This window comes from Coregonus lavaretus, assembly GCF_964263955.1.
Source record: "Coregonus lavaretus genome assembly, chromosome: 14".
Taxonomy (NCBI): Eukaryota; Metazoa; Chordata; class Actinopteri; order Salmoniformes; family Salmonidae; genus Coregonus; species Coregonus lavaretus.
The window spans coordinates 10814326-10875273 of NC_140001.1; the positions used below are offsets into that span (position 1 = coordinate 10814326).

General features: G+C 43.6%; 3 protein-coding genes across 4 annotated transcripts in view; 1 reads left to right on the top strand and 2 right to left on the bottom strand.

Annotated features, from left to right (window-relative positions):
- mctp1a (multiple C2 domains, transmembrane 1a) overlaps nt 1-57 on the bottom strand; it is a gene marked incomplete at both ends in the record, with an annotated part of 244232 nt that extends 244175 nt beyond the window's left edge. Inside the window, one exon of the mRNA XM_084176157.1 lies at nt 1-57. This exon is cut by the window's left edge and continues 453 nt beyond it. Within this exon, the coding sequence (XP_084032283.1) occupies nt 1-57 (57 nt within the window).
- Nucleotides 58-32888: 32831 nt separating this feature from the next.
- gig2p (grass carp reovirus (GCRV)-induced gene 2p) lies at nt 32889-35833 on the top strand. Its single transcript, XM_084176263.1, has 2 exons — nt 32889-33217; nt 34745-35833. The coding sequence occupies exon 2, from the start codon at nt 34746-34748 to the stop codon at nt 35424-35426; it is 681 nt and encodes a 226-aa protein (XP_084032389.1). The 5' UTR covers nt 32889-33217; nt 34745; the 3' UTR covers nt 35427-35833.
- Nucleotides 35453-59642, bottom strand: skic3 (SKI3 subunit of superkiller complex). Of its 2 annotated transcripts, none has more exons than XM_084176258.1 (41): nt 59544-59642; nt 58384-58478; nt 58108-58251; nt 56480-56571; nt 56300-56375; nt 56077-56217; nt 54390-54488; nt 54149-54257; nt 53765-53905; nt 53586-53687; nt 53201-53325; nt 52951-53037; nt 52701-52804; nt 52236-52362; nt 51719-51898; nt 51317-51441; nt 50967-51217; nt 50577-50679; nt 49979-50161; nt 49627-49777; nt 49375-49453; nt 49089-49150; nt 46963-47019; nt 46675-46743; nt 46422-46496; nt 46065-46206; nt 45790-45883; nt 45538-45615; nt 45304-45428; nt 45070-45193; nt 44719-44943; nt 44281-44353; nt 41111-41164; nt 40831-40942; nt 40581-40709; nt 40314-40438; nt 39851-40015; nt 39554-39706; nt 38157-38287; nt 37568-37697; nt 35453-37249 (listed from the first exon to the last, which is right to left on the bottom strand). In XM_084176258.1, the coding sequence occupies exons 2-41, from the start codon at nt 58471-58473 to the stop codon at nt 37175-37177; spliced, it is 4707 nt and encodes a 1568-aa protein (XP_084032384.1). In that variant the 5' UTR covers nt 58474-58478; nt 59544-59642; the 3' UTR covers nt 35453-37174. The 2 variants fall into 2 exon arrangements, with proteins under 2 accessions (XP_084032384.1, XP_084032385.1); XM_084176259.1 differs by lacking the exon at nt 59544-59642 and adding an exon at nt 58807-59344.
- Between the last annotated feature and the right edge of the window lie 1306 nt (nt 59643-60948).

Sequence of the window (60948 nt, forward strand, 5' to 3'; positions counted from 1 at the left end):
GTAGGAAATCGATTCCTGTCCCTTCGCGGCGCTATCATCCTTGGGGTTGTCCTCCATAGTGCCAGTACAGCAACCTGCCAGTCTGAGCGCGCAGCGTAGTGAATGTCACCGTTGGCTGATGATAGGCTACAGCAGGACTTCTACTGATCAATTTCCAGCGCCAAGGAGCCGCATTGACAAAGGGTGTGTGTGTGTGTGTGTGTAGCTCTTCGCGAGCGCGTCTTCCCCGAATGTGTGCAGCTGAAGTGTGAATTTCATGACAAACGTGGTGTGTGGCTGTCAAACGGTAAAATGATGGAGCCGAAGCCGTTGGGCTTGCAATAAATGTGAAGTTCACACAGGCTGCATGGACAGAACAACCATCACACTCATTGGAGTCAGGTGACAACAAATAAACATAATATGGCTTTTAATAACTTGTTATGCTTTGGTTGTTACTATTTACACGTGTTTAGTACTTTCAATATCAGTTTCCAATAGAGATAGAGAATTGAATGTAATGAAGACTGAACACATTAAAAGCTGCAATGCGCCCCCCCCCGGTCAACCCATGTCAGTGGGTGTAAATGATCTACATGTCCTGATTGCACTGCATAATTGATGCCATTGATTCGTCTCCCTGGGCAGACAGATTAACAATGTTCCAAAAACATACTAGTGATGTTGCCCTAGGTCTGGGATTTCTGAGACTTCCACATAGGCTATAGATGATGTTTGCATTTTGCAAGAGGTGTGTGGAATGAATATCAGCCTAATAAATTAGGCCTTTTGACGTCTTACCTTCATTGTGAAATAATCCTTTCCTCTCTGCTGTCTGAGAGAAAGGCACTCAGATGACCATTTTGGGTGAGCTCCAGAATCATCACATTGAACAGCTGCTGGCTCTCATTGGAGGATAGCCCTAATCTTGCATTGTGTAACTTTAGCTGTGCTGAAACTCCAACCACGATGCCAGGTACCTTACAGTAAACCTCAATATTGTGTGGAGTGTGATTCAATATGCTTTTAAGTTCAATTGTCAGTAGGCTTTAAGCAACTTACATTACAACTTATATTACAACTCATTTAACAACATGTAAGTAATTCTGGTTGTGTGATAGGCATAGCCAGTGGAAATAAACTATGAATCTCTTCATGTTTCCATCCGTTTGTAATGGTTTTGTTAATGTTATTTAAGCATTTTTAACTTCAGGTTTACTATAAATATCCACTGGTGCAAGCAGATGTTTGACAGAGGTGCATCTGCTTTTTGTCTTCTGAAGGCCCTAACAATTGCCATCCACCCTAGTCATAGACTGTTCTCTCTGCTACCGCACGGCAAGCGGTACCGGAGTGCCAAGTTTAGGTCCAAAAGGCTTCTTAACAGCTTCTACCCCCAAGCCATAAGACTGCTGAACAATTAATCAAATGGCTACCCAGACTATTTACATTGACCCCCTCCCCCCTTTGTTTTTACGCTGCTGCTACTCACTGTTTACTATCTATGCATAGTCACTTTACCCCTACCTACATGTACATATTACCTCAATTACCTCAACTAACCTGTACCCCTGCACATTGACTCGGTACCGGTACCCCCTGTATATAGCCTCGGTATTGTTATTTTATTGTGTTACTTTTTATTGTATTTTTTACTTTAGTTTATTTAGTAAACATTTTCTTAACTGTATTTCTTGAACTGCATTGTTGGTTAAGGGTTTGTAAGTAAGCATTTCACTGTAAGGTCTACACCTGTTGTATTCGGCGCATGTGACAAATAAAATTTGATTTGATTTGATTTAGTAAATCCATCCATCTCTCTCTCTCTCTCTCTCTCTCTCTCTCTCTATCCATCTCTCTCTCTCTCTCTCTCTCTCTCTCTCTACATTCATCCATCCATCCATCCATCCATCCATCTCTCTCTCTCTCTCTCTCTCTCTCTCTCTCTCTCTCTCTCCCCATCCATCCATCTATCCATCTCTCTCTCTCTCCATCCATCTCTCTGTCCATCCATCTCTCTCCATCTCTCTGTCCATCCATCTCTCTCTCTCTCTCTGTCCATCCATCTCTCTCTCTCTCTATCCATCTCTCTCTCTCTCTATCCATCTCTCTCTCTCTCCATCCATCCATCCATCCATCCATCCATCCATCCATCCATCCATCCATCCATCCATCCATCCATCCCTCTCTCTCTCTCTCTCTCTCTCCCTCTCTCTCTCCCTCTCTCTCTCTCTCCCTCTCTCTCCCTCTCTCTCTCTCCATCCATCTCTCTCTATATCATCCATCTCTCTCTCTATCCATCCATCTCTCTCTCTCTATCCATCCATCTCTCTCTCTCTCTATCCATCCATCTCTCTCTCTCTCTCTATCCATCCATCTCTCTCTCTCTCTATCTTATTATTTCTCCCTCTTATCTTTCTTAAACACTCTCTCTTTAACACACACACACACACACACACACATTGCTTTTACACCTAGATGATGGCAATAAAATGTGGATTGCGAGAATGAATATTGTATCTGGTGCAATTTCACTGCCAATAAATGAGGGACAGGCCAAGGACCAGGAAGTAGATTTATTGGTGAGGGAATTCAGTATCACCTAAGGACATTGGGGATATGAGGTGAGACACAGGTCGATGATCTGATGAACTGCTCGTTCATTTAGTGGACCTGACGCACATCACCTTCAGCCCCTATCACAATTGACACACTTCAAAATGACCTACGTACAGTGAGGGAAAAAAGTATTTGATCCCCTGCTGATTTTGTACGTTTGCCCACTGACAAAGAAATGATCAGTCTAAAATTTTAATGGTAGGTTTATTTGAACAGTGAGAGACAGAATAAAAACAAAAAAATCGGAAATAAGTATTTGACCCCCTCTCAATCAGAAAAATGTCTGGCTCCCAGGTGTCTTTTATACAGGTAACGAGCTGAGATTAGTAGCACACTCTTAAAGGGAGTGCTCCTAATCTCAGCTTGTTAATTTTATAAAAGACACCTGTCCACAGAAGCAATCAATCAATCAGATTCCAAACTCTCCACCATGGCCAAGACCAAAGAGCTCTCCAAGGATGTCAGGGACAAGATAGTAGACCTAAACAAGGCTGGAATGGGCTACAAGACCATCGCCAAGCAGCTTGGTGAGAAGGTGACAACAGTTGGTGCAATTATTCACAAATGGAAGAAACACAAAATAACTGTCAATCTCCCTCGGCCTGGGGCTCCATGCAAGATCTCACCTCGTGGAGTTGCAATGATCATGAGAATGGTGAGGAATCAGCCCAGAACTACACAGGAGGATCTTGTCAATGATCTCAAGGCAGCTGGGACCATAGTCACCAAGAAAACAATTGGTAACACACTACGCCGTGAAGGACTGAAATCCTGCAGCGCCCGCAAGGTCCCCCTGCGCAAGAAAGCACATATACAGGCCCGTCTGAAGTTTGCCAATGAACATCTGAATGATTCAGAGGAGAACTGGGTGAAAGTGCTGTGGTCAGATGAGACCAAAATCGAGCTCTTTGGCATCAACTCAACTCGCCGTGTTTGGAGGAGGAGGAATGCTGCCTATGACCCCAAGAACACCATCCCCACCGTCACACATGGAGGTGGAAACATTATGCTTTGGGGGTGTTTTTCTGCTAAGGGGACAGGACAACTTCACCGCATCAAAGGGACGCTGGACGGGGCCATGTACCGTCAAATCTTGGGTGAGAACCTCATTCCCTCAGCCAGGGCATTGGAAATGGGTCGTGGATGGGTATTCTAGCATGACAATGACCCAAACCACACGGCCAAGGCAACAAAGGAGTGGCTCAAGAAGAAGCACATTAAGGTCCTGGAGTGGCCTAGCCAGTCTCCAGACCTTAATCCCATAGAAAATCTGTGGAGGGAGCTGAAGGTTCGAGTTGCCAAACGTCAGCCTCGAAACCTTAATGACTTGGAGAAGATCTGCAAAGAGGAGTGGGACAAAATCCCTCCTGAGATGTGTGCAAACCTGGTGGCCAACTATAAGAAACGTCTGACCTCTGTGATTGCCAACAAGGGTTTTTCCACCAAGTACTAAGTCATGTTTTGCAGAGGGGTCAAATACTTATTTCCCTCATTAAAATGCAAATCAATTCATAACATTTTTGACATGCGTTTTTCTGGATTTTTTTGTTGTTATTCTGTCTCTCACTGTTCAAATAAACCTACCATTAAAATTTTAGACTGATCATTTCTTTGTCAGTGGGCAAACGTACAAAATCAGCAGGGGATCAAATACTTTTTTCCCTCACTGTACTTAATCCAAACTCTGCAATTTATTAAACAACTTCAACTCACATGTAAAGGTTGTTTCTCAGACTATGGATGGTGCAGGGACTTGGAGACAGCAGCGGCTCTGTCCCTGGCCTTTTCTCGATTAGATTTGCTCAACTCTTGCATCCTCTCTCCTCCTCGCCTCCTTTTGGAAAAGATCAAAGTTATTCGAGGAGTGGCGGCGAGGAGAGTGAACGTGGATGAAAATGCGCTTGTATAAAATGAGAAGCTCCTATTTCACTCTGTGTTAACAGGCAAAAATACATTTACATGGTGAAATCCCAAAATAAATGTATAAAGTGATAAAAACAAATGTATGAAGTTGTGCAAGACATTTTCTAGATAAAAGGATAAGTAACATAGTGCCACTGTCCGCCCCATGGCCGTTGTTATTGTTTAAGTTTAGTTGAGAAAACAGTGGTGAAGAGCATCACACAACGTGGTAGAACTAATTACGCTTGCAATGATGTCCAAGGGGAAAAATCAATGTTTGTTGTTTGCAGTAATTTCTTTGTTGCTGTAATATCACAAATGGAAGACGTGGCAGTTTCAAATTTAGCATTCCAGCTTTAAGGAAAACCATGGAAGTGCATTCTTCATGGTCACACCTGTAACCAATCAGAGCAAAACGCAAACAATTAATTCAAATAGACCAATAAACTCACAGTTCCAAATCACATGACTACCGTATTTCACTGAATAGATGCATCTACACCCTTATACCACAAATATTTATAGGGTAATTGAGAAGAAAACGTTTCACTCTTTTTTTCAATGCATTTAGACTTGGAAGGGTGTAAGAATTCAAGGAATGTTGAAAGAAAAGTAGGCTACAGCCCAATTAAGCAATCTCTTGGATTAATAGAAGCTCTTAAGATCTCTTTGGAGGATAAATCACAGTGGTAGTCTTTATTTGACCCCCTAGAGTCAATTGACGAACCGGTGTGTCAATCAAAGTTACATAACAAAAAAATCCCCATCAAAATATGTAGTTTTTTTGCATTGGATGCATCTCAATCCACCGCATCCACCAATGTTGTGCTTCCGCATCTGCGGTGAAAGGTGGAAGAACTAGAGCCGTGTTTGTCAGACCATGAGACATCCCGAAAATCGGTCTTCTCACGTAAACGTCTGTGTCGTCCGAACGGTTTGACCTACAAACTATTATGATCACTGGAAAGGGAAGACTCTCACGAACACGATGGTGTTCTCTGTTTTGCTCTACGACCCCCATAAGTGTCACAGGACTTGTCTGAAGGTAACCGGTACCTTGGAAGTATGAAGGTAGTTTTGTGCCTACCTCAAAAAAGGAGTTAAATATGTGTAAAAAAATTATTAAAAAGGTTATATATATATATATATATATATATATCTCCTAGATTTAGGACAGACACTTCAAAACCTTGTTTCTTATGTAGAATTTTTTTTTGCCATTTATGAATGTGTTATTCAATGCGTTTCTATGGGCTTTAGTAGTAAAGGACAAGATCTATATTTTAGTTATTTTTTTGTACCTAAAGAGGTCCTAAAATTAAATATCAAATAGCTAAATGATCCATAGTATGACCATTTTAAAACAATTCCATGTCAGCTTAGCACCCCAACCGCCCCCCAACTCCCCCAATGTCTTAGACTATAGAATTAATGAGAGTAGCATCGATCGGAGGGCAATGGGATGAGATGACAGACCAAGCTTTTAAATGAGACCTTCCACTAGATCTTTCTGCCAGGGCCCAGAGGTGTTTAACTGGGTTGATATGTTAATCTAATCCCTTTCCCTATAATACAATTGCAGGAGAAAGTTCTCTTCAACTGAGAATGTTCCTTAATTGAATAAGAGTTGTTTTAATCACGTTGTCATTAGCATTTCAGCTGGGGCAATTACAATTATTTCCCCTGAGTAGATATTAGCATTTAGTCTTGGAAGTGACACTTTAGGACAAGTTTGCATATATGTAATTGGCTTGTTACAGATGCTAAGTAGGCTCTGCTACAGCAGCAGTTTTCAATGAAGGAGATGGCAAGAGTTGAGCACTAGCAGACATAGTACCTAATCAAACAGACCGTATTGAATACATATTCAGATTTAATTGCTGTGAAATTAGCACTCCAGTTCAACCCAATACATTTTATAGTCTCGATAAAAACCCAAATTGAAAAGTGCAGATTATTATTACAGTTTTTCCCAATTGCTAAAACACAATTTTGCAAACTAGGCTGGTTTTATCAAAATACTTAACACAATTCACAAAACCACACACCCAAACTGCAAAATACCTCATATATCCTGCAAAATGAAGCACTGCAGCCAAAACGACATATAGCATTATCAAAATCAAACATTTGCACGACATGGCACACACTTCATTCATATTACCAGATTTTTGTCTAACCAACTACACACTGTTGGGCATAATGAAAAGCACTCTCATCTTTAGTATGCTTTGCCATAATACTAAAATAGTTCAAATTGTAGAAAATTCTTCAGATTGTTCACATGCACAGAAATATTTACAGATACACACATGCTGTTAAAACAATTAATTTTTTATTTTTCACCAAACAAGTCAGTGCAACATATGCACAGCAGATATATTTACATTGGACTGAACAAAAATATGCTCACAAAAAACAGTAAACTGAAAATTGCACAAAAAATATAGAAAAAATATAGAGAAAAAATAAAGAGGCAAGAAAAATAATTAGGCAGCATCTTGCCGCAGAGCTTGGTCTGGCCACAATGCCTCGTCCACATCACAGGCAATATCTTCCCTTGCCAGACATCGAGGGAAGAAGCGCCTTGAGTGCCTTATCCATCCCTGAATCGCACCCACATCAATCTCATCACATGCCTCTTTCATAGCCTGCACAAGAGGCATGCGCACAAAGGGCTGCCGGTCGTATACCTTCCACCGCCATGCCGAAAATAACTATTCTATGGGGTTCAGAAATGGTGAGTATGGTGGGAGGTATTGCACGAGAAATGGTGGATGGTCAGAAAACCGGTTTTGGACTGGGGCTGCACGATGAAAGCTCAAGTTGTCCCATACTACAACGTAGATGGTCTGCATCATTCATACGCTCTGGTGGTATGAGAATGTTGTGGAGTCTGTCCAGAAATGTGAGAATATGGGCTATGTTGTATGGTCCAAGGTTGGCATGACGGTGGAGGACACCATGCGTATTGGAGATGGCAGCGCACATTGTGATGTTCCCACCACGTTGGCCAGGAACATCTATAATGGCTCTGTGGCCAATGACGTTTCTCCCCCTTCTTCTGGTCTTTGCTAGGTTGAACCCAGCCTCATCTATAAAGATGAACTCATGTGGGATTGCATGAGAATCCATTTCCAGTACTCCCTGAAAACAAAGAACAAAAGCAGTCAATATGGTGTTATCCAGTACACTGGGAAACAATGTTGCATGTAGTGCACTGCAGTCAATATTGTACTTACATCCACATATGGTCGTCTGACCTCTTTGGTTCTTTGAGAGTTTCTCTCAAACTGCACCTTATAAAGTTGTTTCATTCTGATTTGGTTTCGCTTGAGAATGCGAGCCAATATGGACAGACTGACTCGTTGAATATGGTGTTGTCTTGGATGATGTGGCTTTGAATTTCTCGTAATCTGATTTAATTATTTTCCAAAACCAAGTTTACAATGGCAGCTTCCTGTACCCCGGTGAACATTTGGCCCCTTCCTCCACCATGGTTACATTTACATTTTAGTCATTTAGCAGACGCTCTTATCCAGAGCGACTTACAGTTAGTCAGTGCATACATTTTCATACTGCCCCCCCGTGGAAAACGAACCCACAACCCTGGCGTTGTAAGCGCCATGCACTACCAACTGAGCTACAGGGGACTATGGTTGCGTCTCTCAGTCCTTTAGAAAAACTAAAAAACACAAATATAGGGCTTGGACAATGCAGCCTAAAGATATTTCCCCCACAGTAGAGTAAATTGTACAGGAAACTTGTGCAGTTAGTGTATGACATCAGCCATTCATGAAGTAAACAGGTGTCACCCAACTGATACACTATGACATGGGGTGTACTACATAGTGTGAAAGAAATGTTGGTTACATACCTGTACTCCAGTCTAAATGTCCGGATGACACAGGCGACAGTAAAACAGCTCAAGTTGGGCTGCACTCTCTGTCCAGCCTCTCGCATTGTCAGCCCATGGTTGATGACATGATCAAATGTAAAACAAAAGGTGCTCACCTGTGGTCTTTTAATAGTGCTTACTTCCTGATTGAAGTGGTAACAATTAACCATTGAGGTGTTTGGCCAGGTGGCACATGTATTGGCCAATTAGCTCATGTAGTGTCATTTTGAATGGCAGTGTTTTGAAATGGCAAACATGTGACTTTATGTCAGATTGTTGTGTCTTATGCAGAGAACCGTGTTCAGTGCATTTAAAAAGTGCCATTTTGAATTGCAAAATGTGTGTAAAGCAAAAAATGTGTTTAGACTTTTGGAGCCTTGAGAAGAGGTTTTGCTCTCTGTGTGTCAGTTTAAATAATTGTGCTGTGCATGTCATTTTAGTGTGTTAGCAATTGAAAAAAATGGTATTATTATTTTGTCGACCACTACACAAATATTGCAAATTCCATTACTCTAATGGTAAATTACTATGCTTTAGTCACTAAGCATTAGAGAAAGTTAAGTTGGTTTGCTTGCTGAGTTCAGCTACTAACTCAACAGCATCAATCCCTCATTATCACGTTGCCACGTCCACATTGGCACACCCCATTCAGCTTTACTGCAGTAACCAAGTGACCAGCACAAACACAGACATCACAACATATTGTGGACCAGCCATTGATTTGTAAGTATCCTGCATTTTCTATTGTAAGTTTACTTGATGAATAACACTTAATAAAAGGGTATGCGACAGAGGAGAATGGACATCTCAGACAGGTTAATAAGTAGGATGTTAAGTAAGGGGTTGAGATAAGGTTTATGAAAATAGCATGACTTGTATCTTGTGTTTGAATTGAAGAGCAGCCTCCCGTGACCCATTTCCTTTAACAGGGAATGGAATTAATGTTATCTGTCAGAACATAACTGTGCTTTAAAGGTGAAAGCTGTTGTGCGTGCTTAACAAAATGTCATATCTTATTTTCAGAAAAACAGAAACCTGTTATGAAAAGGACCCATGTCACATGGGTCGATGTTACAGCCGTACCAGCCTTATGACAAGTAAGTATTTCAAAACTGACCTTCAAAAAGTACCTCAGATTTCCTTTCTGAAGCAACCGTGATTAAATCAGTGCTGTGGAGACACAAATAGTTTGCACCATAGTGTGTCAGTGATTAAAACGCCTGGAAATCCACAGAGACCTTTCTCACTGCTCCCTTTCACCTTAATCAAATTAATTTCTAATCCATGAAAACATGTCACAGGACGGCACAGCCGGAAAAGGCAGCTAATCGATGGGAAATGTAGTTTGTGAAAGGCCAGAGCACATGATAACAAACACAATGCCATGCAGCTTTCCCTCTTTCTAGCATCTCTTGATCCCTTCTCTTAACACGTATGGACCCAGATCTTTTAACCGAGCAGGTGACCAATTAAGCAAGACTTTAGTTCTGGGTTAACCGAGATTAGTACTGTACAGACAAGTGTAATGAAAAACACACAAGTACATAACATAAAACATTATTATAAAACACTATTATAATGGAAGGAGTACATATTACACCATATCATACGGGATCAGGGCTGTTCAATTCCGGTCTTGGAGGGCCGAAACACTTCTGTTTTTTGTTTCTACATGGAAGTTAATTACACTCACCTGGAGTCCCAGGTCTGAATTAGTCCTTTATTGGAAGGAGAGGATCAAAACCAGAAGTGTTTCGGCACTCCAGGACCGACATTGAACAGCCCTGGACTAAATCATTGTTGTATCATAATGTCAACCGGCTGTGGTCCAGACCTTGATCAATCATCTGAAGTGGTAGTGTAGCAACCTGAGAGTGGTGAGTATAGGAGAGTGAGGTCAGACATAAAAGAGTGTTAAGTGTCTCTCTACGTGAGTCTATCTATCTCTCTCTCTCTCTCTCTCTCTCTCTCTCTCTCTCTCTCTCTCTCTCTCTCTCTCTCTCTCTCTCTCTCTCTCTCTCTCTGAGCAAAGCCTCACTGAGCAAAGCCTCACTGAATCCCATTCAGAGCTTATGGCTTATTCCTCATAAGTAAGCAGAAATGTTTATGACATCCAATAAACATCAATGAGATCTGGAATGGTTGCCAATCGGGCTGCTCTGAAGAAGAACTGGCGTAATAACAGAGTGGTGTGTCTGAAACAGATAGCTCCAACAGATCAAAACAGAATAATGACCTCACAAACACAGGGGACATTGCAAAATTAGTTCAATACCAATGGGTTATTTATTTTTGACAAAATATTTTAAAACTTTAAATGATCACCTAATTGGTGTGCGTGTAAGAGAAGCGCGAGAGCTTGTAACGCCAAGGTAGTGGGTTCGATCCCCTGGACCACCCATACACAAAAATGTATGCACGCATGACTGTAAGTCGCTTTGGATAAAAGCGTCTGCTAAATGGCATATTATATTAAAAAGCAATTGGCAGAACCAGGAAATGACTCCTCTACATGGAACATAGAGAGGTGATGAAGTTAATAAAACTGGCGTACTGTCATGCTCAATATTTCTGAGTTTATCTGCAAGTGTGTGTGTGTGTGTGTGTGTGTGTGTGTGTGTGTGTGTGTGTGTGTGTGTGTGTGTGTGTGTGTGTGTGTGTGTGTGTGTGTGTGTGTGCGTGCGTGCGTGCGTGCGTGCGTGCGTGCGTGCGTGCGTGCGTGCGTGCGTGCGTGCGTGCGTGCGTGCGTGCGTGCGTGCGTGCGTGCGTGCGTGCGTGCGTTAGTTTTTTTGATACTTGTCGAAGTAGAAGATATTCTAGGAAGCCTCTCCTTTCATCATATTTGATTGCCCATCTAAAGTTCCATATCTGCTATCAAAACCTGGCAAACATAGAGGTGTGAATATACTGTAGATCTGTAATCATGAGGAATATGTGAGTTCATGGTTGCTCAGATGAGTCCCTCTGATATGAAATAAGGACCAGTATGTGGGTCACAGCAGGCTGACCCAGTCTAGATTATAGATGGCTTTGTGCATTAAAATGGGGAGGTGAGTGAAGGGAGGGAGAGAAGTAGCTACTCAACACTGTGGTGATTTACTGTCTAAAGCTCTCCGACTTTAACTCATCTCTAAGTCTTATGGGGAATTGATGAATAATAATGTTGGCTATCTGCTGTTCTTGTAAACAAATACAACTAAGAGTGAGTACCAGGTAAACATCAATGTAAGATCAGTGGGGTGAGAAAAGGAGTTATCATAAATATAATAATGGCACCGGAGTGGATGGCTGCTGTTTTACAGGCTCCTAACCAACTGTGCTATTTTGTTTGTTTTTTCGCATTGTTTGTAATTCATTTTGTACATAAAGTTGCTGCTACCGTCTCTTATGACCAAAAAGAGCTTCTGGACATCAGAACAACGATTACTCACCTCAAACTGGACAAAGATTTATTTAATGAGTCCGACGCGAAGGATATACTGCTTTCCGGAGACCAGGCCCAAATCCCTGTCATTCGTGTGAAGAAAAGGCGGAGATACAGAGGGAGAAGGTCGGGGTGCCTTGTGAGGATTGGGAGGCGAGTGAGTAAATGGCCAACTTGCAATGAATGGAAAACAAACTTGATGATCTACAGTCGAGACTATTCTACCAACGGGACATTAAAAACTGTAATATCTTATGTTTCACCGAGTTGTGACTGAACGACGACACGGATAATATAGAGCTGGCTGGGTTTCTGTGCATCGGCAGGACAGAGCAGCTACGTCTGGTAAGACGAGGGGCGGGGGTGTGTGTCTATTTGTCAATAACTGTTGGTGCGCGATGTCTAATATTAAAGAAGTCTCAAGGTATTGCTAACCTGAGGTAAAGTACGTCATGATAAGCTGTAGACCACACTATCTACCAAGAGACTTCTCATCTATATTATTCGTAGCCATCTATTTACCACCACAAACTGATGCTGGCACTAAGACCGCACTCAACAAGCTGTATAAGGCCATAAGCAAACAAGAAAAAGCTCATCCAGAAGCGGTGCTCCTAGTGGCCGGGGACTTTAATGCAGGCATACTTCAAAATAGCCACCCTTTGCCTTGATGACATCTTTGCACACTCTTGGCAATCTCTCAACCAGCTTCATGAGGTAGTCACCTGGAATGCATTTCAATTAACAGGTGTGCCTTCTTAAAGGTTAATTTGTGGAATTTATTTCCTTCTCAGTGCGTTTGAGCCAATCTGTTGTGTTGTGACAAGGTAGGGGGGTATACAGAAGGTAGCCCTATTTGGTAAAAGACCAAGTCCATATTATGGCAAGAACAGTTTAAATAAGCAAAAAGAAACAACAGTCCATCATTACTTTAAGACATGAAGGTCAGTTAATTTCAAGAACTTTGAAAGTTTCTTCAAGTGCAGTCGCAAAAACCATCAAGCAATTTGATGAAACTGGCTCTCATGAGGACCGCCACAGGAATGGAAGACCCAGAGTTACCTCTGCTGCAGAGCATACGTTCATTAGAGTTACCAGCCTCAGAAATTGCAGCCCAAATAAATGCTTCACAGAGTTCAAGTAACAGACACATCTCAACATCAACTGTTCAGAGGAGCCTGTGTGAATCAGGCCTTCATGATCGAATTGCTGCAAAGGACACCAATAATAAGAAGAGACTTGCATGGGCCAAGAAACACGAGCAATGGACATTAGACTGGTAGAAATGTGTCCTTTGGTCTGGAGTCCAAATTGGAGATTTTTGGTTCCAACCGCCGTGGCTTTGTGAGATGCGGTGTGGGTGAACGGATGATCTCCGCTTATGTATTTCCCACCGTGAAGTATGGAGGAGGAGGTGTTATGGTGTGGGGGTGCTTTGCTGGTGAAACTGTCTGTGATTTACTTAGAATTCAAGGTATACTTAACCAGCATGGCTACCACAGCATTTTGCAACGATATTGCCATCCCATCTGGTTTGGGCTTAGTGGGACTATCATTTGTTTTTCAACAGGACAATGACCCAACACACCTCCAGGCTGTGTAAGGGCTATTTTACCAAGAAGGAAAGTGATGGAGTGCAGCCTCAGATGACCTGGCCTCCACAATCCCCCGACCTCAACCCAATTGAGATGGTTTGGGATGAGTCGGACCGCAGAGTGAAGGAAAAGCAGCCAACAAGTGCTAAGCATATGTTGGAACTCCTTCAAGACTGTTGGAAAAGCATTCCAGGTGAAGCTGATTGAGAGAATGCCAAGAGTGTGAAAAGCTGTCATCAAGGCAAAGGGTGGCTATTTGAAGAATCTTAACACTTTTTTGGTTACTACATGTTTCCATATGTGTTATTTCATAGTTTTGATGTCTTCACTATTATTCTACAATGTAGAAAATAGTTTTAAAAAATAAAGAAAAACTCTTGAATGAGTAGGTGTGTCCAAACCTTTGACTTGTACTGTATATATAAAAAAATAATAATCCCAGCCCCCATCCCCGCAGGAGGCCTTTTGCCTTTTGGTAGGCCGTCGTAAATAAGAATTTGTTCTTAACTGACTTGCCTAGTTAAATAAACATTTTATAAAAAATGGCCAAACTTGAAATGATCATTTCTAATAGGCACAATGACAGGTAATTTATTGGCTACTTCAGGAATTTGAACTCATCATGGCCAGAAAAGGTGAGGATTGTTTTTGCAATGGTTAGGAATGGATATTTTACATTTACGTCATTTAGCAGACGCTCTTATCCAGAGCGACTTACAAATACAGTATGTATTATGTTTATAAATGAAATAGTGTCTACCCGAGAAATTTGACATTACAGTATTCAGACGTAGTAGCCTACAAACATCAATGGAAAAGGTGAACCATCTGTTCTACCGTTAAACTGCAGTTCGGATCAGATCTCATAGAGCAAAATACTTGAAATAGCTTATCTATTTACTACTGGGAAGTGGGTCCAATTAAATGAGAGATGGGACAAATGGTTGCCTATCTTGTTGTAGACCTATAGTGTCAGGATAAACGTGTATGCGGTGAACGAAGTCAAGCGCAGGACACCGAGAGACTGGCAGATGTACTTTACTAAATAACGTAATGAAAAGTACAAAACAACAAAACCTCCAAAACAGGGAGGAACAATAATCGCAATACACAGTCCTGCCGAAAACAAACGGAGAACAATCACACACAACAAACGAATGACAGACAGGGGTTATAAAGGGAAACCATCAACACTAATGGGAAACAGGTGTACACAAAGCAGACCAAACTAGATGATTACATTAACCTAGATCGGTGGCAGCTAGTACTCCGGGGACGACGAACGCCGAAGCCTGCCCGAGCAAGGAGGAGGAGCAGCCTCGGCTAAATCCGTGACATATAGGCTATTTAGCTAATATGAAACCATCACAGTCAGAAAAGGTGAGGAATTTATTATGCAATGATCATGGAAATGAAATAAATAATAGGAAATAGATGCCTATTTCTTATTATTTTAGAATGCAAAGATAAAGTAAATCGATTTTCGCTCTTCTCACTAACAGCAAATGATTGCATCTTGATATTATATTTAGCTACCTGTTTTTTTTTTTTATGAATAATTGTGTCATCACATTTTCCTGCACATTCTCATTTCAAGTTCAGTTTTTATAAATTCCAACTTTTACTTGAAAACTGGAGCACGGATATTTTGGGGCATATTTTGTGCATATGCAACGTTTATAAATGAGGCCCCAGGTGGGAGTGTGCTGTACTGTAATGGTAAAGACAGCTGTCTTTCCCTGTCTCATTCCACCACTCTCAGGTGTGATGCCAGCATTGCAAAGCTGTCTTGTGATGTGAGTGCCAGAGCGCAGGAGATCATCAGGCTCCAACAGGAGGTGTCAGAGATCAAGTCAGGCCTGGGAGAGAGATTGGGAGAGATGGACACCAAGGTGAGAGACTCTGAACAACTAGACTGCTTGTAGGTAACACTCAACCTGACCAAACTCTTCACAAATCAAATCAAATGTTATTTGTCACATGCGCTGAATACAACAGGTGTAGACCTTACAGTGAAATGCTTAAAGATGCGTGAAGGAATCTCCCTTTCATTTTATCTTCCTTTACTGAAGGAATCAACGTTTTCTCTCGCTGAATACATACAGTATATTACAGGGATGAGGACTGCAGCAAAAACTGATTGGACTTTTGTTTTGGACAAACAGTGAACAGGGATTTTTAGCCTAGGCCACCATTCTCTCATACTCTTCTTTTATGAGAAAAGTGAGTTTTAACCAAAAGGTGAAGCGTGACAGACACATCAAGGTATTGGAGCTGAAAACCACCTCAGTTTTGATTGCATCTGGCCAGTGAATTGCACACATATCTGCAGTTTTCCCTACTACCCTCTCACCCTTAGACCCACCCAGTCCCTGCATAGTCTCTTTTGGCATAGAGGAACTATGTCACTGCTTACATCGAACAAATCTGGGGACTCTCCCAACAAATCACGAAACAGACATGCCAGAACATCGCTATTCAAAACCACAGTTTGCAGACAAAACCTTTGCAGTTGTTTTAGTTAAGGTAGTTGATGCAAACTAGCCACTTGCGAAATGCACTCATTAAAAATAACCTCTGTGGTCTCCATCTTGCTAGCTACTATTTATACTGAACAAAAATATAAACGCAACATGCAACAATCAGAATGAGTTTTTCCCCACAAAAGGGCTTTATTACAGACAGAAATTCTCTAAAACGATGTTGGAGGTGGCTTATGGTAGAGAAATGAACATTCAATTATCTGGCAACAGCTCTGGTGGACATTCCTGCCCTCAGCATGCCAATTGCACGCTCCCTCAAAACTTCAGACATCTGTGGCTTTGTGTTGTGTGACAAACTTTTATTAAAGCAGAAAAGTAGTGACATAGGCAGTGACATAGTTCCTCTGTGCCAAAAGAGTCCATCTTTGGAACCAGACCCTAGTCACTGTTTTGCCTAGGTTCAGGTTTTCGAGACTAGTCCCCGCATGCCCTACTCTCTGGGCTGTAAATCACTGGGATTACGGCACATTAACTATGGAGGAGTGGTCCAGAGCGGCCATAAAGATAATTGAAAACTGGAGGAAAGTGGGTCACCTCCAGCAAAGGCAAGAGCACAAAACCACAACAACACTGACTCAGAAAACGTCTCAAATCAAATCAAATCAAATTGAGGGGGAATAGGCTTTGTCGTGCCCTCTTCACGACTGTCTTGGTGTGTTTGGACCATGATAGTTCGTTGGTGATGTGGACACCAAGGAACTTGAAGCTCTCAACCTGTTCCACTACAGCCCCGTCGATGAGAATGGGGGCGTGCTCAGTCCTCATTTTTTTCCTGTAGTCCACAAACATCTCCTTTGTCTTGGTCACGTTGAGGGAGAGGTTGTTATACCTCCTCCCTATAGGCTGTCTCATCGTTGTCGGTGATCAGGCCTACCACTGTTGTGTCGTCGGCAAACTTAATGATGGTGTTGGAGTCGTGCCTGGCCATGCAGTCATGGGTGAACAGGGAGTACAGGAGGGAAATGAGCACGCACCCCTGAGGGGCCCCCGTGTTGAGGATCAGTGTGGCAGATGTGTTGTTACCTACCCTTACCACCTGGGGGCGGCCCGTCAGGAAGTCCAGGATCCAGTTGCAGAGGGAGGTGTTTAGTCCCATGATCCTTAGCTTAGTGATGAGCTTTGAGGGCACTATGGTGTTGAATGCTGAGCTGTAGTCAATGAATAGCATTCTCACGTAGGTGTTCCTCTTGTCCAGGTGGGAAAGGGCAGTGTGGAGTGCAATAGAGATTGCATCATCTGTGGATCTGTTGGGGCGGTATGCAAATTGGAGTGGGTCTAGGGTTTCTGGGATAATGGTGTTGATGTGAGCCATGACCAGCCTTTCAAAGCACTTCATGGCTACAGACGTCAGTGCTACGGGTCGGTAGTCATTTAGGCAGGTTATCTTAGTGTCCTTGGGCACGGGGACTATGGTGGTCTGCTTGAAACATGTTGGTATTACAGACTCAGTCAGGGACATGTTGAAAATGTCAGTGAAGACACTTGCCAGTTGGTCAGCACATGCTCGGAGTACACGTCCTGGTAATCCGTCTGGCCCTGCGGCCTTGTGAATGTTGACCTGCTTAAAAGTCTTACTCACATCGGCTACGGAGAGCGTGATCACATAGTCATCCGGAACAGCTGGTGCTCTCATGCATGCTTCAGTGTTGCTTGCCTCGAAGCGAGCATAGAAGTGGTTTAGCTCGTCTGGTAGGCTTGTGTCACTGGGAAGCTCGCGGCTGTGCTTCCCTTTGTAGTCTATAATAGTTTTCAAGCCCTGCCACATCCGACGAGCGTCAGAGCCGGTGTAGTACGATTCAATCTTAGTCCTGTATTGACTCTTTGCCTGTTTGATGTTTCGTCGGAGGGCATAGCGGGATTTCTTATAAGCGTCCGGGTTAGAGTCCCGCTCATTGAAAGCGGCAGCTCTACCCTTTAGCTCAGTGTGGATGTTTCCTGTAATCCTTCTGGTTCGGGTATGTACGTACGTTCACTGTGGGGACGACATCATCGATGCACTTATTGATGAAGCCAGTGACTGATGTGGTGTACTCCTCAATGCTATCTGAAGAATCCCGGAACATGTTCCAGTCTGTGCTAGCAAAACAGTCCTGTAGCTTAGCATCTGCGTCATCTGACCACTGGTGAATTGACACATTATGTAATTCTATGCATGCACACATGCAGTTCACTGCACCATACAGAGCACACAGCACAAACAACATGTACAGGTCACGCAGGGGGCGGGTTTGAAGGCGCAGTTGTCTGTCTGAACTCTCATTCACCTCACAAGAGTTGCTGAATATGTTTTCATCCTTTGTGTGTGTGTGTGTGTGTGTGTGTGTGTGTGTGTGTGTGTGTGTGTGTGTGTGTGTGTGTGTGTGTGTGTGTGTGTGTGTGTGCAGCTGCCTGCCCAGGCTGTTAGCAGACTGCAGGCGTTACTGGTGGAACAGGCCCGGGGCCAGAGAAACAGCTGGACTGACCTGCACAGCCACATCACAGCTCCTGGAGGCCAAGTAGGCTTTGTCTAATGCTCTTACAGTAACTCCCATTAACACACACAACATGGACACTAACCTTTACAATCCTTTAGAGAAACAACTGAATCATACTGTTTATGGCCAGATGAAGGTAACATTCTATGGCTCCACTGAGTGTGAGGGGGACTACGTTGTGGTGTATGAGCTTTGTCTGAAGGTTATTTAATTGAATGCCTCTATGGTTTTTATCTGTCTCAGCAGCAGATGAAACTCAGTGAGAGGGACTGAGCTATTCTTAGGCAGGCACTGATAGTCTGATAGATGCCCTACTCGAGACTGTAACTTAAACCATGAATGAATGATGAATGAATGGTACAGCTATAGTTCACAGATGCAGAATTACGAATAGTATAGTTATGCTGTTTTCTATGCGACAGAATATAACAGTAATAAATATTGTATTCATTTACATTTTAGTCATTTAGCAGACGCTCTTATCCAGAGCAACTTACAGTTATTGAGTGCATACATTTTCATACTGGCCCCCAGTGGGAATTGAACCCACAACCCTGGCGTTGCAAGTGCCATGCTCTACCAACTGAGCTACACGGCACCTACAATGCGTCTCACAAAGACACAGCGGTTGGAACAAAAAATCTCCAATTTGGACTCAAGACCAAAGGACAGATTTCCACCGGTCTAATGTCCATTGCTCGTATTCCACCTGAAACATTGACCTGTTGGTAACTCCATCAAGGCACTAGGTCAAAGCCCCTACATCAAGGAGTCTTGGTCCAAGCAATTTAAGATATACAGTAGCTCTCTCCTTGGGAAATGGGAAATGTAAGCCATTATAAGTGATTAGACAAGATAATTATTTCATGTTTAAGCCCTCTTGTTTTTTACAATGGAAACTCTACGATCTTGTCACTTTACCTCTACCCATATCTACATATCTTTCCTTTATTTACCTCGTACCGCTGCACATCGACTCGGTACTGGTACCCCGTGTATATAGCCAAGTTATCGTTACTCATTGTGTATTTATTCCTAGTGTTAACATTCTATTTTATATTTTTTGTTGGGAAGTAAGCATTTCACTGTCAGTCAAATAAAAATGGATTTGATCAGGCCCAAGCAGGTAATCCATCTGTGTCTATTCCGCCATTGCCTGGCTCCAGGAACAGGTCATGAATGAGGCAGACACTTAGTAGCTTGAGCACGTCCTGTTGCACAGCCCAGCCGCTTCAAACCACTCACTCACTCACACACGCATGCACGCACGCAGACAGACACAGATATATACAAACACACACACCCTAGAGGCTGCCTCATTGCCTCATTGTCAAGAGGAAACACTCAATGAGAGAAATTAGGCATTCTGTATTTGAGAAGCTATGGGTTAAGACATAACATCGCAGTGGAGAAAGCCTGGCTAAGAATTTCTGTTGAGGAGGCAGTATCTGAGTGCAGCTGAGTGAAGTGCTGGCATTCAGACCAATCAAAACAGTGTGTGTGATAGGCTATTGCTGAGAAGGTCACTGGCATCATTACCCAAGAGAGCCCACTTGGAGTGCCTCCTCCCATCCAAGTGCAGGGCCTGCTAGAAAAACACACTCATGAGATGCTGAAAATCCTTGACACCCAGAACCTTAATTAACAAATTAAGATGTAACAGGCCCTTCCATAGAGCCTTCAAGCACAGAGTTGTTGGAGGCCGATGGTAGGCTCAGTGGCGGACTTACCATTAGGCAGAAAAGGCAACTGCCTCAGGTCTTACATCCAGTGGTGTGTATTCATGGTTGACAAGTGAAGCCAGGCTTCCCCAAATATTTGACCAATAGAAAAAGAACAATTATAAAATAATTTATATTTTGTCTCTCTGTGTTTTCATTATTTCCCTTCAATTCGCAAGTGGCAGAATCTCACCAGAAAAATAATCAGAGCAATGGAAACAGCGCCCCCTGTGTCTCAGTATGTGTAGCCCATGTGTCTGATGCTGTCTGGACCAAAAGAGTATGTTGCCGACCTAGCATTTAATTGATTCATGCCAGCAAGCATTTGGCCTCAGCGTTGAGTTGAGCTCAACTGTGAGTTGTCCTGGTGACGCAAAATGCCCCCCAAGGGAGGCCAGTTTGGATTTGGCTTCACACTAGTCAAATCACATCCAAAGCAAAATGTCATTGTCAGAAAAAGGTGTCTGTTTCTGGTCTGCTTGTGTTGTTGTGCTGCAGTAGCTAGCTTGCTAAATCTGCCCTTTCCTAAGCCATGGATGGAGATGGGGATTTGGACTCTCTGTACAAGCCAATGATTATGATGGTGATTCTGATCTAACCATAACTTCATATATTGTGCCACTGGCCTGAGACAATTGAAGTTTAATATGTAGCCTAGATGTAGACTAGTAGGTTCCCATTAACTAGCTAGCTAAATTAGCTGGTTCATTGTTGCCCATGCAAGGAAGTTAGGCTAGCAAGCAATTTAGCTAGGTAGCCTCTCACAACAAAAACTAAAAGCGTATTGTATGACAGAACCATAGACACCATCAGTACCATGGATAGCCACATGATATTTATTAACATTGATTGGACTAAATAGTTTTTGGTATCTACGTTTGTTTTCACTTTATTATAGCCTAGTTGATTTGATGATGTTTCAGTTGAAATGGTGCTGGAATAGCGAGGCAGTTCTCCTGTTGTCTTTGTGCTGACTTGTGGTAACTCTGTGGTTCTAAATCAGTAGTTGTTTAGTAAACTGTAGAAAACATTAACTTGCTGGACCATTCTGTATGTCATGTAACTGTTTGTTATATGCAATATTGGCTTTGTGGACTTCGGACAGATGTTGCGCTCCGGTTTTGTGTAGTTTGATTTATTCCGCCACTGTGTGACTGTTGTCATTTTGTTGTCTCGGCCTTATTGTATATCACAGTGGCGTATGAACGAATGAGTTATAGAGCAAACAACACAATTATCACAAGAGATGTTGTAATGAGGCTTTTTAACTGGCTTGGCTCGGCTTCCCCAGTGATTTTACCCACGCACCTCTACTGCTCACTTCATCAAGGGGCCTCATGAGCTGAGTATAAAAATAAAATAAATACATCTCTGCTTGAGGCCCCCCACCTTCCTCGACGCATACTAAATAAATCAAATAAATAAATCCTTCCGCATCTGCGGTGGAAGGTGGCCGAGCTACTGCTGTGTTTGTCAGACCAGTAGACATCCCGAAAATCTGTCTTCTCACGAACACATACAGTGGGGAGAACAAGTATTTGATACACTGCCGATTTTGCAGGTTTTCCTACTTACAAAGCATGTAGAGGTCTGTAATTTTGATCATAGGTACACTTCAACTGTGAGAGACGGAATCTAAAACCACATTGTCACAAAATCCAGAAAATCACATTGTATGATTTTTAAGTAATTAATTTGCATTTTAATGCATGACATAAGTATTTGATACATCAGAAAAGCTGAACTTAATATTTGGTACAGAAACCTTTGTTTGCAATTACAGAGATCATACGTTTCCTGTAGGTCTTGACCAGGTTTGCACACACTGCAGCAGGGATTTTGGCCCACTCCTCCATACAGACCTTTTCCAGATTCTTCAGGTTTCGGGGCTGTCGCTGGGCAATACGGACTTTCAGCTCCCTCCAAAGATTTTCTATTGGGTTCAGGTGTGGAGACTGGCTAGGCCACTCCAGGACCTTGAGATGCTTCTTACAGAGCCACTCCTTAGTTGCCCTGGCTGTGTGTTTCGGGTCGTTGTCATGCTGGAAGACCCAGCCACGACCCATCTTCAATGCTCTTACTAAGGGAAGGAGGTTGTTGGCCAAGATCTTGCGATACATGGCCCCATCCATCCTCCCCTCAATACGGTGCAGTCGTCCTGTCCCCTTTGCAGAAAAGCATCCCCAAAGAATGATGTTTCCACCTCCATGCTTCACGGTTGGGATGGTGTTCTTGGGGTTGTACTCATCCTTCTTCTTCCTCCAAACATGGCGAGTGGAGTTTAGACCAAAAAGCTCTATTTTTGACTCATCAGACCACATTACCTTCTCCCATTCCTCCTCTGGATCATCCAGATGGTCATTGGCAAACTTCAGACAGGCCTGGAAATGCGCTGGCTTGAGCAGGGGGACCTTGCGTGCGCTGCAGGATTTTAATCCATGATGGCATAGTGTGTTACTAATGGTTTTCTTTGAGACTGTGGTCCCAGCTCTCTTCAGGTCATTGACCAGGTCCTGCCGTGTAGTTCTGGGCTGATCCCTCACCTTCCTCATGATCATTGATGCCCCACGAGGTGAGATCTTGCATGGAGCCCCAGACCGAGGGTGATTGACCTTCATCTTGAACTTCTTCCATTTTCTAATAATTGTGCCAACAGTTGTTGCCTTCTCACCAAGCTGCTTGCCTATTGTCCTGTAGCCCATCCCAGCCTTGTGCAGGTCTACAATTTTATCTCTGATGTCCTTACACAGCTCTCTGGTCTTGGACATTGTGGAGAGGTTGGAGTCTGTTTGATTGAGTGTGTGGACAGGTGTCTTTTATACAGGTAACGTTCAAACAGGTGCAGTTAATACAGGTAATGAGTGGAGAACAGGAGGGCTTCTTAAAGAAAATCTAACAGGTCTGTGAGAGACGGAATTCTTACTGGTTGGTAGGTGATCAAATACTTATGTCATGCAATAAAATGCAAATTAATTACTTAAAAATCATACAATGTGATTTTCTGGATTTTTGTTTAAGATTCCGTCTCTCACAGTTGAAGTGTACATATGATACAAATTACAGACATCTACATACATTGTAAGTAGGAAAACCTGCAAAATCGGCAGTGTATCAAATACTTGTTCTCCCCACTGTATGTATCGTCTGAACAGTTTGGGCTACACACTAATATGACCCCTCCACAATTGTCACGGGACTTGTCTGAAGGTAACCCAATACTGGGCCGGAAAATTCAGGAAAATGCATTTCCACAGTATACTGGTAGTAGAATAATTATAAAAGTCAGAGCTTTCTTATATCTCTCAGATATAGGACATACACATCTAAACATATTTACTTTTGATTACATTTTTGACTATCTGTTTTACCATGTATCTGTTAGTCAATGCGTTTCTATGGGCTAATAGCAGTAAGGACAAATTCAATATTTCATCAAATAATTTTTTATATACAGTGAGGGAAAAAAAATATTGATCCCCTGCTGATTTTGTACGTTTGCCCACTGACAAAGAAATTATCAGTCTATAATTTTAATGTCAAACATTTTAGAAATTGATTGCATTTTAATGAGGGAAATAAGTATTTGACCCCTCTCAATCAGAAAGATTTCTGGCTCCCAGGTGTCTTTTATACAGGTAACGAGCTGAGATTAGGAGCACACTCTTAAAGGGAGTGCTCCTAATCTCAGTTTGTTACCTGTATAAAAGACACCGGTACACAGAAGCAATCAATCAATCAGATTCCAAACTCTCCACCATGGCCAAGACCAAAGAGCTCTCCAAGGATGTCAGGGACAAGATTGTAGACCTACACAAGGCTGGAATGGGCTACAAGACCATCGCCAAGCAGCTTGGTGAGAAAGTGACAACAGTTGGTGCGATTATTCGCAAATGGAAAAAACACAAAATAACTGTCAATCTCCCTCGGCCTGGGGCTCCATGCAAGATCTCACCTCGTGGAGTTGCAATGATCATGAGAACGGTGAGGAATCAGCCCAGAACTACATGGGAGGATCTTGTCAATGATCTCAAGGCAGCTGGGACCATAGTCACCAAGAAAACAATTGGTAACACACTACGCCGTGAAAGACGGAAATCCTGCAGCGCCCGCAAGGTCCCCCTGCTCAAGAAAGCACATATACAGGGCCGTCTGAAGTTTGCCAATGAACATCTGACTGATTCAGAGGAGAACTGGGTGAAAGTGTTGTGGTCAGATGAGACCAATATCGAGCTCTTTGGCATCAACTCAACTCACCGTGTTTGGAGGAGGAGGAATGCTGCCTATGACCCCAAGAACACCATCCCCACCGTCAAACATGGAGGTGGAAACATTATGCTTTGGGGGTGTTTTTCTGCTAAGGGGACAGGACAACTTCACAGCATCAAAGGGACGATGGATGGCGCCATGTACCGTCAAATCTTGGGTGAGAATCTCCTTCCCTCAGCCAGGGCATTGAAAATGGGTTGTGGATGGGTATTCCAGCATGACAATGACCCAAAACACACGGCCAAGGCAACAAAGGAGTGGCTCAAGAAGAAGCACATTAAGGTCCTGGAGTGGCCTAGCCAGTCTCCAGACCTTAATCCCATAGAAAATCTGTTGAGGGAGCTGATGGTTCGAGTTGCCAAACGTCAGGCTCGAAACCTTAATGACTTGGAGAAGATCTGCAAAGAGGAGTGGGACAAAATCCCTCCTGAGATGTGTGCAAACCTGGTGGCCAACTACAAGAAACGTCTGACCTCTGTGATTGCCAACAAGGGTTTTGCCACCAAGTACTAAGTCATGTTTTGCAGAGGGGTCAAATACTTATTTCCCTAATTAAAATGCAAATCAATTTATAACATTTTTGACATGCGTCTTTCTGGATATTTTTGTTGTTATTCTGTCTCTCACTGTTCAAATAAACCTACCATTAAAATTATAGACTGATCATTTCTTTGTCAGTGGGCAAACATACAAAATCAGCAGGGGATCAAATACTTTTTTCCCTCACTGTATCGTTTTTTTTACCTACAGTGGTCCTAAAATTCAAAATCAAATAGCTAAATGATCCTTGGTATGACCATCTTAAAACAATTCCAAAACTTAGCTTATAGAAACCCAGCCCCGGGCCTATAGACTCTAGGGCAGGGTTACCGAACTGGCGGCCTGCGGGTGGTTTTATTTGGCCCCATGTTTCCTCAGAAAACATGGGGCCAAGTTTTATTTTCATTGTTGGACATAAAAGACTGTAAAAACACCAGGAAATCAGCTCCAAGTGATTTTTATTTTGGAAATCTGTTCCCAAGTATTCCCACGCATAATAGAGGGATGTGATCGTATACAAATAATAATAATTGATTGGATTTATATAGCACTTTTCCAACAACTGAGGTACTCAAAGCGCTTAACATAGTTGGGGGAAACTCACCTCATCCACCATCAATGTGTAGCACCCACCTCAGTGATGCACGGTGACCATTTTTGCGCAAGAACTCTCACCACACATCAGCTATCAGGTGGAGAGGTGAGGAGTGGTATATGCCAATTAGGAATGGGGGGGATGATTAGGTGGCCATGATGGAATGTGGCCAGGTTGAGAATTTAGCCATGACACCTGGACACACGTTTTAAAGTCCCATCCAAAAGACGGCACACTACGCAGGACAGTGTTCCCAAAAGTAATCAAGGTGTGAAATTATTGTTTTAGTCAAATATTATATCTGTTTAGGCGCTTTGTGGTCAATTTGCAGTCTAAAAATATATATTTTTATTACATTCTGGCCCCCCGACCATCCACTTGAGAAGAAATTGGCCTGCAGCTGAATCTAGTTGATGATCCCTGCTCTAGGGGATACAATATGCATTTATTTTGTTTAAAGACAGGTGCTACTGATAATGCTGCCATCGTCATTGAGGCAGAGGACATGTATGTAGGGGGCGGTAGGTAGCTTAGTGGTTAAGAGCGTTGTGCCAGTAACCGAAATGTCGCTGGTTCTAATCCCCGAGCCGACTAGGTGAAAAATCTGCCGATGGGCCCTTGAGCAAGGCACTTAACCCTAATTGCTCCTGTAAGTCGCTCTGGATAAGAGTGTCTGCTAAATGACTACAATGTAAATGTATGTGTAGCCCATGTATCTGATGCTGTCTGGTCAAAAATATTATGGCATGTCATACTCTTTTTGGCCAGACAGCATCATATACATGGCCTACATATAGTAAGACAGAGGGGTGCTGTTTCACTCACTCTGATGATTTCTCCAGTGAGGGTTTCAGCCACTTGAGAATTGAAGGAAAGTTGGTGGGTGCACAGTGCACTAATCGGATGCTGGAATTATTTTAGATGAATTTACATTACAGTTAAAATACATGTCTTTACTATAAATCTCATAAAAAAAGATTGGCCTCTGCCTGGATTTAGTCGTAATGCCAATTTCCTGATGCCAATTTCTAGCTAATTTCTCCAAGGAGCTGGCACTAGCTTTACCCAGCTAGCACATAACGTTTTGAGAAACATATGTTTCTTAGAGCTTGGTGAGAGTGTGATTGTCCTATGGTTATTTTGCATACAACATTCCCATAACGTTTCCTACAGGTTTTCTCATGGTTCTATTTAAAGTAATGTTCTCACATTGTTCAGAGAACATTAAGAAACAACGTACTTCTGTGGGAATTTCAGTACTTCAGCATTATGTTTTCTACAGGTTTCCTCGTGGCTCTATTTAAAGCAATATTCTCAAATTGTTCAGAGAACGTTAAGAAACAACATTCTTCTGTGGGAATTCCAGTACTTCAGCATAACGTTTTCTACAGGTTTCCTCATGGTTTTATTTAAAGTCATGTTCTCAGAACATTAAGAAAACTTTCCTAAAAAATACAAGAATATATTAGTAACGTTCAAAGAACGTTCTAAGAATGTTATTTAAAAACATATAGATAACGTACTCAGCTCAACGAAACTCCCTCTATCCTCTATCTTGTTAAGTGTGTTCAGGTGTGTTGGCCACGCCCAGTAATTGGCCACACCTAATCTTAATGAGTGCTTGTTTCCTTTGAAATGGCATCTGTTTGAATAGACTAAAATGAACAGCTTTGTATGAGTAAAAAAAACAAGGCATGCTAGCTCCATCCTGGTGGACAGTGGACTAATTCACTGGATAGAGCACAGAAGATCATAGGTTTGACTCTCACTGACACCATGCCATAATAAAAAAGAAATGTGTTTTCATGATTAATGCCTAAGAAAATTAAATTCCATGTGTTCTATCTGTGCTTGGAGTTCAAAACAGTTAACCTAAGCTAGCAGTGTTATTGAAACATGTTCTCAGAACGTTATTTAATTACCTTCAAATAACCTATAATTTCCGTTCTCAGAACGATAATAAAACCAAAATATTTACTTTCAGGGAACCATAGAAAAACATTCTCAGAACCTCCCTGCAACCTAAAAATGATTGTTCTCAGAATGTTTTTTTTTTAAACATTCAGTTTTAACGGTGAGGAAACGTATGGCTTTGTTCCTAGAACCAATGGGAAATCAAAAACGTACGATCCCACAACTTCTAAGGAACCAAATGTGCTAGCTGGTAAGCCTTCCCTCTTCAGGGCTTCTAAAGCCCTTGACAAAAAGCGAAGGGACAGATCAGAAAATAAAACCAGAAATAAACCCAGCCATGAATCACGCCCCAGTCTCAGCTTTATACGGCTGTGAAGCTAGCTCTTCAGACTCTTCAATCCTTCACTCTGTCTTCAGAGGAGGGAAGGGGAAAGTAGGGGGGAGGACAAGGCATAATTGACGAGGTTCTTAATGTTCTATACACAGCAGCAGCAGCCAGCAGAGCCTATAGAAAAGTCTATGAAGGCCGTAAGTCATGTTGCAGGGTCTGACTCTCCCTATCCAGAATATCTTTAGCGACTTCGTCAAGAGGTTTAGAACTTTTGGCGTAATGGTTAAGGTGTTGCCTTGACAGTCGCTGGACCAGGGTGGTTAAAGTCCCGGTTGGGGCTACCCCTTGAATTCGCTACATTGGTGTCGGGTGGGTGGGTCTATCAGAGACCCGTGTACATGTGAGGGACTTGGTATAGAGAAGCATGGGGACTCGCTCTCCCAAAGGAAGGGGGTAATGGTAACGTAGCAACCTTAACCCAACATGTAGCAACCTTATCAAGAGGATTGAACCTCTTGGCATAAATGGTTAAGGTTTTGGCTTGACAGTCGCTGGACCGGGTTTGAGTCCCGGTCAGGGCTACCCCTCAATTTGCTATATTATACTCAAAACAAATCACATTTAATTTGTCACATGCGCCGAATACGGTGAAATGCTTACTTACAAGCACTTAACACTTATTTTTCTTAAAACTGCATTATTGGTTAAGTAAAAAATGGATTAGTAAAATATTAAAAATTAAAGAGCAGCAGTAAAATAACAGTAGCGAGGCTATATACAGGGGGTACCAGTACAGAGTCAATGTGTGGGGGCACAGTTAGCGACTTTGTCGCTATATTTACTTAGCGACTTTGTCGCTATATTTAGCGAGTATTCAGACCCCTCTAGCGACACATTTTTTAAAAATCAACTAGCGACAAATCTAGCGACTTTTTCTGGTGTTATTGGAGACTTTTGGAGACTCTGACGTGAAAGCACGTATCGTTCTTACTCTTCTCAACGAGCAGCGGGTGCTGCCGTGGGCCCCACCCCCGTCCCAAAGCACTCACAGGTGGCCCAGTCCTCGCGCAGCAGTCCCTCCCAGCTGCAGTCAGAGCAGGAGATGTTCACCCCTCCGCGTCCAGACTACAAATGAATCGTGCATGCGGGAAGCTGCCGCTGGCTGATCCCGCCTTGGCTTACATTCAGGGCGGGATGTAAATGTAAAATGTTCTTTGTCTAAAATAAATCACTGCACAAAAATAAATCACTGCATTTGACTCACACAGCCTCAGTCACTTACTCACCTCGTCCACTGTGTGTGTGCCTCTCTGTGACATAAGCTAAACATCTAGCTGGCTAGCTCATAATGTCTCAGTCTAAACTGTACACTCAAAAATACAGAAAGGAGTGGGAAATGTTAGAAATTGCGTAATTCAAATCTGGTATTGGAATAAGAATCAAGAGATCTTCAATCCAAGCTAAATATATTTTATGCAAAATGTATGTATGATAAGTATGAAGGTTCGTATATACGGGTCCACTGAAATACCACGCAGGGCACTCAGAGAACTAATCCATTGTTACAGGTTCTTCTTCAAATACTCTGACAGAGATATTTCCCACTCCCTGCTGGCCAATCAGAGTAGAGACTGAGCGTGGTTTAGACTTACTCAGCCTATCCGTTGGCGCACCGGCTGGTCCCAGCCTCTTGGCGCTCCACCTGTTGCACACTGTTGCCAGGCATAAGGTTTTTATTATAACAACCTGTGGAGTTAGCACCCAAAAGACACCATTCCACTGTACTGTGAGTACCCAGTTCAAGGACGGTTCACAGACAACGGTTCACAGACAACAAAGAGGCAGTGTTCGTATCTGTAAGAAATACAAGTCTTATCTGTCCTATCCCCTAACGTTCCTCACATGAATCACAGCCTGTTATGTGAAACAATTTATATCAGTATAGTACAAACCTATGCTTATCATTAATGCATTCCTTCTAAGCTATTCATCACATACAGATCCAATTATGAGAAAATAGAACCCCACAGAAACAAACCCTGAATTCAAAGGTTGGTTGAAGCCGTTTATTGGAGATGATACACGGGCATACTGCCTGTATTGTAAGGCTGATTTCTACGCCAAACTTAGTGACGTAAAAAAAACACATGACAACTCAAAAACATACTCAGAAGGCAAAGCCTTATAACAGTTCCACCCAAAACAAGCTGCCATTTATGGTTAAAAAAATTGACTCTGCAAAAAAGGCTGAGGCCACCATGGCATTAGCTATCGCTGGCATGTGATCACATTGGAGAAGCATGTAGAGCTGCTTTCTCAGACTCCACTGCAGCTACCCACTTCAAAATACACAGGACAAAGTGCACAGAAATAATTAATGGTGTTCTAGCCCCATACTTTCTGAAAAAGTTGGTCAGCTTCCTCCTCGATGAGTCCACGGATGTAAGTGTTTCTAAGTACCTGGGGGTTGTGATAAGGTACTTTAGTGACACCAAGCAGACAATTGTATCTACATTTCTGGGGCTTGTTGAGTTGGAGGGAGGAGATGCCAAATCTATAGCCTGTGCTGTTGTGGCTTTCCTCGAGAAGTGTCGTCTTAAAAAAGAGAAACTCCTGGGGATAGGGACTGACAATGCCTCTGTTATGACAGGGATTAACAATGGGGTCCATAAAGTGCTAAAGGAGGAGTATGGCCTCAAAGAGCTGGTTCTTATTCACTGTGTGTGCCACTCTCTGCAGCTTGCTGTAAGTCATGCTTCCAATGACACCATCCCCAGGAGTGTGGAGTACTTGGTACGAGAGACTTAGAACTGGTTTTCAGTGTCTCCAAAGCGCAGGGAGGCCATATATGAGACCATCAACTGTGGGGAGAAACCTTTACAGATAACCAAGGTGTGCCACACGTTGGCTCTCCATTGAACCCGCGGTTTCACGCATTTTGGACCAGTGGGAGGAGCTTAGACTGCATTTCGCAAGTCCAGTGAACACTGCTACATGGCTGAGGTTTTATACTCCATATACAGTGATCCTCAAAACATATTGTATCTGACTTTTTTGAAGTCAGTGCTGGGTGAGATACAGTTGGCCATCAAGGCTTTTGAAGGAGAGCAAGTAGATCCTCTTAAGCTACTTGACAGCTTGGTTAGCCTGATCAAGTCTGTGAGCAGCAGGGTGCTGAATCCACTGGCAAATGTTGATGTACTCAAAGGGCCAATAGATGGATACATCAGTCCCAAACCGTACCTTAGTTACCTTTTTGAGTCAAAGGAAGCTGAGCTCCACCTTGCGCCTGAGGATGAAAACAATTTCCGAAAGCGGTGTGTAGCCTTCACCATCTCCCTCACTAATGAGTTGAGGGTGAGACTGCCGGACAACATCGAAGCATTGCAGTACGTGTCAGTTTTCAATGTGGAGGAAACTCTAAAGCAAAATAAGAGCCCTGGAGAAATAGAAAAAATATCCAAGCTCCTTGGCTACTCCACTGCAGAGATAGACAAGATTGTCCAGCAATGGCGTGCCATCCATCTTAGTACATTTACATTTTACATTTTAGTCATTTAGCAGACGCTCTTATCCAGAGCGACTTACAGTTAGTGAATACATATTTTTTTTATACTGGCCCCCCGTGGGAATCGAACCCACAACCCTGGCGTTGCAAACGCCATGCTCTATCAACTGAGCTACATCCCTGCCAGCCATTCCCTCCCCTACCCTGGACGACGCTGGGCCAATTGTGCGCCGCCCATGAGTCTCCCGGTCGCGGCCGGCTGCGACAGAGCCTGGATTCGAACCAGGATCTAGTGGCACAGTTAGCACTGCGATGCAGTGCCTTAGACCACTGCGCCACTCAGGAGTAAATGGAATGAGACAAAAAACACACTGGGCTTCTGGAGTGAGATTTGGAAGTTCAGGGATGCAGCTGATATCAACCCGTTTCAAGAACTTGCCATGGCTTCTGTGTCTGTGTTGTCCTTGCCACACTCTAATTTTGAAGTCGAGAGAGTATTCAGCCAGATGAGTGTGGTAAAAAGAAAACTTAGAAATCGGATGTCCTTAACTCCATCCTGTACATTCGATATGGACTGAAGCTGTCTGGTGAGGCTTGCTATGAGCACCAGTTGCCTGATAATGTTTTGCAGCTTTTTGGCACATCAGCTGCTTACTCATTTAAGTCTGCTCACTCAGTTGTTGAACCTGCCATAGAGAGCCTTGACCAAAATGACGATGACCCACTCTTTCTGTGAGCCATCACAGCCTGTGTGTGTGTGGAGGGGGGTCTGAAAAAACTATTAACCTGAATTAGGGCCAGGCTAGTTACCATCATTTTCTCACATTGCCATTGACCGTTTTTTCTACTGTCTCTTTTTGGTCCATTTAGATTGTTAATGTAGATTGTATACAAAACAATGTTACAAATGTTATGGTTAAAAATGTTCATGTTTTACTGTGACTTGTTGTAGGCTCCTAAGTGGACCATAAGGTTAAAAACCAAACCAAACTTAAGAAAAATAAAATAAAAAATACAATAAATAAATAAAAAACCCTCAGCCAGAGTGTCTCTTTTGGGTCACTTTTGCCGGTCCCAAGCCCGGATAAAGGAGGAGGGTTGGAATTGTGACATAAAAAAAAACTAGAATCGACAGAAGAAAGTTCATTTGTAGTTCTAAACATATTTAGTTTTTTTTTACTCACCTTTTGGCTCTCCCACAACGTTATTCCTCTCTCCTACAGCGTCCATCACAATTACATGCACATGGCCAATTATGCAAATTAGGTGATGACGTCATTTAGCGACTTCTAGTGACTTTTAGGACAGCCAATAGCTACTTTCCTTACTGAGGAGTTGGCAACACTGATTGAGGTCATATGTACATATTATCTCAATTTCATGAGGTAATATGCGCATACCACCCCATGCTACTATAGGCCTTTCATATTACAGCACACTATTATAGTAACAACAACATTCTATTCACTTTTAAATTTGATATAACCATTTATCAATTTGTAAGTCGCTCTGGATAAGCGCGTCTGCTAAATGACTTAAATGTAAATGTAAATATTAAGGAAAGGTGAGGAGGGGAGGGGAGGGGAGGAAACAAATACTGTTGAGATGCAGCACATAAGTGTCCTCCAAGTTGTTACAGTTGCCGAGTTGAACTTGCAACTGTTGCAATAATTAATTATAGAGGAATTCTCTATGGGAATCGTCTGCATTACGAGGTCTAAGATATAGGCCCAATTCTGTGGTCTGTACTGCGTCTAGGTCTATTAATGCGGCACGTTCCCGTTTTAGCTGTTTTTATAACGTAGTGCTATTTCGTTAGCCTAGGCTACTTTACATTTTGTTATACAGAAAACGAAAGTAGAATTGCTCAGGTTGACCGATTCACTTCGCGGACGCATTGCTGTACAGGTAAGAAAAACACTAATATTCATGTAATACTAATTTGGAAAGCAATTTCTTGTCTGTTTTATTTTGTTTCTGTCTGTTATGGTTATGCCATTGTGTTTAGTTTTGTCTGCGGTCCATACAGTTCCATGTTTAGCAGCTATGTATAAGTCATAAATGAAATATGACATTATAAATATGACATTATAGCCAGTATAGTGTAGATAATCATTGTACCATCTAAACCGCTGTGAGATATATTTTCAATAACCTAAAATATTGTTGTTTCAGCTGTTTGAAGCTGGTGTACAAAATCGAAAGTACAAGACGCAAAAACAAAACTTAAGAACGTGAAGCATAGAAATAACGCACATAGAACATATCTACCACTTTAGACTTGTTTTCAAGTAGAATTATAGATCTATAACTCACATTTCTATGTGAATTTGGTCGTTGGCCAAAAAGTTACATATTAACACTAATAGAAAATGACTTAAGTAAAATTGAAAGTCACCCAGTAAAATACTACTTGATTAAAAGGCTAAAAGTATTTGGTTTTAAATATACTTAAGTATCAAAAGTACATGTAATTGCTCAAATATACTTAGTTATCAAAAGCAAAAGTAAACATATAAATCATTTCACATTCCTTATATTAAGCAAACCAGATTTGTTTGTTTTAAAAATGTATGGGTAGCCAGGGGCACACTCCAACACTCAGACATAATTTACAAAAAAAAACAATTTGTGTTTGGTGAGTCTGCCAGATCAGAGGCAGTAGGGATGACCAGGTACATTATCTTGTTAAGTGTGTGAATTGGACCATTTTCCCAGCCTGCTAAGGAAGCGTTCGAAATGTAACGAGTACTTTTGGGTGTCAGGGAAAATGTATGGAGTAAAAAGTACATTATTTTCTTTAGGAATGTAGTGGAGTAAAAGTAAAAGTAAAAGTTGTCAAAAATATAAATAGTAAAGTACAAAAACCCAAAACAACTACTTAAGTAGTACTTTAAAGTATTTGTACTTAAAGTTGCACTATGCAGAAATCGCTCCGCCATTTCTTGGTTGCTAAAACTCTAATTGTTTGCCTAATTTCACTTTATGTGACAAAATAAGCTAGTATAGTGTAGAGAATCATTGTACCATCTAAACCGCTGTGAAGTATATTTTCCATAACCAAAAATATTGTTGTTTCAGCTGTTTGAAGCTGGTGTACAAAACCGAAAGTAAAAAAAAAAGTTAACAAAACTTAACAACGGGAAGCATAGAAATAGTGCACATAGAACAGATATATCACTTTAGACTTGCAAGTAGACTTGCAAGTAGAATGATAGATCTATAACTAACGTTTCTATGTGAATTTGGTCCGGTCGCGCAAAAAGTTACATATTGCCATTTTAAAGCACTTTACACCAATGCCAGGAAGTAGGCCTACACTTAGCAGCCAACTCAAATCATTTTACACCGTTCCATTAATTGGAAGTTATTTTTGGCTCCCATATACACCCTGAAGAATATTTTGTTTTGACTGTCCAATGAATTTAATTATAGGATGTCGGTGGCGTTCTTTGGCTGGGACGTGGTGTACGATGACGAATCCCTGGTGTTGGAACTGGGGGCGGAGCAGGAGCCTCAAAAGGGGGGTGCCTACACTATGTACCATGGCACCAATGTCCAGACTGCTCGGCTCATCATCACCAATGGTTTCCGCCAGTCCCCTGATGGCATGCTAGGCCCAGGTGTGTACGTGAGCCGCAACAAGTGCAAGGCCAAGCGCTACCCGCTAAAAGCCAATGCCTCCGACCGTGTGGTGCTGCAGCTGCGTGTCAATGCTGGCCGCGTGAAACGCATCGACAAAGACAACCACCCTATGCAGAAGAGCTGGAACGCAGCGGGGTACGACACGGCATGGGTGCCCCCCAACTGTGGCATGCTCTCCGTGCCCAGTGGCCTGGAGGAGGATTGTGTGTTTGACCCCCAGCGTGTCGAGGTCACCGGCATCGCCATTGCACCCAACCCCACCATCCTGGCTGAGCTAAAGCAGCTGGTATCACAGAAGCAGGCTAGGGCTGGAAGGGGTGGAGACAGGCAGGTTGCGGTGGCTGGGGGTGTGTGTACCCTGTGCAGGAGGAAGACCACGCCATATCACACACACACGCTGCACCCGTGCTGGGGCTGCGGACAGAACATCTGCACCCTCATGACCAAACACACCTGCTCTGCCAGCGCCTAACGGTGGGGGGGGGGTTGAAGGGTTAGGAGGTGTGCATTGATCAACAATTTTTCATTGGGCAGTGATGCGTTATGGTCTATAGTCTTCGGTGGTGTGTTATTGCATACACATATCTCAGGGACCTAATCTTTTTTCCCCCTGTAAAATATATGCTGTACATCATGTGGCCAGAATGTATCTCCTGAACAAACCTCTGAATTTAACTTACTTTTGATCGCCACATGTAGGCCTATGTTGCATGTGGATGATTATGGTGTGCTTTTTGGTGCACAATGTGCCGGAGGGACTCAACAAAGACACACAGCATGTTCTTGTATATCTGCCTTTTATTCCTGCAGTATCACTGTGTATCCATTTCATATGAAATACATGAGCTCCATATTTCAAGTTAAAATGCTTTTTCCTCACAGGGTTTTTTGTCTTCTTACATATAGCTATGGCAGGGGGTACATGATATCATTTGGCTGTGTTGCAATGTGTGACAGCATTCATATGAAATAAAGAAGCAACAATTGTAAAAGCAGGTTGAGGACGGCAGCTTAATTCCCTTCAATTATATTTATTGCTGACTCGTTTCGGAGAAAGCTCCTTGTTTAAAGCACAATTTCCTCAGTATGCACAGTGCAAACTACACTGGAATCTAAGGAGTTTGGGACCCAGTGGTGTGTGATGTGATTTCAGCCATCTTTACTCTTCAGTCCTGACTCATGGGCAGGCTTAGAGCATATATATGGGTGGCCTTCCGCACCAGTGGGTTGGGTTTGAGAGCAAATTAAAAATGTAATTAAGTAATACATATTTTGTCTTTAAGGCAACACCCAAAAGCAGATATGTTAATATAGATCATGCTCTGAGGAAGGCACTTTTCTACATGATAAACAGCATAGTGCAATAACAAAATGCCAAAGTTTACATTCTGAATTAGTCAACTACAGAATTGAAACATGACCTTGTTTGTCTGTCAATATCACAAGTATCAGTCAAGGCATTTAGTAACTGGTCAGTTAAATATGGGTTTACTAGTGAACATTCACCAGAAGCTGTCTAAAGACAATACATATGTTTTGGAAGAGTTATTTTTTTCCGGTCAAAAGTGCTGAATCTGAAGGTGTCGGTTTGGGTGTGTCCAAATGTATCCATTTGTTTTTGGCTGAATGCGTTTGTAGTACTGTGAGTTGCCACTGGGGAAATGAACTTAAAGCTACAGAATGCACCTCTGAGGATTTGAAGTTAAGCTGCTGAATAGGAACACTAAACATTGTGACAGGAACATGTTTTAGGGGATGTGTTCACTGCTTACCACTACCTTCCCTTCTACTTACATAAAGCATACCCTTTGAACAGCATAGCAGGATAGAGTGGTCATCTCATTCATGCATACGATCGTACATAGACGACAACATACCCTATGCATGATATGACCACTCCTCTACATCCTGCCGTGCTGTTCAAAAAGTTAAGATACCATCTTCAGAGGCTAGTGTTTTGACCCTCAGTGCCTCCTGTGGGTGTTATTCCCAAATCCCAACATCATTCCAATGTCCCATAGTAAGAACTGATCGCCTAAACTAATCCACTGCATACAAATACCATAAGTACTGTAAACATTTGACATGATTGTGAAAGTGAGAGACAGCACAGGAGTCAGGCAGTGAAGGAGATACATTGTTGACTTCAGGTCATGCATTGTTTGCTGAGTGAGTGGCTGGCTGTGGATGGAGCGGTGCTGTCCCCTGGTAGTCAGTCATTCAGCCAGAGGTGAGCAGTGTGTGGAACTCCAGCAGTCTGCCGTCTCCACAGGCTTTGGCTTGATCCACCAGGGTCTAAAGACACACACAGACAGAGACGCACACAAAGTTAAAAACTGCTGATTGGCAGTCCCTAGCTAACTGCTGCTACCTCAGTGCATCCCACCTGGCTGGCCTGCTCCTTTCTTATTGAAACAGTACACCTGGCCTCAACTGTGCGCCCTGCTTAGACAGCCCAAGCAATCAATACACAGTAAATATACTACCTTCTCCTGTAATAAATATTGCATCTCATTTTACCCACAAATACTGTCAAGTTAGTCTTTTTAAACCAATCACACATGAATACTTCTTAGAAATCTCTTCGCTGTAATTGGTTAATTCTGTACTCACGTCCATCAGCTCCAGGTCATCTTTGGCGTGCAGGTGGCGTAGGAGGTACCAGCGGGCCACACACGCCACCGTCTCCGGGTAACCATGGGAGGGGGCGTACACCAGCCTCTCCAACAGACGCCTCGTCTCCCTGGACGACAACAACAATCAGAGCAATCCGACTCAGACGACAGGAGAGAGTTGTTTGCACTGAATGTGCAAGGGCTTTTACTTATTGTGAATGTGTTATGAAGTTGTATTACACGAGTATAAGCTGTCCGGTAATGGCATCATTCATATCAACTGTACTGTTGAACACATTAGTTGAAGATTTGCGGTCATGGTGAGGGGCGAGTGTGAAATGGAGATTAAGGGTGCATCCCAATAATATCTGCTTTATCTTGAAGTGTACACTCATTCACTACTTCCCATACATCTAAAAGCATTGGCTTGGTGGAGACATTGGCTAGTGGGAGTTTTCACCATATTTCTGATTCCTAACTTGAAAGGAAGCTACTGGTAAGGAAGTGAATAAGTCCACACTTTGGGAGGAAGGAGAGATAAATTGGGACATCGCCAGCCACTCTGATGAGCGTAGCAGGGTGCCCACCTGGCGGCCATCTTGGTGGAGAAGTGTAGCAGTGCCTGGACGAGGAGGGCTACAGGGGAGGGGCCCAGCTTCAGAGCCTCGGTGGTCGCCTCCAGAACCAGCTCCTTCCATTCATCACCAGGGACTTTCGCCTGACACACACAGAAAAATAACACTAAACATTTCATACCTCCATATAGGTGAGCAGAAGGTGAATGTCCCTTGAAGCTTTATAGCAGTAACTACATTGATGAAAAAGACAATGCAATGTTCCACTGTTTAATCAAAGAATTGTCTGATCTGGAAGGCTTTGTATTTTGTACCATGTCTGCCATTAATGTGGGCTCAGGCTAAGAGAGGGGAACCCAGCAGGTGCTGAGAGACAGATCATTACCACCTCACAGGAAGAGAAACGTGCTGCAGCACCATCAGCACCCCTACTTCCCACGGCTATGCTCACAGCCCGAGTCTGATGCATAACCCAAACCTACATACACTGGGGCTGTTGAAAGGGATGGGGGAGCTGTATAAAAGCACAGTTACTGTAACCTGACAATGAATTCCCTTGGTGCTGTTTGCATTTCCACCTGGCCTTGATCAGTGGTCCCATCATTGTGTGTGTGTGTCATCCCTCACTAACCTGCCATATGTGTGTGTTCTGTTGTCTGTCTCTGTATTTGGGGGATGGGCCTCTGTGTGAGTGTCTTTTTTATATAACCAGCTGTGTACAATGCATGTTTACTGTTAGCAACTGACTCAATACACCAGCTCCCTTGGTTCAACCACATTTCAGACTTTTTTTTTTTAGGACAAAGGGTTCATATGTCAAGGATCACTTGTACAATTTCCTGGAATACAAACAAACGCCGCATTCTTGACTTGTCATGGATGTGTAAATAACTGGATTGCTCCTTGATATGTAACATTCCATGGTATTCCAGAAACTTATTAAAAAGTTCAGTATTAAATATTACAGTAAGACACCACCATGTTGAATCAATTGTTCCCCCTTGCCCCAAGGTCTTGGTGTTGTCAGTGTAGCACAAAAGGAGACTCACCATGCCCAGCAGGGCTCGGCCCAGAGGGAGACTCACCATGCCCAGCAGGGCTCGGCCCAGAGGGAGACTCACCATGCCCAGCAGGGCTCGGCCCAGAGGGAGACTCACCATGCCCAGCAGGGCTCGGCCCAGAGGGAGACTCACCATGCCCAGCAGGGCTCGGCCCAGAGGGAGACTCACCATGCCCAGCAGGGCTCGGCCCAGAGGGAGACTCACCATGCCCAGCAGGGCTCGGCCCAGAGGGAGACTCACCATGCCCAGCAGGGCTCGGCCCAGAAGGAGACTCACCATGCCCAGCAGGGCTCGGCCCAGAGGGAGACTCACCATGCCCAGCAGGGCTCGGCCCAGAGGGAGACTCACCATGCAGGGGCTGAGGGCCAGCAGGGCTAGGCGCAGAAGACAGGCCATTTTTCCACTGTGGAGGCCAAGCTGGGAGGCCAGCTGCAGGCTTTGTCTGTATGCCATTACTGCCTGTACCAGCAGACCCTGGGTACGATACACCTCCGCCAGCCACTGAGAGAGGAGGGGACGGGGAGAGACAAGTGAGGGAAGAAGGCTGTGAACATACAATACTTTACAGACATCCAGGCCAATATCTTCCATGTACACCTATGTGCATGTGTCCACTCCCCCCCCAGTCGGCAGTGTGTGACTCACGTGCCAGGCGGCCACTGAGGTGTGATTGGCTAGGACAGCACTGCTGAGCTGCTCCAGGACAGAAGCTGGCAGGGCAGTACCGGCGCTGGACAGCAGGAGGTGTTCACACTGCACCTGCCTCAACAGCAGGACTACAGCGGGGTGCTCAGGAGACACACTCAGGACCTGGGAGGAGGGGGGGAGAGGGAGGAGAGACGGGTTTAGAGGATGACACTTCAGAATTGTGGACCATGAAGCGCATTTCCAAACGACATGGGCCAGATGGGGAGAATTGCAGGAGAGTCTTATGGAGATCAAACATGAAAACTCCATCACTTTCAAATTAGATTCAAGAGCTCTGAGAGAGATGTATGACGGATGTGGTTTGGAAGTGCTGAGCGTATAGGGGACGTATGACTGTTGCGCGTACAGGGTGTGTGTGTGGGTTTTGACCGTGTGTGTGTGGGGGGGGGGGGGGGGTTACCTGAGAGCAGAGGGCCTCAGCCTGCTCTAGCTGGCCTCCACCTGTCAGTCCTGTCACAGCCTGCTGCAGCACCCAACCCTCCAGAGCCTGGGCCAGAGGCTGCTCCACCTCCTCCACATTCCGCACTTCACACGAGAGAGAGAGAGAGAGAGAGAGAGAGAGAATCACATTTGAATTGGTCCAAAACTAAAACAATGTTACAAAGGCCCATGTCTTTGCTGCACATGTCCACATAGCCACAAACACCTCAGACCAGTGCTGACCTACCTTTCTCTGACACCACAGCCATGAGCACCTGCTCCAAGCCTCGTCTGGCAGGGGTGGAGCCAGAGAGGGAGCAGGCTGTGTTCTCAGTGTGACAAGCAGCCATTAGCCCCGCCCATGCCGCCGGGTCATCTGACACAGACGGGGAGAGGAGAGGAACACGTTACATCAGGGAGTCCATACACAGTTTTAAAGGGATTGAGGCTTTGTGTGTCGATGTTTATGTTGGAAAAGGCTGTGTGTGTGGTCTTACCGGGGCAGAGCAGCACAGCCCTCTGCATGGTCTTCAGGGCGTTCCTGCTGCGGTCTTCTCCAGAGTGTCTGCCACACGCCAGCTGGTTCACTCCACTGTACAGCAGTGCCCTCTGCAGCCACACACAGGTAGCGGCAGGCAGCAAACACACAGAGACAGAATAGACACAGTGAGAGGGAGGCGACCAAACATTACAGAGAGGATCAGTAGTGACATTTGGGGGGTGTCAGGTAGAGACGAGGGGTAGGGTTGAGATGTGGGGTTAAGAGTGCATACGTACCTTCCCTTGGGTCATGCTGGCGAGACACGCCACGTGGCCTGCCACCGCACCTCCCTGGAGCACACAACACAAGCTGATCAAGTACCAGCTCAGTGTGTGCATGTATGTACAGTTAAGGTCGGAAGTTTACATACACTTAGGTTGGAGTCATTAAAGCTCGTTTTTCAACCACTACACAAATGTCTTGTTAACAAACTATAGTTTTGGCAAGTCGGTTAGGACATCTACTTTGTGCATGACACAAGTAATGTTTCCAACAATTGTTTACAGACAGAATATTTCACTGTATCACAATTCCAGTGGGTCAGAAGTTTACATACACTAAGTTGACTGTACCTTTAAACAGCTTGGAAAATTCCAGAAAATGATGTCATGGCTTTAAAAGCTTCTGATAGGCTAATTGACATCATTTGAGTCAATTGGAGGTGTACCTGTGGATGTATTTCAAGGCCTACCTTCAAACTCAGTGCCTATTTCCTTGACATCATGGGAAAATCAAAAGAAATCAGCCAAGACCTCAGAAAATAAATCCTTGGGAGCAATTTCCAAACACCTGAAGGTACCTCGTTCATCTGTACAAACAATCGTACGCAAGTATAAACACCATGGGACCACGCAGCCGTCATAGCGCTCAGGAAGGAGACTCGTTCCGTCTCCTAGAGATGAACGTACTTTGGTGCGAAAAGTGCAAATCAATCCCAGAACAGCAGCAAAGGACCTTGTGAAGATTCTGGAGGAAACCGGTACAAAAGTATCTTTATACACAGTAAAACAAGTCCTATATCGACATAACCTGAAAGGCCGCTCAGCAAGGAAGAAGCCACTGCTCCAAAACCGCCATAAAAAAAGCCAGCCTACGGTTTGCAACTGCACATGGGGACAAAGATCGTACTTTTGTGAGAAATGTCCTCTGGTCTGATGAAACAAAAATAGAACTGTTTGGCCATAATGACCATCGTTATGTTTGGAGGAAAAAGGGGGCAGCTTGCAAGCTGAAGAACACCATCCCAACCGTGAAGCACGGGGGTGGCAGCGTCATGCTGTGGGGGTTCTTTGCTGCAGGAGGGACTGGTGCACTTCACAAAATAGATGGCATCATGAGGAAGGAAAATTATGTGGATATATTGAACCAACATCTCAAGACATCAGTCAGGAAGTTAAAGCTTGGTCGCAAATGGGTCAGGAGGAATGGGCCAAAATTCACCCAACTTATTGTGGGAAGCTTGTGGAAGGCTACCCAAAACGTTTGACCCAAGTTAACAATTTAAAGGCAATGCTACCAAATACTAATTGAGTGTATGTAAACTTCTGACACACTGGGAATGTGATGAAAGAAATAAAAGCTGAAAGAAATCATTCTCTCTACTATTATTCTGACATTTCACATTCTTAAAATAAAGTGGTGATCCTAACTGACCTAAAACAGGGAATTTTTACTAGGATTAAAATGTCAGGAATTGTGAAAAACTGAGTTTAAATGTATTTGGCTAAGGTGTATGTAAACTTCCGACTTCAACTGTATGTATGTACAGTGGGGAGAACAAGTATTTGATACACTGCCGATTTTGCAGGTTTTCCTACTTACAAAGCATGTAGAGGTCTGTAATTTTTATCATAGGTACACTTCAACTGTGAGAGACTTCAACCAGAAAATCACATTGTATGAGTTTTAAGTAATTAATTTGTATTTTATTGCATGACATAAGTATTTGATACATCAGAAAAGCAGAACTTAATATTTGGTACAGAAACCTTTGTTTGCAATTACAGAGATCATACATTTCCTGTAGGTCTTGACCAGGTTTGCACACACTGCAGCAGGGATTTTGGCCCACTCCTCCATACAGACCTTCTCCAGATCCTTCAGGTTTCGGGGCTGTCGCTGGGCAATACGGACTTTCAGCTCCCTCCAAAGATTTTCTATTGGGTTCAGGTCTGGAGACTGTCTAGGCCACTCCAGGACCTTGAGATGCTTCTTACGGAGCCACTCCTTAGTTGCCCTGGCTGTGTGTTTTGGGTCGTTGTCATGCTGGAAGACCCAGCCACGACCCATCTTCAATGCTCTTACTGAGGGAAGGAGGTTGTTGGCCAAGATCTCGCGATACATGGCCCCATCCATCCTCCCCTCAATACGGTGCAGTCGTCCTGTCCACTTTGCAGAAAAGCATCCCCAAAGAATGATGTTTCCACCTCCATGCTTCACGGTTGGGATGGTGTTCTTGGGGTTGTACTCATCCTTCTTCTTCCTCCAAACACAGCGAGTGGAGTTTAGACCAAAAAGTTCTATTTTTGTCTCATCAGACCACATGACCTTCTCCCACTCCTGCTCTGGATCATCCAGATGGTCATTGGCAAACTTCAGACGGGACTGGATATGCGCTGGCTTGAGCAGGGGGACCTTGCATGCGCTGCAGGATTTTAATCCATGACGGCGTAGTGTGTTACTAATGGTTTTCTTTGAGACCGTGGTCCCAGCTCTCTTCAGGTCATTGACCATGTCCTGCCGTGTAGTTCTGGGCTGATCCCTCACCTTCCTCATGATCATTGATGCCCCACGAGGTGAGATCTTGCATGGAGCCCCAGACCGAGGGTGATTGACCGTCATCTTGAACTTCTTCCATTTTCTAATAATTGCGCCAACAGTTGTTGCCTTCTCACCAAGCGGCTTGCCTATTGTCCTGTAGCCCATCTCAGCCTTGTGCAGGTCTACAATTTTATCCCTGATGTCCTTACACAGCTCTCTGGTCTTGGCCATTGTGGAGAGGTTGGAGTCTGTTTGATTGAGTGTGTGGACAGGTGTATTTTATACAGGTAACGAGTTCAAACAGGTGCAGTTAATACAGGTAATGAGTGGAGAACAGGAGGGCTTCTTAAAGAAAAACTAACATGTCTGTGAGAGCCGGAATTCTTACTGGTTGGTAGGTGATCAAATACTTATGTCATGCAATAAAATGCAAATTAATTACTTAAAAATCATACAATGTGATTTTCTGGATTTTTGTTTTAGATTCCGTCTCTCACAGTTGAAGTGTACCTATGATAAAAATTACAGACCTCTACATGCTTTGTAAGTAGGAAAACCTGCAAAATCAGCAGTGTATCAAATACTTGTTCTCCCCACTGTATGTATGTATGTATGTATGTATGTATGTATGGCTGAGGTGACATACGTTGGCCTTCCTGGGGTAATACTGTGGCACCAGTCTGGAGAGCAGGGCCCACAGGGAAGGATTCCCAGGGTTACTGCACCAACACAACAAGAAAACATGTGTAATTACCTGTATCTACATACCTACTCATACGGAAGACATTCTAGCTCTTTCTTTAATCCTAAACTATAAGAAAGGGACCATGATGCTACTCAAGGGAAGGGGGGTGGAATAGGTGTGTAGTACAGGCAGGGGTTATGGGTCGATATTGAGATTTGGGGTGCACACACTATGAACCAAATGGAGCCAAACGGGCTGAAACGGGGAGGTAACTACCTGGACCTACCTAGTGTTTGGTCCAATATGAAACTAATTTTCGTTGCAAAACGTTTTCCTTTGGACTATTGACTACACCCTTGGCAGTGGTGTTCGGTGTGTTTGTCTGCTGAGATGTTGTACCTGTGGACGGCCCTGGAGGCCTCTCGCTGCACAGCGCTGTGGTTGCCCTGCAGAGCCAGCAGGGTGCAGGTGAGCAGGCAGCGTTGCTCCACGGCAGCCCCAGTGGCCCTGCCCTGCTTCAGCAGCTCAGTGAGGGCCGCGCTGGCCAGCGTGCTGTCCCCATGGACTAGCCCCAGAGCACACAGGCACAGCAGAGACTCTGGCACAGGTTCCTTCAGCATGGAGCTATGGACACACACAGATGCAAAGAGACAGATGCGCACACACACACCGTAGGTTTAGTCATTTAGGTCTTCATTCAATGTGTGAAGGGAGACGTGTTGAAGCAGTGGAGTGTCAGGGGGAACTGACCATTTGAAGAGCAGTGTTTTAGCGGAGTCCATGTTCCCCAGTCTGTGCTGCAGCAGAGCCAGAGAAGTCAGAATGTAGGCCTTCTCTTTCTCACTGGAGGCCACCATCAGAGCCTTCTCATAGGCTAGGAGACAGAGGGGACAGGGCAACGTTGAAAGGCATCCAAACATATAATCACACAAAGAAACACAAACTTGCGCATGCCCACTCACACACACTGAATGAGCCACTCACCACTGATGCTCTCTGGGATGAGTCCTGCTCTGCAGTAGACCAGCGCCAGGCCTGCCAGGTCGTGGAGCTCCTCTAGAGATGTGGAGGAGTAAGCATGCACTGCCTCCTCCCACTGGCCTGTGTTGCTGTGGGGAAGAAACACCACACTTATACTACGAAACTGACCAAAGCCTGTTTTCTGAGATCTGTCAATCATTTTGGAATGTCTGTATCAAGGACAAATTGTTGTGGTACCAGAGGGCCCGGCCATAGCTTCCCAGGGAGAAGGCCAGTAACTCCACGGAAGGCATCGCCTGCAGCAGCTCCACAGCTCTGAGGAGAAGAGGAAGTCCAAACATATGGCATTAGTGAATTACTTCATGAAAAACAAGAGATTAATTTCCTATTCAAGAGATTAATTTTCTATTTAACCTTTCATTTAAATAGCAAGTACAGGCACACAGTCACACACACACTCCATAACCAGACAGACAAAGACAGACACACCTCTGGTAGGCCAGCACTGCCTGCTTCTTTAGCTGCAGGTGCTCGTTGAGGAAACCCAGCATGACGAAGGCATCAGGGTCTGTCTGGATCCGCTCTGACAAGACAGAAAGAAACTAACTATTTCAGAAGACATTTCCCTTTAGGCTCTTAGCGCTCATTTCTAAATTTGACAATCAAAGACAGAAGATACAACAAGGTACAACAATCTCTTGTTTAGCCAATTATAGCATAAAAGGCCGTTGTACGAAAGTTTGATGGATGACTCAACCACACACCTGTGTACTTGCTCAAAGCCACCTGAGCGGCAGACACTGCATTCATCTGGACGATGTTGTAGCGATAGAGCTCAGAGTCCCTGTTACTCTTATCCAGCAGAGTGGCACAAACCCAATAGGCATAGCCCTTTACCCCCTCCGTCTAGGGGTGTGTGTGTGTGTGTGTGTGTGTGGGGGGGAGGGGAAGAGGAAGAGAGAGAGAGAGCAGGAGAGCGAGAGAAGGAGATAATAAACAGGAGACAGGATAACAGAATAGTGGACAATGAGATACTATATCATCATACATTCTCATCATTCCAATAGGTCTCAGCTGAGGACCACCAACAGTAGCCTAAATAAGGGAATGAATTGACATACGTGTGTACTGAGCTCTGTGGTGTGTCTGAACAGGTCCATGGTATCATAACTGCCCACCATCTCTGCAATGAGGGCCTGGAAGATACAAGTAGAAAACGGGATATGGGGAACAAGAGGATAAATAGTGATAGACAAGAGGAGAAAAAGAAAAAGTGGGGGATAGAAGGAGGTTAGAACTTGTCTGTATAACATTGAGCAACACTGGCTTGCATGGTTAGGGTCTCTGGTGCCTTGCAGGCATGTCACTAGATACCTGTCCAATCCAGCAGCCGACATACAGCGGTTCCAAAGACTGGGCAATCTTAAAGGCTTCATGGGAGAGCTGGGAAAGCAATGGAGCAGGATTGTTAACTAACAGGGGAATGAAGTGACTAATACAATAACACACTATACAAGTTGATGCTTTCAATAAACATCCGTAGATAGAATCAGAATCAAGTACATTTACAATGAGACATTCCTAGTACAATGGACCTGACAGTAATACAGACTATACAGACAGAATATAGACATAGGAATTGACAGTCTAGAAGACACATACCTCAACATTGTCCTTCTTCAGATACAAAGCACCCAGGTTTGTCCAAGCAACAACATTCTAGATTGGGAGGACATTTCTTTTTAAAACACATCCACATAACTAGCCTGGGGACCAGTCTGTTTAGCTAACATTCCACTCCTTGTACTCCGTGTCATTGCCAAAGAGACTGGCCTTCCGGCAATCTCAACATTCAATATGCAGCTGGATTTATGGTGGAGTAGCTGATTGGTTGTTAAACATAACATAAATAATTCCATGACAACATGGGGAGTCTGGAAGATAGAATTCTAACAAAGTAAAAAACATTTAGCTGTTAGCTAGGCAAGCTGTTGCATGTTTAGGCTTAAAATTAAAGCAGAGACATTTTGTGGTTGGAATTGCAGTATGGATTAACTTTGAGAATTTTGACATGAGCTAGCAGCTTTTGACAGACTGGTTTCATCTGGACAACAAAAAAAAAAAGATACCAACGTGTGCTGTGGAGGAAAAAAAAGTGATATAGTTCCAATATTTGCATAATCGTTGTGATTGGATGATACAGTTGAAGTCGGAAGTTTACATACACCTTAGCCAAATACATTTAAACTCAGTTTCACAATTCCTGACATTTAATCCTAGTAAATATTCCCTGTCTTAGGTCAGTTAGGATCACCACTTTATTTTAAGAATGTGAAATGTCATAATAATAGAGAATTATTTCTTTCAGCTTTTATTTCTTTCATCGCATTCCCAGTGTGTCAGAAGTTTACATACACTCAATTAGTATTTGGTAGCATTGCCTTTAAATTGATTAACTTGGGTCAAACGTTTCTGGTAGCCTTCCACAAGCTTCCCACAATAAGTTGGGTGAATTTTGGCCCATTCCTCCTGACAGAGCTGGTGTAACTGAGTCAGGTTTGTAGGCTTCCTTGCTCGCACACGCTTTTTCATTTCTGCCAGCAAATGTTCTATAGGATTGATGTCAGGGCTTTGTGATGGCCACTCCAATACCTTGACTTTGTTGTCCTTAAGCCATTTTGCCACAACTTTGGAAGTATGCTTGGAGTCATTGTCCATTTGGAAGACCCATTTGTGACCAAGCTTTAACTTCCTGACTGATGTCTTGAGATGTTGCTTCAATATATCCACATCATTTTCCTTCCTCATGATGCCATCTATTTTGTGAAGTGCACCAGTCCCTCCTGCAGCAAAGCACCCCCACAGCATGATGCTGCCACCCCGTGCTTCACGGTTGGGAGGGTGTTCTTCGGCTTGCAAGCTTCCCCCTTTTTCCTCCAAACATAATGATGGTCATTATGGCCAAACAGTTCTATTTTTGTTTCATCAGACCAGAGGACAGTTCTCCCAAAAGTATGATCTTTGTCCCCATGTGCAGTTGCATATATAATACTTGCGTACTATTGTTTGTACAGATGAACATGGTACCTTCAGGTGTTTGGAAATTGCTCCCAAGGATGAACCAGACTTGTGGAGGTCTACAATTTGTTTTCTGAGGTCTTGGCTGATTTCTTTTGATTTTCCCATGATGTCAAGCAAAGAGGCACCGAGTTTGAAGGTAGGCCTTGAAATACATCAACAGGTATACCTCCAATTGACTCAAATGATGTCAATTAGTCTATCAGAAGCTTCTAAAGCCATGACATCATTTTCTGGAATTTTCCAAGCTGTTTAAAGGCACAGTCAACTTAGTGTATGTAAACTTCTGACCCACTGGAATTGTGATACAGTGAATTATAAGTGAAATATTCTGTCTGTAAACAATTGTTGCAAACATTACTGGTGTCATGCACAAAGTAGATGTCCTAACCGACTTGCCAAAACTATAGTTTGTTAACAAGAAATTTGTGGAGTGGTTGAAAAACTAGTTTTAATGACTCCAACCTAAGTGTATGTAAACTTCCGACTTCAACTGTAGTTGTGAGGGTTATCGAATCAGGATCAAAGCCTCTGTTCTCCTCAAGCTCATTAATGATATAATGTTCATATTTGAGGATGGCAGAAAGGCCAGTCTGTTTAGCATGACAAGGAGTGGAATGATAGCTAAACAGACTGGTACCCAGACTAAGACATAAGAGATGATTCAATGAAAAGTGAGTACCCAATACTGTGTGAGGTGTTGTACTTACATTGGGTTCCACTTGCACTGACTTAATGAAGCTGTGTTGGGCAAGGGCATAGTTCTCAATTCCTGAAAAGGAAGAGTAAACACTTAGCTATTCATACGTTATAAACAGACCTAAAGACATGGCAACAACATCCCATAGCTCCACCACCAACGAAGGCTCCCATCAACCAGACAAAAGTAAAACTTGGGTCCAACATTCCACTCCTTGTACTCCATGTCATTGCCAAACATGACAAGAAGTGGAATGATAGCAGAAACACGCTGGTACCCAGGCTACACCTTTCTACCTTTGCTCATGGCGACCACTCCCAGGGCGTTCCAGTAGCTATGGTTACTACTGTTCAACATGATGGCCTTCTTCACACACTGACGAGAAGAGAAAGAGTATATTTAATGCATTACATTGATATTGTATGTGAACTATGCAACGTGTTGAACTCCAAGAATTGGGCTGAATACATCTCTTCCAACTCCTCCTCCCAAGACAAATGAGTGTTCTACCCCATCCATCCATCCATCCATCCAGGTGAGATGTGTACCTGCAGGGCCTTCTCCAGCAGCAGCAGCAGGGTGGTGTGCTCCATCTCCTGAGGGCAGGGGGGCAGACGGGCCTGGTGGTAGTAGTTGAGACCCAGGTCATACCACAGGCTGGAGCTCTCAGGCATCAGCTTCAGAGCACGCCCATAGCATCTGTACACAAAGACAATCATTGTGTGTCATTGACTCCTGATTCATCTTACAGTGCAGACCAAACCTAATAATCCTATCACTAGAGAGTTCCCAGGCGGGTGCCTCCTCCACAGTATCCATTGACCATTAGTGTTGTCCTGTGTATTCAAATCACGTGGCTTCTATCATAACACTAGTGACTAGCCGGTGTTGGCGCCTCACCTCTCCCCCACTCGGAGGATGTGTCCCTGGTTGAGAAGGTGGCCCTGGTCTGGGGGTTGTAACTGGGCCAGGAGGCCTGGCACCACAACGCGGGCCCTGCTGGGGGCCACAGTGCTGACTGAGGTGCAGGCATCTCCCAGTAACTTCCACAGACAGGACAGGTCTGGACGGAGCTCTACAGCCCTGGGATTGGACAGACACAGGGGAAGGGGATGTTAAGTACAGTCAAGTGTGTTTTTGTATACATTTTATCAGTGCAAAATAATTTTTAGTACCGGTAATGAAAAACAAATAATGTGTTAAGGCCCTTGACTTTTCGTTCATGAGCAACTTGAGAAATGATGTAGGTTCAAAGTCCTCACATTACACGAAAGCAACAAGGCATTATCAAACGTAATACTGGTAGCCCAAGTTATTCTCATGAGCAAAGTGCTCTGTATTTCCAATTGAAAGCAAAGTGCCGATTTCCCTTTGATAGCACAGTGTAATTTGATTATGGACCCAATGAATTCCAATTCTCTCTGATGGCGAGTTCCAGTAATCCTATTCAATGAGCTGCCGCTCTGGGCTCCTGGGAGCATTGAGTGAAGTGTCTAACCTGAAGAGGTACTGGATGGCCTGCTGGATGAGGTCTATGGCTCCACCATCTCTATAGTCCTCCATCAGGCCTCTGGCCAAGGAAAGCAGACACTCCCCAAGGCCTGGGGGCAGCACAGGGACACACACACAATACAGGGAAATTACCACCAGCCCCAAGCATTGTGATATGTGACGACTGGGATTCAAGGAAAGGTCATCCTCCAACATGGTCCATTCAGAGCTTCTGAACATACTGTAATTAGTGTACGCTGTCAGACTGTCACAGTCGCAACAAAAATTAGATAATAAGGTCCTGTCAGGGTGCAAGAGTGTAAAACAATAAATCACCCTGGAATAGACACCAAAAATGACAGTAGGCACGCACGTGTGCACGCAGACACACCCCTACCTTTGAGTGCAGGCACGTAGTCCTCCTGGGCTATGATCTGCAGGTACTCTGCAGCAGCCTCTTTGAACTTGCCCAGGGTCTGTTTGATGGCAGCAGTCTGGTAGAGGCTGTAAATGGAGGAGGGGTTGAGCAGCTGGGCCTTGGCAAAGGCCTTCAGGGCCGACGTGAAGCTCCGGCGGTTCAGGTAGGCCTCGCCCAGACATTCCCAGCACACCCAGTCCTGGGGGTCGGCCCTCAGAGCAGCCTGCAGACTGACATAACACATCAATGAGTGCGTGTGTGTGTTAGTGTGTGTGTGTGTGTGTGTGGTGTCAGACTGTTCAAGTGAGTGGTAGCCTCAGGGAACTTACTCTGCACAGGCCTGGGGGTGCTGGCCCACCTTCAGGTGATATAGGCCTCGTCTCATCCAGGCCCACTTAGCTGAACCAGGGGTGGCTCTCTCGATCACTGACTGGAGCACAGCCAGGGCAGTGTCCTGGGGAAGGCAGATAGAGGGAACAGGGACAGACGCTTGACACAGCAGCATAGATTGGATTATACTATAATGTCCATAGTCTATACTAGCAAGCGAGACATTTCAGCCAGGCCCAAAATCAACTGATTCAAACAGTTAGGTAGGCCTAAGTGACATTTATATTATATCAAAATGTATTGAAATCAGGTGGATGGACTACTAGTCACTTCCACAGGGGAAAGTCTGCTGTTATCGGCTACAGCCCTCCATGACCAGCACAGATCAACAGACAACTCACCATGTCCCCCTCCTTCATGCTCAGATCCACAGAGGCAGCCCCGGACTCTGCGTCTTTGCTGTCCAGCTCAAAGGCTCTCTTGTAGCAGCCCCTGGCTCGGCCCTGGTCCCTGGCCACCTCCCGGTAGTAATGGCCCAGGTAGCGGAACACAGAGCCCAGGTACGGATCCAGTTTGGCAGCCTGACACAAAACACACCAGCTGTCAGTAATGGCAGTGAGCCAATCACCAAACTAATGTCATACCGTACAGCTGGATGTGAGCAGCACTGTAGTTTAACTTTACCAAAGCCAGCAATGTGCCCACAGCCCATCCCGCCCACTGTTAAAGCCTCTTGATCATCCTATGACATTTAAAAGCCATACGAGTAACAATGTGCAGGAACCTCTCATCAATGAGTGTGCATTTAAAAACGGCAGGGAGTTGCTTATGTGTGGATGTGACCATAATGCATTCTCCATAGTATGATTCTCCATCTACACAGTGTTCCCAGGCAGAGGCCCTGCAGGCAACACTGACCTTCAGTAGATGGGTGTGGGCCTTGCTCCTGTCCCTGCGACTCTCCTCCCCCATGTCCCAGTAGAGCTGCCCCAACAGGAAGTAGTACTCTCCACAGGCTGGGCTCTGGGCTGTGGCCTGCAGGAGGCTACAACGGGGACAGGAGAAGACAAGAGGAAGGTTGATCTAACTACATGGTCTAGTTCAGTCACACAGTCTCTTAGGAACAGTGATGAGTTGTTGATTAAAACGGTAGTAAAAGAGACAGTTATCAATACAGAAGTAGTGTGTTGAATGGGGGATGGGCACACACACACACACCAAGCATTTCGCTACACACGCAATAACATCTGCTAGACACATGTATGTGACCAATAACATCTGCTAGACACATGTATGTGACCAATAACATTTGCTTTGAACATTATAGTAAAAGTGCCCGTTTTAACCAGCTGGCAGACTTTCAACTGCAGTCCCTGGACACACCTCTGTTCTGCTAGTTGGTGCTGGCCCTGTGCTATGTGTACTAGTGCCCTCAGCACCAGTCCCTCGGCCAGATCAGGGTGAAAGTCCAGCAGCTCCGTGGACACCTGTTGGGTACAAGGCCAGAGATTAGTAGGCACATGGGAACTCAACAAAATAGGCACAAAATATTTGATACCCATTTACCTGAAGGTACTTAAGATACGTTAGCGTAACCAAGAATTGTGAAGGATGACAAGCGAAGGTGTCTTACCTGGAGCACTTGGTCAACTTGGCCTTTTTGCAAATACGCTCTTCCTTTTAAGGCTACCAGGACAGGGTCATTGTTAGCATCTGAAAGCTATAAATAAATATATATTTTGATGAGCAAACAAACAAATCCCCATACATATCAGTAGATAGTAATGGTAGAAAATTAGAGCATATCGGTGCTGAGCCTACACCAACTAAAGGGACAGTAAATTAAATGTTGGGGAGCAGCCGGTGGAGTATGAATGCTGTACCTGTGAAAGGATCTCCAGGGCTTGGTCTGCAGTGTGTTCATCCCCAGTCCTCACAAGGGCCTCTAGTCTCAGCCTCAGGAGCTTTTGCCCAAGTGCCTCTTCTCCAGCCCCACCCAGCTTCAGCCCTGAAAGGACACAGCTAGGCCTGTCAACGCACTGAATGCCACATCTCAATACACATCTTTGACTTAAGGGTGATATGGTCTTCAACTGGTCAAGCTTAGAGGCAATCTTTGACAAGTCACTATAACCTTCAAACAAGGATGAGTAGGCTTACAGTAAGGTCATAGCCAAGCTCTGATATGTGGAAAGTACGGTGGGTTTTCAGAGAAAAGGTTTAGGTTAGGATTATGAAACACCAGCCAGATGTTTTAGATAGATGTACCTTGGGTGCAGGATGTTGCGCAGTCGGAATATCTGTGCATTTTCAGCTGGGCCTGAGCAAGGCTGCACCAGCCCACCAAGCTGGAGTGCATTCGCTCCAGTCCTGAGAGCACAACAGACAGTGAGGTGGTGGAGAAAACCACAGACCAACAGCCAAACCAAAGCCCCCACACTGCTCACCTTGGGCCAGGTACTTAATGGCGTCGTCACATTTGCTCTCCTCCAGAGCTCTGATGCCCAAGCCCAGCTGGCCTAATCCACTGTCTGGGTCCAACTCCAAGAGACGGGAGAAACAGCGGCCTGCATCCTCACTGCAGACCCCTAAGAGACAAATACACACACGCTGACTATTTAAAAGGCGCAATCTGTCACTTCTTTGACCCATTGGCCATACGACAAAAGGCTCAATCAAATAATACATACTAATCACTGAATAGTACACTTGACCTGCCCCAGTCCTGCAAGGTCAATCTTTTGTTTTTATTTTACCTGAAGTGAAACTATACACTGCCAATGACTGCACCAGTTCTTTATCTATAGTTTGCTAAGTCAGTGATTTCTTACCTGACTTGAGATGATGTGCACTGAGGATCTCCAATGGAAATGTTTGTGAGGGATAGAGGGCAAACATGGACTCACAGGCCTCTTTCATTTTACCCTCTTCATGCGAAAGCTAGAGAGAGGAACATTTTTCTGGTCAGTTGACAGCGCAAGATGCCGGCCTTAGTCCTAACCCAGAGTCCCAGCACTCATAATAACTGTGTGTCAGAGATTGAGTGAGTGCAAAAGACAGGGGCGGACTTACTTGTGAAAGGCATTTGAGGTAGTCAGCTGAGAGCTTCCGATGGTCCTCGCCAGGCACATTGTCAGAGAGAACCATGGCCTTCTCAAAGGCTGCAATTAACTGGGAACATAAACATAACATCAACAGTGGGAATGAGCACAAAGCATAGGGGAGAAAAACGTTTCGCAATGACTAGCAATAACACAAGACACTGGTACACCACACACCCCCCGTAGGTCCCCCTGGTATGGTCTCTAATGGTCTTCAATGGTAAAAATCCCAAACACACAATATCAAATAACATTTTGTCACATGCGCCGAATTCAACAGGTGTAGTCCTTACCGTGAAATGCTTACTTACAAGCCCTTAACCAACAATGCAGTTCAAGAAATAGAGTTAAGAAAATATTTACTAAATAAAGTAAAAAATAAAAACACAAAAAAATAATAACAAGGCTATATACAGAGGGTAACGGTACAGAGTCAATGTGCGGGGGTACAGGTTTGTCAAGGTAATTTGCACATGTACAGTGGCTTGCGGAAGTATTCACCCCCCTTGTCATTTTTCCTATTTTGTTGCTTTACAACCTGGAATTAAAATAGATTTTTGGGGGGTTTGTATAATTTGATTTACACAACATGCCTACCACTTTGAAGAGGCAAGAAATAAGACCAAAAATCAATTACAGCTGCAAGTCTCTTGGGGTGTCTCTATAAGCTCGGCACATCTAGCCACTGGGATTTTTGCCCATTCTTCAAGGCAAAACTGCTCGAGCTCCTTCAAGTTGGGTGGGTTCCGCTGGTGTACAGCAATCTTTAAGTCATACCACAAATTCTCAATTGGATTGAGGTCTGGGCTTTGACTAGGCCATTCCAAGACATTTAAATGTTTCCCCTTAAACCACTTGAGTGTTGCTTTAGCAGTATGCCTAGGGTCATTGTCCTGTTGGATGATGAACCTCCGTCCAAGTCTCAAATCTCTGGAAGACTGAAACAGGTTTCCCCTCAAGAATGTCCCTGTATTTAGCGCCATCCATCATTCCTTCAATTCTGACCAGTTTCCCAGTCCCTGCCGATGAAAAACATTCCCACAGCATGATGCTGCCACCACCACCATGCTTCACTGTGGGGATGGCGTTCTCGGGGTGATGAGGTGTTGGGTTTGCGCCAGACATAGCGTTTTCCTTGATGGCCAAAAAGCTCAATTTTAGTCTCCGTTATAAAATTGTTTTACTTTTTTGAAACAAGTTCTTTTGTCATTTCACTTCAACAATTTCGACTATTTTGTGTATGTCCATTACATGAAATCCAAAGAAAAATCAATTTAAATTACAGGTTGTAATGCAACAAAATAGGAAAAACACCTAGGGGGATGAATACTTTTGCAAGGCACTGTAGGTAGGGATAAAGTGACTATGTATAGATAATAAACAGTGAGTAACAGCAATGTGTGTGGGGGGTTGGGGGGGGGGGGGGGGGGGGTCAATGTAAATAGTCTGGGTGGCCTTTTCATTAACTGTTCAGTAGTCTTATGGCTTGGGGGTAGAAGCTGTTAAGGAGCCTTTTGGTCTTGGCGTGCGGTAGCAGAGAGAACAGTCAGACAATATATAGTTTTCTGTTGTAATCCTCTTTCTTTTGCTTTTGAGGTGGAACGACCCAGACAATGTTTATCAAGGGGATTATTTGTGTATATTATAATTGCTCTTACGTGCTGCTGAGTCTCATTGTCCTGTTCTGCCACGCTGTCTGAGAGAAGGCAGGTCATATTTTGACATAGCTGCAGCAGCTCTGCCTTGTCAGCACCTTCTCCTTCCTTCAGCTGAATCAGCCTTCGCCACACCCTGGCCACCTAAACGCATACACATCCACCCTATGACAACAATTAACATATATCCTCCTTCATTTGAAGGGCAACTACTATCTTTACATACCTGTAAATAGTCCTTCTCCGTATGGTAGATGTCTGCCAGTTTTCTGATCACCTCATAACATTTTGTTTTGTCTGAACTGTGTATGCAGAACAAGACACAGATAAACACAATAGTCCAAGAGCTAACCACAGGGTGGAAATTTGTAATGTAGTAGAGGTACGAGAGATTATCATGTCTTACCTTTCATAAAGCTCAATGAGTTTCTGGTAGACTTTGGGTAGTTCCGCTTTGAAATCCGTCTGGTCACTTTTCTCATACAGGTTTGCTAATCCCTAAAACAGCAACAATAACAGGTCACATTCTAGTCAGCATGTTGACATAGTGACATGCCCCATAACACTGCTCTGGAATACTCTGTGTAAGATAGATGGATAATGTGTAGATAATGTGACTTTTGGGTAGAGCTGGGCAATATGGAATAAAAATCCGTAACGAGATAAATCGCCTGAATTGTTGCGATAACGATAAGTTTATAACATTAATGTGCACCACATTTGTATTTATTTATTATCCTTTTATAAATCCTCTTAGATGTAAAGTCCCCTGTTTTGGGGATCTGCGTGGTTCTGGTACTGGTTCCGACCGACATTGTCGCTTATAAATCGATCTGAGGACACCATAGATCGAAATGGCTTGTATTGAGCAGTAGCCCTGATTCTCACGGACACAGGAGTATGTCTCTTCTGCCTGTATGAAGCAGGATGTGAAATCTGACACCACTTGAAGCTGGGATGTCCCTCCTACCATTTCATTCACTCTTCTGACAGTTCATCAACTCCTAGCTGAACCCTACATCACAGCCACTAAGAACATATGACTGGACTCCTTACATCCTAGCGCAGCAGGAGTGATAGTTTTTGTGGCTGTAGCACATTCAGAGATCGATTTATAGGCAGTAATCTAAAACAATTAATAGTTTTTAAACAAAACACTGGCAAAGACAGACAATATTAATATGTGATGACAGGCAAGCTCCTAACAAGTTTAGGAAGCCAAGCTAGAGCTCTGTGAGACATTCACAGCGATGGGGGCAGACGTTTTGATCAAGAAAGACCTTTACAAAATATGCACATTTTCTAACACTAAACATACAAATATGTATTTTACAGTTACAAGGAAGGTGAAATCTTATAGTTAGTTTTATAATTTGATTATACTATATTTAGAAAGCATGTGTCATTTCAATCCTTATTCATACAGTTTTACTGAATAGGAAACACATCATATAAAATATTTCATATTTGTACCGTGTATTTGAGCTTGTTTTCTCAAAAGTGACTACACCTCAGCAATTTATAACTATTTTTACCAGAAAGGTGAGATTTCAACCTTTGAGTATGCAGCATTACTTGTTATTGTTTATGACCCTCTCATGATAAATAATTAATTTTGGGTATTACATTTGATTATATTTCGTTACATTTAACTGGTTTTAAACTACTACATTTACATTTTAGTCATTTAGCAGACGCTCTTATCCAGAGCGACTTACAGTTAGTGAGTGCATACATTCTTTTTTTAAATTTATTTTTTATACTACTATTAATTTCATTAACAATCACCCATATTAGCAAATGTATTTCACTTCAAACGTCACATTTCTCTGGTATAGGCTACTTATCGTTATGAACGATATCAGTGAAATGCCCACGATAAGAGATTGTGTATGGTCAATGTCGATAATTTTTGGTTTATCGTCACAGCTCTACTTTTGGGACACTCTTCAATTGTGTGTCCTATCTAGAAGCCTACATCTAGTGAGGGCCTATATTAGTTCAGTTGATCTAGGTGTGATGTATCCACAGTACCTGCCAGGCCAGCAGCTGCTCTGGCTCGAGCTCCAGAGCCTTCCTGTAGGCTGTCTGGGCCTGGTCTGGCTGCTCCAGCTCGCACGCGGCCACTCCAATGAACACCCAGGCATTGTAATTGTTCTTCTCTAGCTTCAGGGCAGCCTGGTGGGGGAATTGGTTTGAGTTATTTGACAGAATAACTTTTTCAAAACAGCAAATCCTACATATCACCCAGTTTCCCCTCACACTATAAGTGTGTGTAGTAAGAACATAGAGAAATGGGCAAGGACTTACCTTGCAGTGTTTTAGAGCCTCTTTAAATTCCTTGTTCTTTATGGCATCTCTAGCATTTTTTAGAGCCGATTTCACTTCTTTGTTTGACATTGTCTCTATAAATCCAAGTCAGTGAGAAGTCAATTAAGACACCAGTCAAAGTTGTCACCAAAATTAAGCAATTGGGCTAACGTTAATAGCAACAGGAGTGGAGTAACGTTAGCCAGCTAACCCAGACATACATAGCCCATTCATAGATGCTAACTGCTTTGGCGCTTATTGACAATAGTATCTTCGGACCGGGGTAGTTTTGTTAAGAGCCCAGACGATAGTCAAAACATTAACAAGCATCGCTTGCAGAATGTTTTTGGAAACATAAGGAACATATCTTTCATATCAGCGATAAATAATTTTCAAAAAACAATAGGTTAAATTACTACACACCTTTATAGGGTTAGTGTTCCCACACAGCAATAGCTCCATGTTACATCGCTTGTTAAAAGGAAGACCAGCTGTGCTAATTGGCTATGTAGGGTGCTCCAAACACCTGTGTGTAAGCCTAACTCGGGAAGTGTAGTTTCGTCAGATCAGATGGAGGCACCCATAGCTACATGGATCTGTGCAAAACTGCTACAGTAAGTGTATATTTTTTATTTGTAGGATTCTTTCTCGCTCATGAAAGATACGGGCCATATGTTACGAAAGCCTATTGAAAGTGATGATTATTGACGTTTCTAAACGTTAAAACACCGCGTCGGGATTGTAGTTCACATGAGCCTGTCGTGGGCGAAGGTAATCGCTGAAAACTAATGCCGTCTAGAGTCTTAGAGCTAGCCCAGGCATAGTTTAGACACAGAAAGGGGAAACCGTAGTTATATAATCGTTGGCTTAGATCTCGTTGTTTGGGTTACCAGCTAGCAAACTGACTTGGCTAGCAAGGTAGCTTGTCATCAAGCTAACGACTAAGTAGAGATAGCAATAGCCTTATTAAAACTAGCTTGCACTACAACTAGCTACTGTAGTTAGCTAACTAAATCAAAACAAGTTAGGTAACGTTAGCTAACTACTGTTAGCCGGTTGTTTACACTCGTTTTCAGGTAGCCTTTAGGTAGCTTGCTTGCTTGGCTCGTTACCACAACACGTAAAAAGGACCAGCAACAAAACACAAGCGTTAACTTTACCTGTCGCTTATCTAGATGATTTTAATTCAGTAATAAAACATTATTTGATTATAGCGAAACCACGTCGCTAGCAATCATACTTCTTTACTAAAAGGTGTTGACCAGGGAGTTTGTCCCGGAAGTGAATATTCTTCAATTTATTAATTTTATTCCAAATAAAAGCAAGCATTGATGTTTAATATTTTTTATATCGAATGCCATGATTGTCTCAATTAAATAAGGCCTTTAGATTTATTTGAAAAATGCAATACTTCATAAACAGAACAAACTATGTAATGTTGTTATTTTCCGGGAAATTTGACTCGGAAGCACAACAATATGTACTTTCGCTGGGGTAACTATTTAAATGCCCAATGAAGCTGTTTTTATATCAATATAAAATAATTTCTGGGTAACCATGACGTACCTTAAGGTAATAGATTTCCAATAAAATGGGCAAGAATAGCTTTTTAACAATAAAATATTTATCAAACAAGAATTTTGCTAGGACTTTCTGGGAGTACCCTAACAGGCCTGAAACTATACTGAACAAAAATATAAATGCAACAATTTCAACGATTTTACTGAGTTACAGTTCATATAAGGAAATCAGTCAATTTAAATAAATAACAATTGGCCCTGATCTATGGATTTCACATGACTGGGCAAGGACGCAGCCATGGTGGGCCTGGGAGGGCATAGGCCCACCCACTGGGGAGACAGGCCCAGCCAATCAGAAATATTTTTTTCCCCACAAAAGGGCTTAATTACAGACAGAAATACTCCTCAGTTTCATCAGCCGTCCAGGTGGCTGGTCTCTAGACGATCCCGCAGGTGAAGAAGCTGGATGTGGAGGTCCTGGGCTGGCGTGGTTACACTGGTCTGCGGTTGTGATGCCGGTTGGATGTACTGCCAAATTCTCTAAAATGACATGGTAGAGAAATGTACATTAAATTCCCTGGCAACAGCTCTGGTGGACATTCCTACAGTCAGCATGTCAATTGCACGCTCCCTCAACTTGAGACCTCTGTGGCATTATGTTGTGTGACACAACTGCACATTTTAGAGTGGTCTTTTATTTTACCCAGCACAAGGTGCACCTGTGTAATGATCATGCTGTTTAATCAGCTTCTTGATATGCCACACCTGTCGGTTTGCTACGTACAGTGGGGAAAAAACGTATTTAGTCAGCCACCAATTGTGCAAGTTCTCCCACTTAAAAAGATGAGAGGCCTGTAATTTTCATCATAGGTACACGTCAACTATGACAGACAAAATAAGAGAAAAAAAATCCAGAAAATCACATTGTAGGATTTGTTATGAATTTATTTGCAAATTATGGTGGAAAATAAGTATTTGGTCAATAACGAAAGTTTCTCAATACTTTGTTATATACCCTTTGTTGGCAATGACACAGGTCAAACGT

What these genes read in the sequence shown, in the direction of transcription:
- gig2p (XM_084176263.1), top strand. Translation starts at nt 34,746, where the DNA reads ATGTCGGTGGCGTTCTTTGGCTGGGACGTGGTGTACGATGACGAATCC.
- skic3 (XM_084176258.1), bottom strand. Translation starts at nt 58,473, where the DNA reads ATGTCAAACAAAGAAGTGAAATCGGCTCTAAAAAATGCTAGAGATGCC. An exon ending in CCTCAGTGGCCGCCTGGCAC is followed by an intron (nt 39,707 to 39,850) that starts GTGAGTCACACA and finishes CTCCTCTCTCAG; the next exon opens with TGGCTGGCGGAGGTGTATCG. An exon ending in TGGCCCTCAGCCCCTGCATG is followed by an intron (nt 38,288 to 39,553) that starts GTGAGTCTCCCT and finishes TGTGTGTGTCAG; the next exon opens with GCGAAAGTCCCTGGTGATGA.